Here is a 72,089-nt window from a genome sequence, read left to right on the forward strand (position 1 = left end):
AATAAAGGAAGAAGATGAAGATGAAGACGAAGAAGATGATGATGATGAAGGAGGAGGAGGAGGAGGAGGAGGAGGAGGAGTTAGGAATCAATAAAGAATCGTGACCAGTGAAAACAAGTTGTGATTCTAAAACATGGTTTATGGTGAATGTTGCTAACATATTAGTAAGGAAAGTCAGAAAATGATCATTATCATAAGAAAAGGTAAACACATACTGTAATTTAAAAACGAAGGGAAATTACAAGTCATACACTGCAAAGCATCCAAAAAGGCTATCCTAGACTACCATACCAGAGCAGACCCCCGGGAAAGGAAGATCAGCTTGTTTCTGTGCTGAGTCTCAAAGCTAAGTTCCACCGTGACCTCTTTGCTCCTTGTTGGAGGAGCAGTCAGTTTCCTTCATGTGTCTCAGAACACATGGTATAGTAAGGGGCTCTTAATGCTTCTGGGCCGTCTTGAAGACTAGCCAAAGTCATCAGTGATGGATGGTGAGAGGGAGCGGGATGGAGTTTCACTAGCCTTGTCCTGGACAGGGGCCAGGATAGATTGTCTTGCAGGATGAAGAACCCACACCCCCAAAACAGACTTCCTAGCGTTATAAATACTAACTCGGTAGGTTGATCATTTAAGCCTTACCTACTGATGCAAGGCCCTAGCTATTGGTGAAAGTTCTTTTGGAGAGGTTTAGTTTGGAAAAACAACTGCCTAAAATCTTCCTTCGTGGTGCCTGGCACACCATGAGGAGTGTGTGACCCACAGAGTGATATCAGCTCTCCTGTCTCTCCCACATTGAGCTTCTCAGTGAACAGTAAAATCCAGTTCACTGGTAGAGACTGCTAGTCCTTCACTCAGCAAAGACAGTTTCCTCTGTGTTGCAATTCTGTATTTGGTGAGAAGACAGGAGGGTTGGCACGGACGGTACTGGCTACTAAAAGCAAACACCGTCAACTCCCACAATGATTTGCCTCTTTTTCTGCTTGGTGTGTCGTGTCAGGAGCTGGAATAGAGGCCTGTTTGTAATAAGCTGTGGTTGGGAGGAGGGTCCTGGTGCCTCTGGAGGAACCCTGTGTCCCCCCCCCCCCCCATGCACAGCCATGAGCCTCAATTTTGTTTTTCACACCTCAAACTCCGCCTGCTGTTGAACTCGCCGCAGAAATAGATCTGTACAGACATTTCTACTTGCAAAGCTGCTGGTGCGGCAGCCACCGGTTTGGACATTGTTTGAGCCAACCCAGAAACTAGGAAGCTGAGGTAGAATGAAAGGGGTAGCTGTAATCAACCAACCTACTTCCCGGCTTTGGAAAAGCTGCGTCATTCATTATTCCCATCTCTGACACTGCTATAAATCTTTAACATCGATGCCATGCCTGTCAGCCAGCGTGATTACCTGCATGCATACAGGCTTCCTAAAAACGGAAACTTTTATATGACACAGGCACTTTTCTTTTACTCTTCTTTTCTTTTTCTTTTTTTCTTTTTTTTTCTTTTCTTTTCTTTTTTTCTTTTTTTTCTTTTTTCTTTTTTCTTTTTTTTTTGGTTAAATGAAAGGCTGGGACAGGTCTCCTGTGGATGAGTGAGCTCTGGAAGACAGATTGATGGAATTGGGTCACAGCCAGCCATCGGGGTAGGAGGTCGGCATCAAGGATGCTGAACAGGAAGTAAGAGGCTTTGGCAGGCCAGTAGGGCCAGGGATCGAGGAAGGAAGACTGAAGGAGTGGTCCAAAATGTTAGGGAGACCGGGCAGGGAGGCTTCTCTGTGGGCCTGAAGATCATATTAACCCTTAAGTGAGAGAAGGAAAGTAGGTTGAGACACGGGGGATGTGAGAGTCACTAGGTCTCTGTCCCTGGAGACAATCTCAGTTAAAACTTGTGAGCAGTTGTCAGGAGCGAAGCGCGTGGCTAGGTGTTCTCCGCACCGGTCCCAGGCTTGTCACTCTGGACCTCTCTTTGCTTCTGACTCTTGTATTCCTCGTCTCACCTGAGTTCCTTGACGGACAGGCCTGTGTTGAGCACCATGAGGCAGGAATTTGATGGGGAAACAAGCAGACAGGAAGTGTTTGATGCCTACATACGGTTGAGGAGTTGATCTTTTGACTCTTGTGGGCACAACCAAGACTCCAAGGAACACACTATCTACAGGCAGCAAGAGGCTTTTTGTTAATGATGACCAATTAGAATTAAGGAATGGTGGGCCAAGAGCTGTCCTGATTTCAGAAACAGAGGTCAACCTGGGGAAGTAATCAAGGGGAGAGGCTTTTGTGATATGCTGCGGTTGTTGAAAATGGAGTTAGCATCCGGTCTGACTTGCATGGAATCTCTTAGCCATTTGTATTGCTGTTACCATATTCCTACTGACACACCCTGCCTATCTCTGTGTACTGGCTAGTTTTACATCAACTCAACACAAGATAGGGTTATCGGGGAGGAGGGAACTGAGAGAACACCTCCACGAGAGCAGGATTTAGGCAAGCCTGTAGTGCAATTTCCTAATTGATTGATGTGGGAGGACCCAGCTCATTGTGGGTGGTGCCATCCCTGGGCTGGTGGTCCTAGGTTCTATCAGAAAGCTTGCTGAGCAAGCCAGTGAGTAGCACTTTTTCATGGCTTCTGCCTCAGCTCTTACCTGCAGTTTCCTGTGCTGTTTGAGTTCCTGTCCTTACTTTCTTCAGTGGTGAACTGTAGCATGGGAGCATAAACCAGGTAAACCCCTTCCTTCCCACCTGGCTTTGGTTGTGGTGTTTTATCATAGCGATCGTGTCTAACTATGACACTTGCATCCGCCTGTGGCCTGTCCTGATAATAAAATCCAGAACACCAAGTGAAACCTGAAGTTCAGTTAAACGACGAATAATTTTTAGTGTAAGCTTGTCGCGTGTAACACGGGAAACGTGCGAAACTAACCACACTTTACCTGGCATCCAAATGAATTAGCATCCTGTATTTTTGACTTGCTAATTCGGATGATGGTTGGCTTTACGGATGCTGTAGGGAACAGGAGGTAGGTTAAGCCATTGCAGCTGCCACAAGATAGGCTACCTTACCTCCTCCCAGCATTCAGTGGTAGTGAGAAATGGGGCTAATACAGCAGCCCAGTGGCCTCTCATCACCTCAGAAGTGTTACTCTTTTCATGAGTGCATCTCATTGTCAGGTTTTTAAGCAGAGCTTGCGGGTGGCTGGTCCTTCACTGTTCAGCATGGAGGACCTGGCCCAGAACAGTTGTGTGGTAACCATTTCTTAAACAAATGGACAAGTTTTAAAGCGCACCACCCCAGAAGTGGCTGACGGTCCTTGGTGGCCGTATTACGTCAGTGTTTGTCAGCTGCCAACACACACTCAAGACAAGTTATAGAGAGAAGAGGTTTTCAGGCTCTAGGTCAGGAGGTTCCATATGAGGCAGGCATTGATTTTGGGCCTTTTCTAGGGGAGCCTGAAGGTGATGGCAGGTAGTTGTGAGAAGCAACAACGTCCACCTCACGGCTAAGATACAAAACAGAGGAAGAGGAGAGGGCTGGGGTCTTAAATCCCCTTAAAGAACACACCCACTGTGACCTAATATGTCTCACTAAGAGTGACGTCATAAAGCTTCCATTGCTGGACGCCAAGCCTCCGGGGACTTTGGGTCAGACATTTATCCAAACCATATCAATGTCTATGGTCCGGTGTTGTCTATTTCAGGTTGAGTCAGATGTTGACAGAGTATGAAGGCCCATCAGGGCCATAGAGCAGTAGAGTAGCCTTTGAGTCGGCCTCTTAGTGTGATTCAGGTATGGGGTGTAACCAGAACATTTAGTCTGACTGCTGCACACGGCCTGTCTGATAACCCCAGCCTGTCCAGCATGGTGTCTGCACGCTGAACATTCTTAGCAGATGGTGGGCTCTATGCTCATTACTCTTAATACGATTTATTACCACTGAAGGGACTCGAGGATAAAAGGAAAACCTGCCAATAGTGTCACTGGGGCAACAAGCCAGCAGAGCTATTCTTGGAAATGTGGAGCTTCGGGCATGGGACCTTTGAGCATGAAGCAGCGAATGGCAAATACAGTGCAGATTCCCCTAGGCAGCGTGGTGCTCAGGCTCATCCTTTACACACCATGATGATGTAATCCCACCAGCTCCGCTCGGACGCACTTCCTCCTGGAAGAACGTTTACCAGAGTCAGTCTATGCTAAGTCTGTCACGATCTAATTCAGATGATGTTCTGCTGCGTGCGTAACTGGAACATCCCAAGGGAAGGGTCTACGTGATTTAATTTTGTACTATAGCATCCAGCACACTTCCCGGTTTTATGATGTATGTTTGTATCAGATACAGTAGGCTGGGTTTTTGCCGCAGTACAAAGATGTGCTTTCAGATTTTGGCAGCTTATTTTAACCAAGGGTTACTTTCTTGCCCATGTCATTTGTTCTCTGTTGGTCCTGATGTTGTTTGTCCTCTGTTGGTCGGCATAGGGAGGAGTTCACTGACTCCTCCTCTGAGACCTAGGGTGTAGGGCAAGTTTTGAACGGAATGTTGAAATCCTCTTGATAGAGCCACAGTATGGAGCCCCAGGCTGCCTCTCAAAGCTCCTCAGAACAATTACTTCCACTTATACCTCATGACAAACCAAACCACGCAGTCAAGCTGACCTCCTGAGAAGAAGGGAAATACCATTCTCCCTCACGGAAGAAGAGAAAAGGTTTTTGAACAAGAATACAATCTTCTACAGTGCCCAGGTCAAGGTAAATGCAATTACCCTTAGCATTTGGTATTTAGTGCTGTGCCGCGGGCTTCTCTGCTATGACTGTTTGGTGGGGTTAGGTGAGATAGGCAAGGGCTGGGGAAAGAGTATACTCTGTGTACAGTGCTTGAGAGGCCCAGCATCTATGCTTGCCTTCCTTTGGTTTCTTATTAGGTTCATTAAAAACCATGGGAGAGGAGAGAAACCTCAGGGCTAGCCTTTTCCTTCCTTTTTGCTAAGGAATATCCCCGTGTCCCAGGCTATCAGAGTACAGGAACTGACCTATCTTAGCAGGAGCAACAGGGAATAGCACTCTGGTTAGAAACCCTGTATGCACAGCTCAGAACTCTTATGGGAATCAGTTACGCTCAGTGATCCCTGTTGTGCCAAGTTCTGGGTGATGTATGGGGCCATGGACGCTGGAAAGTGTTAAGACTCTTGTCTCCAGCGTTTTTGCTTTAGCCAGAGTCCCCTACCCTAGGCTATCCCAAAGACAACAGCATGCTTTTATAGACTACTTAGATTCTAGTTGAATAATTCCTAATACTCACGTCTTGCTTCATGGTTTTTAGAAGCCTGGAAATCTTCAACACTCTCCAAACACATCTTATAAAATTCCCAAGATTCAACCGCCAAACATGCGGTTTCAGAAGTTTCTAGAGCTTTGGTCCATGTTGACACTTTAGAGCAGTTGGTTCTCAACCTTCCAAATGCTGCCACCCTTTAATATAATTCCTCATGCTGTGCTGACCCCCCAACCACAAAATTAATTTGGCATAGAATTCATAACTGTAATCTTTCTACTCTTATGAGTCTTAATGTAAATATCTGTGTGTTCTGATGGTCTTAGATGATCCCTGTGAAATGGCCATGAGACCCTCCCAAAGCGGTCGAAACCCACACATTGAAAATTATTGGTTTAGACTGGCCTATGAAAAACTGAAGTATGGGGGGGTGGCTTACTAAAATTTTTGTCTAAGGTTATGTTTTAGCTAATTAAAATATCCTGCAACTCAAAGTTGAACCTCTGTGTGAACTGTAATCCTAGATAGGTGAGGATGAGAACACTGATCCCCATTCCCCACCCAGCACTGTGTTTGTGAAGACAACTCTTTAGTTTTTTTTCCAGTTTATAAGCATCCTGCTAAACAAGGCCACTCTGGTGAGCGTGCCATGCCTGTTCCACAATGGTATTCATTCTCTAAAAGTCAGATTTCTGAGTCATGTTGAGTAATTCACACAAACAAATGTTGAACCTGGACCAGCAGTGACATTGCACATTTCCTCCACAAAAGAATTTCACCAGGAGTCATAGCAGCATTGAGTGCTTGGTGTCACCTAGCTATCCCACTAGATTAGAAAGAATCCTATGGGGTGACCTTCACAAAGTCGAGATATACCCTTTATAAGCAATTTAAATAGTTTAATAACTAGTAAAAGATGCTGATGTGAAATTTAACTAATTAATGGTTAGGGCTAAACTGCATGATGACCTTTACAGATTTCAGGAACATTCTGATACTTCTTGGGTCCCTCCTTGGATCCTCTTCCTGTTTCTCTAGGAGGTGTTGTACCACATCTTGTTGACCAGTTCCTCAATCCCCTTGGTACTGAAATGGAATTTAGACTTAGCGTCCCTCTTGTACTTTGTCTTCTGGGCAAGTGTAGGTAATAATTATCTCCAGGTTTCACTCCCTCTGCTGTAGAATAAGTCACTTGAAGACAACTTGCACATTTGTGCTTTTCTGTCCCTGAAGACCCGGTGTTATTCTAAGTCTGTACATACTCCCAGAGGTGGCACAATGAGAGGAAATAGAGTTGTATTTGAGTTAGTAGAGCTGGAGCAGCAACAAAACCAGCAAAATCTTGTCTTTTGTTAGAAAATAGAGTCACGCTGAGGATTTTAAGTACCAGAGTTAAGATGGGGGAGTATGAACTCTTCCAACTTGTATTTTTCATTGGCTCATGTATATTTTGTAGGATATGATTAATAGGTATAATAAGAATGAGTTGACAGCATATTTTGTGTTTACATGAAAGTGTGTTCTCTTAAACAAAAGAATATCGAATGTGACTTTCTTAATCTTGTATGTCCCTTTTATTTTGAGTAATACAGGGGTTACGCTTAAGACTTCTGGTAGAATGTGAGCTCTAAAGAAATTGCCATGCCGTGTTTACATTCAGATCTCATGAGTGGGCTTGGTAATGTATTATTCCGCATACCCTATTTTGCCTCCTTTATCCAGTGGGGTGTAGAGATCCTGACCATGTGGTGACCATGAGTAGACAAAACTTGAGGCCATTCCAGCTTTTGTTGAGAAAGATTAAAGGAACAGAAGTCAGCTAATGACACATAGGGACCAGACACTTGGAAGATTGTTGAGCATTTCTTGAGTGTCACTGTGATTTTTATGCCGTGCAGTATATATTATGCTTGTCTTAAATGGTTTGTATAGAGACGTGCAGTCTCTCGATTTCTGAGGTAGTGTGTCCATGCGGTACCAAGAGCAGATACACAAAAGAGCAGGTAAAGAAATGGATGTGTGTTAGTTACTTGTCATTTGCTAAGTGATACAACTTTAACTAATAATAATGAGAAGGGTAGAAATAATAACTTTTCTTATTGCGTGCTCACCTTGTTCACACAGTAAAACATGCAATCCTTTTAGCAAACTGTACAGCATACCCTGCCCATTTTAGAGAAGAATAAAGATACCTCATGATTCCAAACTGATGTTAGCTCTCAAACCTGAGACAACTGGCCAGCTAAGGTGCTCACCAACATATTAAAGCAGATTCTGGCTGCTAGGTTCTTCCAGCATCCCTTAGTCCTTACCTATTACAGGGTTCTCCTGACCCTAAATTTTCTAGCCCAGGTGTTGGGGTGGGCTTTCCTTCTGTCAGTTCCTCTGGGCCCTACATCACCCAGCCATTTTGGCTACATAGTCATTTTTGCCTTTTTTGGTCTCCTGATGTTCTGGCCTCTTGGCTCCTGTCTTTCCCCTCTTCCCCCTTCTCCTTACATGGTCTGACTCAGTCTGCTGGTCACATCCACTCTGGGAGCCCAGCAGCAGGCAGCCAGATGCTTTTACCTCTGGCTGTCGTCTCCCTTTTATCTACAATAAACCTTCCCCTCCGCCATTCCTCTACGATGACATACCAGTCACATCCTCCTTTTATTTCTGTTTTCCTTTCAACTTACTTGAGGCCAGTCCTACAGCTAGCTAGTGCTGGAGCCAAAACTCTATCTGGCCTACCCATAAACGGTTTGCGCCTTCTCTGTCAGACCTAAGTCCAGTTTGAGGGAAAAAGTCACTTTTGAAAAAAAAAAGTATGGGGTTGGGGATTTAGCTCAGTGGTAGAGCGCTTGCCTAGGAAGCGCAAGGCCCTGCGTTCGGTCCCCAGCTCCGGGGAAAAAAGAAAAAAGAAAAAAAAAGTATGCATTACTTTAGATTTGTAGACAAATTGCGAGGACATACGACCTTCTCTCCCCTCTTATCGCTATTGGTGCAGATTATTTGCTGTGATTGATAGGGCTGTACTGACCAACAGTTAGTGGGGTCTGTAGTTTACGCATGCTTCTGTAGTTGCTGCCTAAATCCTTTCTCTGCTCCAGGATCCTGTGGAGGATTCTGTCAGTCTGTCAGCCTGGTCTCCTTGGTAGTGATGGTTCTTTACACTTTTTGTACTTTTCCATGTTTGTCTTCACTACTTTTCTCTTTCTGTGAAGAGACACCATGATGAAGGAAACTTATAAAAGAAAGGCTTTAATTGAGGATTTACAGTTCCAGAAGATTAGAATTCACTGTTGGGAGAATTTTGGCCACACCACTTTGGCTCCTAGTTGATCGCATGTGTACACTGCCCAGGGTCTATCTATCTTTGCATCCACAATGAAACACACACACACACACACACACACACACACACACACACACACACACACACACACACTAGCTTATTTTTAAATGCCTTGGCTACCTCAAAGGCTGAGCATTCCTAAATCTTCCCCTGCTACCCCAGGCCCAACTAGAGAAGTGGTCAGTGGCCATGTACCTGAAATCTCACACGGTTGGTTGGCTTTATCTCCTGTGCGGTTGCCATCCATTCTTCTTTCCCGAGTCCTGGTGAAGCTCTCATTCCTCTCTGGGTCCTACCTGTGCAACTCTAAGTGTCCTGCCCTATGCACAGCCATTGGCCATTGGCATCTTTATTGACCAATCAAAAACCAATTGGGAAAAAGGACCTTCAGCATATGGACACAGAGATTTCCTGACTGAATCAATGATTAGAATCGTTCTCCAACAACCCATCGCAGTGAGCATAGCAGGAGGCAGGCAGGTGGGCACCGTGCTGTAGCAACAGCTGGGAACTTACATCCAGATCCATGAACAGGAGGGAGGGAGAGAGAGAAGGAGAGAGAGAGGGAGTGAGGGAGGAGGGAGAGAGAAAGAGGAAGTGAGGGAGGGAGAGAGAGAGAAAGGGAGTGAGGGAGGGAAAGAGAAAGAGGGAGGGAAAGAGGGGGAGAAAGAGAGAGCTAGAGAGAGAGAGAGAGAAGAGAGAGAGGGGGGAGGAGAGAGAGAGAGAGAGAGAGAGAGAGAGAGAGAGAGAGAGAGAGAGATCTTGAGGGGGGATGGGTGGGAATGGGGAATGGTGTGGATTTTTGAAATCTCAGAACCCACTTCTTGACATACCTCCTCCAACTAGGCTGTACCTCATAGTCCTTCCCAAATAGTCCACCAACTAGGGGGCAAGTATTTAAATATGTGAGCCCCCGTTTCCTCATTTGCTCAAGAAACTGTGTGCTATATTCTGCCCCTTCTCCTAGTTTGTTTTGTTTTTCATTGCTGTGCCTCTTGCTCTCCCACTCCTAGCCCCCGACCCCACCACCCACAGTCTCGCCTCACTGCCAATCATTACATCACACACCCGTCCTGAGTGGATTTAACCCTCTGTGACGTAGGAAAGATTGTCTTTTGTTTTATTGGTGATGAAGTTCAGGTGAGTGGGTGCAGAGAAATTTCAGTTTTACAAGCAACAGATCTAGGCCTGAAGGTAAATTCCCAGACTCTAAAGTGTGATGGCATCTTAAGTTACAGCACATCGTCCTTTTTGATGATCTATATTGTCGTCCTCAAACTTCTAATAATCTCCAAGGTTAAGAAGCATCCCCCAAAGTCCCTCAACTAGCAAGTGATGGAGCAGGTGCTTAAATCCGACTTTTTGTTTGTTTGTTTCTGTTTTTTTGGTATTTTTTTTTTGTTTTCTGTTTTGTTTTTTTGCTTTTGGCAGCCTGTCTTAGGCTTTTATTGCTGTGATAAAACAAGACGATCAAAGCAACTTGGAGAAGGAAGGGTTTGCTTCAGCTGGTATGTCTTGATTACATCTCATCCTGAAAGGAAGCCAGGGCAGGAACTTGAAGCAAGAACTGAAGCAGAGACTGCAGAAGAAGGATGCTCACCGAACGGCTTGCTCGTGTCTTTCTCAGTCTGTTTTCTTAATAAACCCAGGTCCACCTGCCTGGGGATGACATCACCCTCAATGGGCTGGGCCCTCCCTTATCAATCATTTGTCAAGACAATACCCTGATGGCTTGCTTATGGTTCCTTCTTATGGTGGCATTTTCTCAGTTAAGACTCCTTCTTCCAAGATATGTTTAGGTTTGTGACAAAAGCCAACCAGAACACAGCCCGAAGTCCACCACACCAGCATGCCTTTCTGAAGTACTGTGGCACAAAAATTAACCCCACGGGGGTTCTTGTTTCAGGTTGGTTCTGAGCAGGCGGAGACAGAGAGAGACATGAGCTCTATCACAGCCCGTAGGGAAGTGTGTTCGGGCCCTTGCTGAGCTCCCCCTGCCCCTGGAGCTATGATGAAGTATTTTGATAAAAGTCACTTAAGACGTAAGGGTTTATAAAGTTCAAGCCCAGAATGGGAAAGACGTGAAGGCAGCGGGCAACTGAAGCTGCCCGCCACACTGCATTCACAGTCAAGAAGCAGAAAACAAATAAATGCAAGCTAATGCTTGGCCCCAGCTCCTTTTCCATTTATGTAGTACAAGATCTCAGTCATGGAGTGGTGCTCTCCGCAGTGGGGAGATTCCTCCACTTCAATTAATATGATTAATATTATCCCATACAGATAGGAGGGACATGATGTGATCGTTATGATTTGTCTTAGTTAGGGCTTCCATTGGTGTGAAGAGACACCGTGACCAAGACAACTCTTTTTTTTTTTTTTTTTTTTGGTTCTTTTTTTTGGAGCTGGGGACCGAACCCAGGGCTTTGCGCTTCCTAGGTAAGCGCTCTAACCACTGAGCTAAATCCCCAGCCCCCCAAGACAACTCTTATAAAGGGCGACATTTAATTGGGGCTGGCTTACAGTTACAGAGGTTCAGCCCCTTATCATCGTGGTAGGAAGCATGGGTGTGTCCCTGGCAGTCTCCAGGTGCTGGAGAAGGAACTGAGAGTTCTACATTTTGATCCAAAGGCAGCCAAGAGGAGACTGACTCCCACAGGGGGTAGAGCTTGAGCACTAGGAGACTTCAAAGCCCATTCCCACAATGATGCACTTCCTCCAACAAGGCCACAACTTCTAATAGTAGCACTTTGCATGGGCCAAGCATATTCAAACCACCACATGATTAAACAATTTACCGGGGAGTTTGTAAGTCGAGATGAATGGAAAGGTTAAGGATGATGGCCATGAAATAAATTATCCAGGACCAGAGTGAGACCTGTCTGATGCATAGATCGTGTATGATACTTGTAATGAAAGTCTTAGGTATTGGTATACATTTTTGGGAGCCCTTGACAAGCTGAACGTGTTACTTAATTCCTTGGCTATATAGCCTTGATTGAACTTGAAGGGAACAATTCTACTCTATCCTGGGTTTTCTTAGTGTGGTAGTGGATACAGTAAAGGCAAAGTAACAATGCGAGTGACTGATGATGCTATCTTGGATGAGGTGTAGGAAATAGAGGGGGGAAATGCTCTCAAGATATTGAATGCAAAAGTGAAAATGAAAGCGCGGATCTTGTCAAGAGTTACTTGTGTGTAGCATTGTCATTTGACGAGACAAAAAACATTATAAAAACAAAACCGAACAAAACAAAACAAAACAACAAAAATACCTAAAGCACCTTTGGGTGGGGTATCAGGTGGGAAGAACACAATCACAGATTCTTTAGTTGTCCCAACAGAGATGACATGATAGAACTCGGGGAGACACACACATCATGTGTGTGCAGGCGAGGCACACTGCGATACGGTTCAACCTAGAGAGAGCGGAGAGTGAGAAGACAAGACATCTCGATGGCTGAATAATGAGTGATTTTTGAAGAAGAAAAAGAAGGAATAAGTTCAGACACAGGCATGCCAGTTCATAAAATCTAGGGGACACTTTTCAGAGAAGAGATGAATAGATTATAGAGCAGTCATGAATCAATGAGTTGGGCTACTTTTGTAGCAAATAATACTTTAAGATGGGGATTATGGAGATTGTGACTGTTCCCATAAGCCTTTGAGATGCATCATTCCTGAGCTGGACTGGCCACGGAAGAGCCACACCTCCTGATTCCTTCTACCATTTGTTAGATGTTTCTTAGGGACTCATCACAGGTCGCTGGGCAGAGAGAAGAAAGGATATTCTGTCATAATGGATCTTCTTTCTAGATCAGTCTTTCCTGTGCTCTCTACAGGGGAGGGTTAACCTAGTACAACAGACACCGGTAAAAACAAAACAAAACAAAAACAAAAACAAGAACAGAACCCCAAAAAACAGAAAAGTCTTTTTTACGTTCTATGAGCTTGTCATCAGCTTGCCACAACCAACGGTGCCCCAGCTCGTTGTTGGTCCTACTCCTTAACCCTACACATGTCTTATGCTTCACTGCAAGGCTTCTGCCCCATGCATTCCGTAATGTCACTGCGCATGACTGTGGTTACTGACCAAAAGCTAGACAGCCAACTGTCAGAATATATCAAGAAAGCTTAGGGGGGGGGGAACAAACCAGCTAAAGAGAAATTACTTATGTGGCAGTTAAAAGTCAAATATGTTATGATTTGATTTGGCTAAGATAATTTGGTATTGAATTATCTGGTCATCCATATTTATAGTCCATAAAATCATTTTTGTGGTGGCTAAATCTAAAAGAAATCTGTAATAAATAGACATTTTAAACAAAATCAGCTGCCTTATAATTTTTATTGGCTTCGATGTGAGGATAACATAAGTACTATTTTGTTTCAATAATAACACAGTTATTAAAGCAAAACAGGCAAACATTATTATAGTTTTCCTAATTGTATAATTGGCATTCTGTAAGCCAGTTTCCTCTCTGATGGTTAAAGAGGAACTGTCTTTTTTTTTTTTTTTTTTTTTAGCAGTTCAGGGCTATTGCCTGTATGTTAATAAAGCCATATTTTTACAGTTAAAGTTTCATTATCCTTCAATACTCACACATTTTTATCTGCATTGTCGCTACCTATTTATGGAAGGCATGAATTTGACCCCAGAAGAAAATACACAAAAAATGTCTTATTCTTTTTTTTTTTTTTTTGGTTCTTTTTTTTTTCGGAGCTGGGGACCGAACCCAGGGCCTTGTGCTTCCTAGGTAAGCACTCTAACCACTGAGCTAAATCCCCAGCCCCAAAATGTCTTATTCTTACAGTGAATTTTCAGTAGGCATTTACTTTCATGTACAAAACAGTGGGTAAACATTCCTTGTGGGTCAGAAAGACCCTGGGAAGCACACCATGTTCTTTCTCTCATGATTGGCCACTTCTCCCTGTCTTCCTTGACTTGATTTAAAATCCTCACTTGTAGCCTCTTTCCTTGAGTTTGGAGAAATCTGTGACATTCTCAGGCCATTTGTAATCAAGGAGGTGGGATGAGTCATTTATTTAAAGTAACATTCCTGTGATTTTTTTCCTTTTTGTTAATAGTTAAGAGGGCAGGGGCGAGAGGGGTACACAATTCAACTATTAAGAGTACACATTGTTCTTGTAGTGGACCCAAGTGAGGTTGCCAATAACCATGCTGGATGGTTCAAAACCACCCTCACTCCAGTTCCCAGGGATCTAATGAGCTCTTCTGATCTCTGGAACACCTACACTTATGTGTGCACACCTACACATAGACGCACACAAATGCACATGATTAAAAATAGAAAAAAAAATCTTCAGAAAGAAAAAGGCTGCAGCCTTCTTTCTCTTTGGAACTTGTCACTATGGCATCAGGATCCCTGTCTCTGTGACATGGAGAGATACGTTTTTAAATGTAGTTCTTGCTCTACAAAGTAATGCATCGATGGGGAATTTTCTTCGGGCCATTCTCTCTGTGCTAGCTAGCAATTCTAACGGTCTGATTGAGCTAACTTGGGTGTTATTTATGAGGGTGCTTGGAGCAGATGACAGATGAGTCCGCAGCAAAATAGTGAAGTCAGAGAGAGTGTGTGGGACGACGTGAGGGCGGCTCACCAGGGCCGGCAGCCTGGCTCTTGTCCCTCCCTCTGCCTCTGATAACTTTCTCCATGATACACTCAGGATGATCTCACACTAAGGAAAATCTGAGGGTGGGTTGAGCAGGAAAGGGGTGCATTTGACTGGCCGAGAGTGCCAAGCTGAGTCCAAAACTCATTAGCTACGATAGTTAAAAGGATGGAGGACTGGGTGGGAGGGACAGTGGCTAAGTCAGGCAACCGGTCGCTGATTCAGTCCTCTGCAAGATCATTTAAGGCAAGCAGGAAAGAAAGGACACACTTAGACTTAGTAGTTGTCTCATTTATATGGTCAACATATGTCACGCCCCTAAAACATATGCCTTCCTTTTCAAAGTTGCTCAAAGAATGTTTTTCTCTTCTAAATTTGTATCTTAATTACTCTCTGTCTCTGTCTGTCTCTGTCTCTTCTTCTCTCTCTGAGTGTGTGAGTGTGAGTGTGTGTGTGTTTGCAAAGCTTTTATGAGATCACCCAGGATCATGTGATAGCCTAAAGACCAGCTGATGTCTAAGGCTCATCTCTTGGACCAGCATGGTCTTTGCTGCTTGTATACTGTGGTGTTTGCCTTTATTCTATGATGCTTCAACATGAGAAAGTCCTTTGAGGATATAACTTCTACATATAAGCCATCACATTTTGCAGCAACAGAAACTACTCTTGAAGCAGAGTGGGAAGGGCGGGTGCTGGCAGCAGGAGATGGGAAGATGGGTGCTTAGCCTTTGCTCACAGTTGGATGGGAACTCAGGTGAGAAAACGTATATGGTGTCAAGAGGAAACATCAACAGTGAACAAATACCCTCACCGGTGTGGCCCAGGGGACTGCAAAGAGCCCACAAAGGTTCTCTATGAACACAGAAGAATGAGAAAGAATGGCCAAAAGCAGCTTCCCTTGTACCTACTGACCACAAGACTTCCCCATCCATATCTAAAGCATTTCCAGGATGAGAAGTGTTACATGAGAGGCTCGGTTTCCTTTTCTGCGAGGAAATGACACCTCTTCGGGCTACACAGATGACTTTGCATTTTCAACAAAGCAAGGAGGTAGCTCCAGCCTTCTCCCCTCCCACCTGCAAGCCTCACACTCTAAGCTGGGAGAAAGAAATTCTGAATGCGCCTCCAGGCTCCATCTCCACAGACTGTGCTCCAGCACTGGGTTTTCTACATCTCTGCTGGTGATATCCCCACACATCTGTGAGAGATGAAAGGTGTCTCTGCTTTGCCTCTCATTGAGAGATGGGGTTTACATCCGCAACCTGCTTCCTTTTCGTCAGGCAAGGCCCTGTGACTCGTCAATACACTATGACCAGCTCAAGTCTTAAAGACTTCCACTTCCTGTCTCCGGGAATGCTAGCTCTGGAGGAAACTGGCTGCCATGGAATAGGTCAGGCTATCCCAAGGCTGCCATGACTGGGAGAAAGCCAAGACACCCAGAAAGATCTTGGGAGAGGAGATGATATGTGAGAATGAGACTCAAAGAAAAACAAGGACCCAAAGAGATAAGTGAAGGGTATTGATTACATTAGTTCCTAGTCACTGTGATAGAACACCTGGCAAACACCTAAGTGAGGAAGAATACAGTTTTGTCCACGGTTTTAGAGTTGATCAATCGTCGGGTAAAGGAAGTGATGGAAGAGCCTATTACGTCAGAGGCCAGGGAACAGAGACAGATGAAGATGCCTGCTTCCTGTTGCCCTTCCTTCCTTCCTTCCTTCCTTCCTTCCTTCCTTCCTTCCTTCCTTCCTTCCTTCCTTCCGGTTCACACCTTGTGGGATGGCGTCTCCCACATTCAGTGTGGGTCTCCCCCTTTCAGCTAATCCACTTTCATGACATTTTCACAGAAATACCTTGTAGTGGTTGGAATATGCATGGCCTAGGGAGTGGCACTATTAGGAGCTGTGGTCTTGATGGAGTAAGTGTGTCACTGTGGGGGGTGGGCTTTGAGACCCTCCTCCGAACTGCATGGGAGACAGTCTTCTCCCAGTGGCCTTGAGATGAAGATGTAGAACTGTCAGCTCCTCTTGCACCATGCCTGCCTGGATGTCACAATGCTCCTGTCATGATGATAATAGACTGAAGCTCTGAACCTGTAAGCCAGCCCCAATTAAATGTTGACCTTATAAGAATTGCCTTGGTCATGGTGCCTGCTCAAAGGAGTAAAACCCTAACTAAGACATACCTATTGATACGTTTCACTAAACTCCAGTGAAGCTTAATCCCATAAAGTTGGCAGAGAAGTTTAACTACCATAGAAATGGATCTTTTGGCCTCAGCTGTTTCAACTAACACCGTGTGGACTACCTACTTGACCCTGTCCTGAGCTCAGGATCAACATGGTCAAGAGTAAAATCAAACAATTGTTTTTAGACAATACGAGAATCAGTGCAGCACAGCAGAGAAATGAATAAATGAGATCAGGTCTCTTGAGACCTGGATCACGTAGCTTCCCTTACGGCAGAAGCTGTCCTGTTTGGAGGGGAGGCAGTGTTCATCTTTAATTTTTAAAGCAGCGGTTCTCAACCTATGGGTTGACACTACCTTGGGGGTAGCCTATCAGATATCCTGCCGAGCAAATATTTATATTACACTTCATAACAGTAGTAAAATTACAGTTATGAAGTAGCAATGAAAATAATTTTACGGTCGGGGGTCAACACAACACGAGGTATTGAATATGTCTTAAAGGATTGAAGCATTGGGGAGGCCGAGAACCACTAGTCTAATGCCTCATGTTTAAAGCAACCAAAATAGCTTTAATTGCATGTCTCCTATGGTGGGTGCTTTAAATACGTTTTCTCACTATTTTTTTTTCCAAAATGAATTTATACAGGAGCCATTCTTGTTATTTTGTTAAGAATGATGAGATTTAGAATTGTCTCTGATGAGTAGAAGTGGTGAGCTGGGGACTGGGTAGAACCCAGGCCTGTTGGGCTGTTGGCCCAGCAGTGCCTGGGGAACATTCTAGACTTGGTCTTCCAAGACTGTGACAGACTGCTTATGAGTCTTGCTCCCCGGGCCCACTGCCAAAGCATAGTTTCTGTTCACTGTGGTGTCCTCCACTGTCTGGTAATGTCTGTCCTAGGTAAATCAATTTTTATTGAAATCCCTTATGGGACATTTTCTGAAAAACAAAAACAAAGACAAAAGTCCCGTTCATGGAGAGTTGCTCTCCATTGATGAGCTACTTAGCCTTAGAAACCCTCTGAAATCCAGGTTTTGCAATCCCTACTTCCTCTGTCCTGAGAGTGTTGACCATGGCAACCATTGGATAATTTGGCCAAAGCCTGGCCTGACTGCCCAGGGTCACACACAGGTGATGTATCACCAGGCTAACGGACTACTGCTCTGATCTGCAGTTCCGTGGAGACAGCACCTTCCTAATAAAAGAGCTGTGCGTATGCACAGTAAACTCCTTCACCTCTGCAGAGGGCATCCTTCCTGCTTTTGCTGCTGAAGCCCGAGAATGAAGCATGCAGGGCCAGCCCTGACTTAAAAGCAAGCAGACGATAAGCCCCTTAGATAATGCAGCTGACTAGGTAGAGATAAGATGTGTCAGAGGCAGATTTTCCAATCTCCTGGTGTTTTCAGCCATATTGATTGTGGACAAGAATTTTCTTCAGATTCCCCCCAGTCCTGCTGTTCCTGACATTGTAATGACTCTTTTTGACACTATTAACCAGGCTCCATCACTCCATTAACATTTGCCTACAAGATTCAGTAAAACACAAGAGCATGTATGTGAGCACATGCGCAAACACACACACACACACACACACACACACACACACACACAAAGAAGACAGTGCAGTCTGTCTGACCTCTTACAAAGCAGAGCTCGAAGAAGGATTTCTAAGTTGGACAAAGCAAAGGAAAAAATGCCAGGGTAGATTTCAGGCCTACAGATGGTCTGGGATAATCACCAAGCACACCCTTCTCACCAGAAGGTTTCCATGGAACAACAGCCGAAAAGAGGAGACAATGGAGGTGCAACAGGCTGCTGGGGAGTCAAGGTACGGATGCCATCTCAACATGCAGTTAGAGACACTTGACTCACATGAAGAAGACATAGGATCCCCCTGAACTGGACTTAGAGACTGTTGTGTGTCACCAGATGTGATTGCTGGGAACTGATCTTGAGGGATTCTCCCCAAGAATGGCATAGCTGCCTTAAGCCACTGAGCCATCACTCCAACCCTGACGGATAGATTTTGAATCATCTTTCTCTATTGTTCTCTGAGAGGCCGTGGTTTGACTTTACAAAAAAAATCTGTTTGGGTCAAGTGGGCATAAGGTTGTGGGCTTTTTGATGTGGAGAAAGCCTTTGCTGGCCCTCTGAGGGTCTGCACTCGCCAGAGTGACTTGCTGGCATTGTCCCTGGGCTGAGAAATGTTCTGAAGCCGAAGGGGAAAATGTGGCCCATCCACTGCTCGTGTTACATCTCATTCTGTGCATGTCTGTCCTGTTCCTCGGAACGTTCAGCAGAATTAGGTCAGTTATGGTTTCAGTTAGCGGTGCAGCCTTTATGTTGTACACAAATCATATGATGTTTTTAATTATCCCTGCCTTTTAACATCGATCTGAAACCAAATCCTTAACTATGCATGGCTTAGAGGTGTCTCTCTCCCCCCCTCCTGTTTGTTTTGACTTCTTTCTGGGATAAGAAATGAAACTTAATCCTGCAATGGTGAGACACAATTGTACTTTTCGGCCTTTCATAAGTAGTCTGAAAGTCCCGAGTGAAGAGGGAAGATGTGGATAATTACTAGCTATCCAGTTGTAAATGGAAATTCTCAGGGTAATTAATCTGGGGATCCACTGCTTTTTGGTTGAGAGTTAGAGTGATGCTTATCTTTGAACTTCAGAAATACACAGAGGAGCCCTTAGAAAGCTTGGTGCTCTGCCTTAGGCCAAGAGCTGTAGATTTTAGAAGGGACTTCCTGGGCCCCCTGCATGGCTGGCAGCAGGTCGAGGACCTGGGAACTGTATCTGTTGAAGGATGACCCAGGCAAGCTCTTGCTTCTTTTGCTTCTTTTTGAACGAGGGCTATGGAGAATGGCATCATGGAAGCAGCTTTTAAAAACCCATCTTTGCTGAATTTTAAAGCAGGGACGCTCCTCCTCAGTCTCTGTTTCCACATTCTAGGCCAACCTAACAGTTCAGGAGAAGGCTGTCCAGTGTTCAGCTCAGGGGACAGACAGGAGACTTTCGGCCCCACCCTCTGTGGTCTGTAGATGGGACTTGTCTTTTGTTTTCATTAAGGGTATCGGTATGAAAGGTTCTTGGAAGTCTCAAGGCTGAGAAGAGCCTCATGGAAAGGAAATGGCCAATTTTTCTTGGAACTTACTAATTTTTTCTTTTCTTCACCGACTTGTTTCTTGAACATTTATTAGGTGTTAGGGCTATTGTAAACTGTGGAGCACAGGCAAGAAAAAATTATGGAACTTACTTCTTGTCCTCAAAGAGCCTATAATCTGGTTCAGGAGGTAGGTGCAGGCACAACTTATTACTACATAGACTAGTAGATATTACACATATGTAATAATACATATAATAGTGTATATATGTGTATATATATGCATTGAATTGTCTCCAACAATCTAAGTAAGCCTGTGAACGTAAACATGTTTAGAAATAAGATTTTTACAAAAGTAGTTAAGGTAAATATCTCTTTGATGAACTCACCCTCGATTCTGGGTAGCCCTAAACCACCAGTTGAATCCTTTTAGAAGAGGAAGAAGGGAAATTTGAGACACAGAGGCACAGAGAAAGAAGGCATGTGAGAGTGGGGGGTCAGAGATTGTGGCTATACCCCAAACCAAAGCATATTAACGTGATTAGTATTATTTATCAGTATTCATTGGTTTGGGGAATAGAATAACAATAAAAGCTAGGATTGACCAAGTTCAGTTGCAGGCACACGGAAGCCTAGCACTGAGCAGTCTAAGGCAGGAAGACTTCAAGATAGATGCCAGCTCAGGCTGCACAGTGAGGCTGTTTCAAACTGGGAAGAAGGCAAATCATACAAAGAATCTGGAAACCAGCAAAGAAAAAGCCCAGGGTCTCCAGAAAAATGCCCAGCTTACTGGCCCCTTGATTTTTAACAATTGCCATTTCTGTCTGTGAACACACAAGGTTCTGTTGTTTCAAGCCAACTAGGTTGTTAAGTGTCTGTGCAGAAAGTTCTGCATAGGATAGAGCCAAAAGCAGCTTGTCTGGAGGAGGCTTGGGTGGTATTGGAGAAGGAACTCTTGAAGGAGAATCTTAATGAGCAATGCAGCTGCAGTAGCTTGGAAGGGCATGGCAGGTAAAACAGAAGAGCAAATCTACAGTTGAGAAAACTCCTGCTGAAGCAGGAAACAAGGAGGCAGTCCACTGTCAGCAAGCTCCCCAGAACCTCACTTGTGCGTGGATATGTTCTCTTTTGGGGTAACAGGGGCAAGTCTATAGTGAATTGTGTAGACCTGTGAACTCCGAATCAATCTCTGTTTCACACCAGGGAGCAAAGAGGTTGAGAGCCACTGCTTGGGCAATAGGATTCCAGCAAAAATGTCAACATTGAGGGGCAAAAAGGAGAAGTGTTTGGATTTTCAAGGTAATTTTTGCGAACAAAAAATTGTGGTTGCCTCTGTGAGTGTTACAGCACTGTGGGCAGAATCAGCAGCAGTTGTGAATAGAGATGTTAGTCTCCAGATCTAGGGACCACAGTAAATCCTGTAGCTCTGAGGATGGAAAAATGAGGAGTGTTGAAGAAACATCTTTGAGAGAGACCACGGCACCAAGGATGCAGTCTTTTGGGCTTGGAGTGGTAGACAGATGAGATTGACTTAGATGAGCAGTTCTCAACCTGTGTGGATCTCAACCCCTGTGTGTCAAATGACCTTTTCCCGGGGATCACCTAAGACCATTGGAAAGCACAAACATTTACATTACGATTCATAACTATAGCAAAATTACAGTTAGAAATCTGTGGAGCTGAGTCCTGACTTTGGCTTTCAACATACTCAGTTTGATTGACTGTAGGAGATCCAGGAAGAGGTGCTTGGCTTCTCAGAGAAGACAAGAGTCTTAGGAATTATTGCCCGCTACAGATGTGGTAGTGTTGCAAGACATTGTGTAACTCAGGAGAACTGTCCAGGCTGTGTAAAATTGGCCAAGAACAAAGTTTTGCAGGAACGCTCCATTATGGGATTAAGGAGAGCAGAGTCAGTGAAGCTGGAGAGACTGACTGTGTGGGAGGGGAGTGGAAAATGAGGGCTGTCCCGAAAACTAAGAAAGAGCCTGCTAATTCCTGTGGCTGCTATAATAAATCACCATAAACTTGGAGGCTTAAAATAGCACAAATGTCTTCTCTCAAAGCACTGGATGTACAAATCCTACATTAAGCTTTCAGTAGAACAACATTACCTTCTAGAGCTCAGGGAGAACCCTTCCATGTCTGACCCAGCTTCTGATGGCTCTGTGGTTCCCTGGCTCATGGCAATGCTCTCTCAGCTCTCTTCCCCCTTCTTTGCATGCCCTTCCCTTTGTATCTTGGATGTAAGACCTCTCAGACCCAGGTCAAGAAAGACATATGTTTTCCTTTTTTTTTTTTTTTTTTTGAGCTGAGGACCGAACCCAGGGCCTTGCGCTTGCTAGGCAAGCGCTCTACCACTGAGCTAAATCCCCAACCCCGACATACGTTTTCCTTACAAGGATAGTAGTCACTAGGCCCAGGAACTGCACTAAATCTAAGATGGCTTCACTCTGAACTTAGTAGTTACATCTGCAAAAGTTCTAACATTTCCAAGTGCTGGAGGTGAGGATTTGGACACATCCCTTTGTGGGATACAGTTCCTGTCACTATAGTAGGTCATATACAAGAGAAATGGCTGAATGTTAAACTGGGTTTGTCAATCAAAATAGAAATTATAGATGACTGATCAGGAAATTTTCAGACAGTGGTTGATGGAGACTGAGAAATCAGACAACACCTGGAAAATTATTATTTTTCAATCTATCTATCTATCTATCTATCTATCTATCTATCTATCTATCTATCTATCCAGCTATCTATCTATCTATCCAGCTATCTATCTATCTATCCAGCTATCTATCTATCTATCCAGCTATCTATCTATCTATCCAGCTATCTATCTATCTATCTATCTATCTATCTATCTATCTATCTATCCATCCATCTATCTATCCATCCATCTATCTATCTATCCATCCAGCTATCTATCTATCTATCTATCTATCTATCTATCTATCTATCTATCTATCTATCTATCTATCTATCTATCTATCCAGCTATCTATCTATCTATCTATCTATCTATCTATCTATCTATCCAGCTATCTATCTATCTATCTATCTATCTATCTATCTATCTATCTATCTATCTATCTATCTATCTATGGCTCATAACTTGGGAGGCTTGAAGGAATGAGTGTAGCTTAGAGTTCCAGAGGAGGTGACTCCATAGCACTGGGCTTTAGGTTAACTCTGTCTACAAAGGACCTAGCCAAGATAAGGAAGGTTAATTTGTATTTGTTGATACAGTTGCAGTTTGGCTTGAAAGATTTCCAGTTTTCAGAATTCTGGTCCTGTGGTGTGTGTGTGTGTGTGTGTGTGTGTGTGTGTGTGTGTGTATGCTTAGTTCAAAATATATAAAAAGAACAAAACTCATTCAAGATCCCCTAACTTCTGAATGATGAGGCAGAGGCCTACAGCAGTCACTGGTTACAATGTTGCTCTGAATATAGGGAGTAACCACCTTTGCCTGAGTTTGGGAAGTTTGCTGCCATTGGGATTTTTATGAGGCAACTGAGAATTCACTGGGGAAACCGGTTGCAACAATTAGGAATAGAGTTGTTACTTAAAATGAACAAGATTTGAGGCCTGGAAAAAATTTGTTGCAAGTCATGGACAGCACATGGCCACCTATAAACCAAGGCTTGTAGAGGTACAGAGGACAGAATTGGTGTCTTCGCCACTGTTCTACTGCTGCAGAGAGATGCCCTGACCGTGGCAACTCTTATAAAGGAATAATTGGGGACTTGTTTATAATTTCAGAGGTTCAATCCATTATCATCATGATGGGAAGCATGGTGGCACACAGGCAGAGATGGTGTTAAAGAATTAGCTGAGATCGAAAGCTCACCTCCAGTGACTCCCCTATTATCCTTCTAATCCTTTCAAAGAGTTCGACTTACTGGTGACTAATTATTCAAATATAGGAGCCTACAGTGGTATCCTAATTCAAGCAACCACCAATGGGAATATAGATTTAGGGAGTAAGAACAACCTCTCCTTTCTTCCAAACCTCCAATTTACTGGCTTAGTGAGACGACACTGGATCTTGAGTGTGTCATCCATGGTTGCTATTCTCCAGGACACAGGAAACGGAAGCCACCAGAAGCCTCCAGTATGTGTTTGGTTTTGGATTGAGCGCTTTAAATTTGTCATTTCCTTTAAGCTTTAGAACCATCTCTCTGTTTCTGTCCCTCTGTCCCTCTATCCCTCTGTCCCTCCCTCTCTTTTTTCCCTCCTTTGAGATTGAACCTAGAGTTTTGAATATGGAAGTAAGTATTTGCTACTGAGTTGCACCTCTAGCTCCCTTGTAACTTTTGTTCTGAGACAGTCTTACTAAGTTGCCTACACCATCCTTGAACTCTCTTTGTAGCACAATGCCTTGTCTGTGTAGGAGGAGTTTCAGGCAAGTGTTACCAGGCCCAGTTTTCTGGATCCTCTTCACATAGCATTTAGAAGCAAGGAGCCCTAGGCTGGGAGAAGTCAAATGATTTCATTTGTTTAATCATTTGGAAATCAGACCTGTATTGATTGCTGTCTGAGTCCAGTCTCCTCTGGATCTTGCGAATATAGGATTAGAAACACCAGTTTTGCCTTTCAAGGAGGATATAGTCTAGAGCTCTGGCTCTCAACCTTCCTAATGCTGTGACCCTTTAATACAGTTCGTGTTGTGGTGGCCCCCACCATAAAATAATTTTGTTGCAACTTCATAATTATAATTTTGGTACTGTTATGAATTATAATGTAAATATGTAATGTAAATGTGTAGAATATCTGACATGTGATCCCAAAGGGGTCGTGACCCACATCTCGAGAGCATACCAAGTCTACTGCTGTTAATTTAACATCCTCGGCAGAATTCATTCAAATCTGTTGTGCGCTAGAATATTTCAGGAGCTGGTCATGAATTAATCAATGGAACAGATAGAAAATGGAGCACACATTAAATTTAGGGAGAGTAAGAAATTTAGAACCAAACGTATTTGTGTTCTTCTGGATAAGAGGTGTTTGGGAGGGTTAAAATAGCTGTTGCCTGGGCCTCCAGCACTTCCTGTAACTTATCACCAGGGCTAGAATCGTTGACCTATAATTCAGACAGTGCTCTGAGTTCCATTTCCATATTGCCCCACTTAATTCCTGATGTAGACTATTTACAGTTTTCTTACAAACAGGAAGATGGCTTAGAAGCCCCATAACCTCCTCTGATCCGTGCATCTGGCCTGTGGGGAGTCACAGAGCCTCGGTTTCCGGAAGCTACTGCATCTCTCTCATTTCCTTTTCTTTTCACTTCCACAGTTGCTATTTCTGAGCCTGCTAATTCTCCTATCTTCCTACCACTCTCCCTCTCCCTACCCTCTTCTTTATATAGGAACCTACTATTTATACCACAGATGATACGCCCAAGGCAACCATCAGATACGTCAGCAAATAATTCCACTTGCCGTTATTCCAACATGGTAACAGTTGTGATACACCTTGTCACATGCTCCCCGGACTCCATCCCTTTCCACCTGGGGAGGAGTCTCCTCCTCTCTGCTCCCCCTTCATGGGCAGCTTCTCAGAAGAGGGGAATCAGCCTGCGAACGGCCTTGCACCTGATGACACTCTCAAACAGTATACTTGTGAGCTGTGGTGGCTTTCTGGGGATCCCGTTGTGCTGGAATTTCCTATGCTTGCTGCCCACGGGCTACACCCGTGAAGTAATCCCCCGTTGAAGCCCTACTGACGGCCCACTGTCAAAACCCAAACTAAAGAACAACAAAATCTAACCTGACTCAAGTCGCCTTTATTTATTTTCTCCAAATGTCTGTAGCTGCCTTCTTCAAATTGTCTTGATTGGTGTTTGTGGACTGGACATACACCAGAGTTACCTTGAAAAACGGAACATTGATTCTCTCATATTAGCTTATGGGTATGTCTGTGGGGTAGTTTCCTGATGTAGGGTGTCTGGGAGAGTCCACAGTACAGGGACCGTGCCCCTCCTAGGCCAGTGGGCTTAGGCTGTAGAAGGTAGTATGCTGAATACGAGCAATTCACATGGTCTTGAGCTATAAACATTGCGCCACAAATGGGCCCATGGAAATGTACCAACCAAATTTGAACCACTCAGACCGAGTCCTAGAATAACAGCTGCTGATTTACTGGCTAGGAAGCAGGTGTGGACCACCTGGGGTACCCGTTCCCAGAGCTGCCTGCCAGCACTGGCGACAGCTCTTTCCCGAGGAGTCCAAGAATGCCACAGAGAAGTTACAAGCTCAAGGTAGAGTTGTTGGGTCCCTTAACTATTCACAGACAGTTGGTACCAGAGAGGGAAGATAAACAATCGTCTAACCAAAGCATTTGGTTTGTACCTCACACCCTGGACCTTCAGAACACTGCCATTATACTTTTGTGCTTCCTGGCTATGAAAATCTCTGATGGTAGAGGAAAAAAAAAAATCGCCTACGTGACCGCGCATGCGTGGTAGGAGAGCATTTGCATTGTGCGCATAAGAAGGAACCCATAACAGTAACTGTGTGTTTGTGCTCTCGGGAGGGCTGCTGCACAGTGAGAAACATGGAGGGAGCGCCTCGATCAGGGAGGTCCGAGTTTTATTACCTGAGAAGGGCAGAAGGCCTGCCAGAGGGGAAATGGGCTCCACCCTACCTGCTCCAATGAAAGCTACAAAATCAGAGGACACGTGGGGAAATAATTAGGAAATCTTTGCCCATGTAAAACAGCTTGAGTGTTCTGCTGTCTTTCATGAGGGGGCCTCCACTCTCTCAGTTCTGAGAGACCAGCAACATCAAGTTTGCACTGCTGGGAAAGGCATTAGATGCAACCTTGTAAAACTCTTAAGGAATTGGCTCAAATTTGCTTATACTCAGATCTCTTAGGGGAAAAAAAATACTTTTTTTTTTTTTTGAAACCGCTGCATGCAGTTCCGATGCATCTAAGAGTTTCGGTTAATTTTATGGTTTACTAAAATAAGGTTTTATTCTGTAGCTGAATACAAGCCAGGAGAAGTGTGGGAGAAAGCAGCGAGCTGGCTCACTGTGCTGCAGTGAGCCCGAGGTGGAGGGTGGAAGAAAGCCCGCCCGCCTTTGAGGGTTTCATCTTGATTTAAAGTGCATCTGGCTCTACGATGGGCGCATAGACTCTGAGAAACGGTGTGTGCAGCCCTGATAACATTTGTGGCACGCTGGGAAAATCTGTATTATTTGGTTTAAGAGTTGTTTTTTTTTTCCCTCTGCAGCAAAATTCTATGAATTTTGTATTTGTGAATGCAATGTTTGGTACCACTGCAGCAACAATTATATGGATTCAAATGGAATCCCATTACAACTGCTCTTTGGAGACGCACCGCTCTCTGAAAAGGGAGTGAACCAAGCAAGCCTGAGCTATTCTTACTCTAGCCCTGGCTCTTATACTCGGACTGTGTGGGACCAGGTATGAGAAACATTATTGCAATTAAGGGTAGAAATCTGGGGAGATATTCTAAGACTCTTCTCTACATAAAAGGCTGTGGAATGATCTAGAAAAAGAGGGAACAGATTCCCCCTGCACAACCAGCTGCAGAGGACTAGGACCTAACATTTTAAATTAACCGACTCTATTTTTTTTTCCAACAATTCGGGGTTCACAAAAAAATAAACCAAATCACAATAGAGATTCCTCCATCTCCCATCCTGCCCTCCACATACTCCGTCACCACTATTATCACACCCATCGCCAGTTGTGTGTAGCAGTGCACAGGTAAGGGAAAAGCAGTATCCTAGTGGTGAAACCTATATGATCTTGAGTTCAAGGTCAACTTGGGCTACCTTGTGTCCCTAAGGGAGCAAATGTGTGGATTCACATGGCTAGAATGGAGTTCAATGGTGGGCTGCCTCTCCAACGTAGAGGGGGTGCCGAGGTTTGTCAGAGCAACGCAGACAAAGGCGCACCCCGACGCTATCAATGTCAAGGGCTTCAAGTCACATAAATCTAGGTTCTTTGGTTTTAGGTGGGAAAAAAATTTCCGGGTAAGTCAGTCTGGAGCAGAGTTAGAGATCTTTGCTATTGTTTTTGGTTTTTTTTTTTTTGTTTTGTTTTGTTTTAAATAGAAAGACGAGCCCTTAGAGAAAGAGGAAACTACATCCGAGAACATGGGATGGGCTTCTCAAAGCAATCGAGGCCTATTAAAACACCTTTTAAACCTAGACTTTAAACACAGGAATTGTTGAGGGACACGTGCAGAAGAGCTGGGACCTACCCAAGCACACATGTGTGTTTCTCAGGAAGAGTCACAAGTAAGTGCCTTAGCAGTAGAGATAGATCCTATCTTGGTGGCTCTGACGTTACAACCCAGAGATTGCTAAGAAGCTTTTTCCTTTATTTTTGATAAAGGAGATTATGGGATGGCTCTGGAGATGCCTCAGAAGGGATAACAACCTGATAAGGTAAAACCAGGAGCCTCTGGGATTGCCCAAGGGGCTTAAGACATGCCCTTTACTGGAAATGGGGCTGCTGTTGTTGAGATGCTTTGAAAATTTCAGGCTCTCAGCTGGGAAAGGAGAAAGGTCTTAAACAGCCATTGCCTGACTTGCTTCAACTATACTGATAGGATTTGAGTTTTCCACTCCTCTTACGCCCTCTCATTTTCAAGGTGCTTCTGTCCTGCCTCCGTCTTGATCTCTAGGAAAATGTTAAAGAAAGGGGAGAGGAGACCAACCTGCCATAGAGTTCTAAATTAAGATATTGAACATCTTGTGTGTTGGGAGAAATGCATACATATGTAATGAATGACCTTGCATTTGTGGTGCTTGTCCCTCCAGGAGTGTCTGTGCTTTGTATAGCTCAACTCCATTTCCTCCTGGCCACTGAGCTCTCTTGCCTTCTTCTCGAATGTCTTCCAGGTGGAACTGCATAGGATGCATCCTTCTGATGGCTTCTTTCGCTTGGCAACGTGTTCAGTTTCCCCTGTGTCTTCTCCTAGATCGAACATTCATTTTGCTTGCTGAGTAACACCTGGGTGCAGGTACTGAATTCCAGGTCAAGGGTTCTGCTGAAGTGGAATTAAAATAAAATGTGGCTTGCACAGTGTGCTGCAGGAGATGGACTAAATACACCACGGTCCTCACGAGTGAAAGTTTAGTGAATGACGTGCCACACGGTCTCTTATGAAGTATCTGGGTAGAGTTTTCTCTTATAGGGTACCTTTTTTTTCCATTTTGGGGAGTTTCCCCATTGTCACAGAAAATCCCATTCGAGGGGTTTCGCTAAATGTTGGACTCTATTAGTGAAGAGAGATCTTCCTGTTGAAACACAGGACTGGATTTTTGAGTGGAGCAAGAGTGTCCCCTTCACAGAACATGTTCACGAATCAAAGCCCTGTAGGAGGAACTGGCATTTCTTGCTATCGCATCGACTCCAGTGGCTGAGTCTTTGGCCTGAAAGGATCCCTCCATGCTAGTAAGTTTTAACTTGTTTTGTCTTGGTGAACTTACATAAAAACTCCCATGTCTCCCTCAGCCTTAAGACTGAGAGAGGAAAGACGTTTCAGAAAGTCAAAGCAGGAAAGAAGCCATCCTTAAAGCCGGTGAAGGAAATGCTGGGAGCATTTAAAGAATTTATTACACAGTCACGGCCTGTAATAAAGGAGATCAGGAGCTGACTGATGCCATGCCTATCCTGTTTGGTTTAGGAACAGCACCTTTAAATGTTCCCAGAGCAATGCTGACTGCCACAGGGAGTCAGGTGAGCTGGGCTGTTCCTTAGTGATGTGTTGTTAGCATTCAGTAGTGGAGTTAGAGCTGTTGATTCAGTGCAGTAAACATTGGACTCATCTCAACAGAGCCTTTAGAGATGAGCCATAGAGAGCCACGGACTGATCGATAATATCTCGACACCAGTGAATTCCAAATTTCTCAAATTACCTGCCGTCTTTATAATGTTAGAGTGGGCACAATCTTGTCCTGCAGCAGGAACTCTAGTAGGGACATCGTTTTGGGCTGTGTACCTAGATGCTATCTTTCGCAGTGTCATCCATCCATGGGTTAAAGAGTTGAAGAGGGTTGTTGGCATATGTGTGGTATTTGTGCATATTTGTGTGTGCGCTTGTGCGTGTGAAGCTAACTGTGGGAATTACAGTTGGTCACCATGTCTCCCTGCTTTGACATTGGTTCTGGGGCTCTAACGTCGGTCAGGTCCTCATGCTTGTGTGGCAAGCACTTTATCAGTTGAACCACCATCTCCTCAGATCCTGAATGTTTTGTTTTAAAGTGATTTCTATTAGGCACCGTAGCCAAGGCATGTGGACATTCCTAGAATAGATCCTCCAAAAATATTATCTTTATTCACATGTTTGGATCCAGGGGTGATTGGTCAGTCATATTAAATTAAGTTCGTATGTTAGGCGCTCAGTTAGGCAATGAGGCTATGTCAATAAAAAGACTCAGTCTCCACACTTGAGGTATAGATAGTTGAGTATTATAGACAGTCACATAAATATGTCCTGATAGGATTGCCCAAGACAGTCAACATAAATGAATACTTCAATTTCTCCGTAGTAGACTCTGTGAGGACATTTACACTGCAGGCACTGGGACAGGGTTAAGTGACTGAACCAGTACAGTGCCTTGGTTGTCCTTATAATTTGCAGAGATTTTTAAGCATCAAAGAAGCTGATTCGGTGAAGAGCAAGACGGGGTTAATCTGCTCTAATAATATTTAAGAAATCTAATAATATTTAATAATGTTCTGGTCACTTCCAGAATGAAGAAGACCTGATAGAGGAGAGCAAAGAAGAGAAGTGGGAAATGGAGAGAATTCAAAGAGCCAGTTCAGAGACTGCCGAGAGGAGAGATCCAGCTGACTCTGGTTTTCTGTTGTTGAGAAATAGTCACTGTCCCACAGAAGCTGCCACAGGTGTAACAATGTGGAGAGAACTCTGTGTGTGTGTTAATGTATGTATTTATGTGCATGGGTGTGATGTGTGTTTGTGTTGTGTGTATATGTGTGTGATGTATGTGTTTGTGATATGTGTGTGTGATGTGTGTGTTTGTGTGATGTGTGTGTTAATGTGTGTTTATGTGTATGTGTGTGATGTGTGTGTGATGTGTGTGGTGTGTGTAGGTGTGTGTGATCTGTGTGTTTGTGTGATGTGTGTGTTAATGTGTGTTTATGTGTATGTGTGTGATGTGTGTGGTGTGTGTAGGTGTGTGTGATGTGTGTGTGTGTGTGTGTGTGTGCATGTGTGAATGTTGTGGAGGTAGTTTTGACTGTCTAAGGACAAAGGATTCAAGGTTGGGCATCCTCATATGGACTGGTCAGCATGGAGAGGTCTCACAGATAACTGGCTGAATATCTAGACCCGAAGGTCAGGCTCTTGTACTCCATAGGGGCTCCACGATCTAGGTATTTTGTTCTTTAAAAACAGTGCAAGTTCTCAGAAGTTCAGTACAACGGGGTTTTACTTTCTGAGAAATCTGTTCTCCTAGATACTTTTAAGTTTTCATTTTACTTTTTAAGTTTTAGGGATGAAATAAAAGTCTGTTTCCAGTTTCGTTATTCACTTTTCGTTCTCCTTGAAACAAAGAGAATTCTAAGTCAAGAAGAAATACATTTCCTCGTACTCCAGGTCCAGTTTGATCTGTGCCTTCTCTCCGCTCCACTCTTGGGAACATAACGTCTGTCTTCTGTTTTCTAACCCCCACGGCCACTTTGCACAGGGCTACCCTCTGAGCTGCACTGCCACCACCTTTAGGAGTTGGGCTTGACCTGCTCACCAAGATCACCATAGCTGAGCCTGCTGACTGTTACGTCCCTTCTTAGAAAGAAAGGACATGGAGTGGCATGGACACTCTTCCTCAGCCATCCCTCCCAACAAGTTGCGTGCAGTGTTGCCCTAATTGCAGATGGCCTTGGAGTCTTGTGACAGCTCTAGAGTATCTAGGTGGAGAATGCACTTGGGTACGTGACTCTCCCTACAACACCATGGGGGAGTCACTGTCCACGGTGGATAAAGACCTTCCTTCCCATATCTATGGCAGCCTTAACATTACCTACACCCCTGCTCATAACCCGTCCCCCATTGCTCTGTAAGTAAACGACAAGTTAATTTGTTTCCCAATATCAACTTTTGTGGAATTTTGCCTCTGTTTGTCACTGGGACCATAGGAGGAGGAATTTGAAACTGTCTGACTTCAATGCCTCTGATCATCACCACAGCTAGTTTTCATTGTTTTGGTTTTTGGTTTTTCTACACAGCCCTGGCTGTCCTATGTAGACCAGGCTGTCCTGGAACTCAGAAGATCTACCTGCCTTAAGCTCTCGAGTACTGGGGTTAAAAGTTGTGCCACCATACCTAGCTACCACTAGCCTATATTATCATATTTTTTCACGATTTATTTTTAAAGCATTTTTGTTTTAGCTAAATTTAACTTCCCACAGTTGGAGAAATGAATCCCCAAATATAGTCTACACCCTGCTAACCTCTTATGATTTGCACAACAAGGTTCCATGGATGGGAAATGTTCATCAACTAGATTCGTCTAGGATAGTCTACCTACCTATATGGAGATTTGGACATTGGGAAACATCTGCACTTGGCAACGTTAGTGTGAGGAATCCAAGAAAAGTACATGGATATTTGAGATAGTAGAGGATAGGTGATCCAGATGTCTATTAGCTTCTAGCTGTGTGCCCTTATTAACCCCGCATTTCTGGATCAGTAACAGTGCAGATAAGGAGATAATGTCTGTCTCAGTTCCTCAAAACACAACTATTTGCTGTGATATCTTTGATAAATAGGATTGTAGTATTTCCATATAGCAAACAATGGTATATCAGTATTTTGTTTCCAAATAGCTTTGTGTGTTTTTGACAGACATTAGAAACACACTCTTATCCATTTGACACATGCACACCATGAAAACACCATTACAATCAAGATAATGTGTCTATCACCCCCGGAGCTTCTCTCGCTCCACCTTCTATGGCATTGGCAGGCCAAAGACTTGTTTTTGCCAAGAGACTCTAGTTTGAATTTTCCACCGTTTTATGTAAATGAAAGAAGAATGTATGGATTCTTCCTTGTACCTGGTTTCTTTTATTCAGAATAATTACTTTGCGATTTATCCATGCTGTACTACCGTTTAACCACTGAGTCATACAATGGTTTATGGATGAAGCATTGATCCATGCATCTTCTGGTGAGTACTTAGCAGGTTTCCAGCTTTTTTGTGTCTAGAATAGAGCTGTAGTAAGCGTCAGTACTCAAGTCTTTATAGGAAGGAGCGTGTGCTTTCTTCCCTCGCGGGTAAAGGCCTAGGAGGAGAATGAATAGGTGTGTCTAACTTTCTGTGAAACTGCCAACTTCTTTTCCAAAGCGATTATATAGTTTTACACTTCTGTTGGCAACTGGTGAGCACTGTAGTTTCTATATCCTTTCCAGAACTTTCTTTTGCTAAGTCTCCCTAACTAGAGTCACTCTGCTAGATGTACAGTAAGTAGTGTGCTATTATGGGTTTATGTTTCCCTAGTGACCAGTGATAGAGAATGTTTTTCATGGGTTTATTCATCAAGACTAGAAGCTTTTAATTTTCAGTGAAATTGAACTGGTGTCAGTATTTTCTTTGAGAAAACGCTTTGAATATATATATATATATGTGTGTGTGTGTGTATATATATATATATATATATATATATATATATATATATATATGCACACACATGGAAGGCTGCTGAGAAAAGACAATATTTTCAAAGGGAAAGTGATTAGCATAGTGGGGTGGGGTCAATTCAAACCTGAAAGGTGGCAGACATCTTTGTAGAAGCACTTTCCACGTAAGGCTGCAATGGCTGCTTTCACTGTTGTTACTGAAAGATATTTTCACAGAATTCTAATTCTTATTTATATTCCTTCTGTAAGAAATAGAATATTCTCAGTATAACCCAAAGGGACAAAATGGAAGGAATGCCACAAGGCAGTTATTTTTGTGAAAAGGTCATCAGAACCCAAACTGGTCACAGAGGCACAGAGGTTTACTCACGTGGGTGGTCACTGTGGGTTTCTCTGCATTGGCTGTAGTCTGACCTCATAGTCTTTCGAGAGTGGCTAATATGAAAAGGATCAGAGCAAAGGAAATGAAGGCAGGGGGGACGTCTAGCCACCAAGTTCTGGGAATGCACTGAGGCCTTCTGCAACCCAAAGGTTTATAGGATGGGGAGATTGCTCCCAACCAAACCCTTCACATTTCTCTAACAGAAAATCTGTTGTTCCCAATTTTCTTCTTTTTTAACTTCTCTCCTCCCCCTGCTCTGTGTGTGTGTGTGTGTGTGTGAATGTGTGTATGTGTGTGTACATGTGTGTATATGTGTGTGTGAATGTGTGTATGTGTGTGTGAGTGTGTATATGTATGTGAATGTGTGTATGTGTGTGTGAATGTGGGTATGTGTGTGTGTGTATATGTGTGTATGTGCATGTGGATGTGTGTATTGTGTGTGTGCATGTGTGTATATGTGTGTATGTGTATGTGTGTGTGAATGTGTGTGTGAATGTGTGTATATGTGTATGTGTGTGTGTGTTTGTGAGTGTGTATATATGTGTGAATGTGTGTATGTGTGTGTGTGAATGTATGTGTGTGTGCACATATGTGTGCTCACATGTTTCTATATGTAATGTTATAGCTGCTTTGAAGATTTTCTCTCTATTACTGATAGTCTGGTGGTAATCATGTGGGACCCTGAGCACTTTGGACAACTTGTAATGGGCTTATCTATTGCTGTACAGATTCTAAAATCCAGAGTGCCTGGAAATGGTTTACTGTTGGGAGGATTTAAGGCAATATCCAAGTCAATGGTAGAAGTAAGCACTAAGTCAATGTAGAGGTAAGCACTAAGTCAATGTAGAAGTAAGCACTAAGTCAATGTAAAGGTAAGCACTAAGTCAATGGAGAGGTAAGCACTAAGTCAATGGAGAGGTAAGCACTAAGTCAATGGAGAGGTAAGCACTAAGTCAATGGAGAGGTAAGCACTAAGTCAATGGAGAGGTAAGCACTAAGTCAATGGAGAGGTAAGCACTAAGTCAATGGAGAGGTAAGCACTAAGTCAATGGAGAGGTAAGCACTAAGTCAGCACATCCTTAATTTGCTGCCATTGTGGCTCAGCCTAGCCTCTGTGCTACAGGAGGGGAAGTGAGTGTAGAGGAAGCTGCTTAGAAAGATCCAAGAGAGCTTTCAGCTCTCAAAGTGATTCAAAGCAAGAGTAGCACACATAATGGGCGTGGTCTGAAACTGAGTATCTAACTGGAAGGCTCTGTTAATACAACACCCACTTCTCTGCCCAGCAGAATTCTATCATCTTTTCAAATAGCCTTTCCCAAAGAGCCAAAAATGAAGCCCTTCCCACAAAATAATGAACTTGCAAATGTCTTTGGGAAATATTCTCTAGTTCCAGAGACTATTGGCAATACTAAGGTTCCATTTGGTTTTAGAGATCTGGAACTCGTATCAGAAAAAAAAATATAAGCATGTTTACTAACCCACGTGTTAATTTAAATTTTAAAAATCAATTTGCGTTCAATGTTATTTTGTTCGAGCATTCCGTTGTTTGTTTTTCGCTCCATGCTGACACATTCCTGCCACGAGTGGAAGGCCTTGCGAACAGCGCAGGCCTCTGAAAGCCTTTTCGTGATCTGCCTAAATAAATTACTAATCATCTTTAAGCAGGGACAAATGCAAAGTCACCATGTGACAGATAATTCATAATTTTTTTTAAAGCAGCCACTTGCTTTTTTTTCTTCCTTGCTTATCAGCCGTCTGGCAGTTTGCTTTCCTGCCATGAATTAGAATCCACGTGCTGGACCATTTGCACCATCTGTTACAGGAGTGTCATGGGGGAGGCGACTCTAGACACCTGGTGGGATGACGTGGAAATGTCAGCTTCAGGGTAAACACCAGCTCCAGTGATGCAAGAGCACAAGCGAAAGTGGGGGAGAAGCAGCCACGAGCCCCAAGGGCGAGACACCTGATTCCAAACGTGCAGAAATATATGCGTGCCTGTATGTATATGAAAGTGTGTTTACAGGCTTGCCTGTAAGTATGTTTGTAGATATGTTTGGAAGCATGCATCATGTACATATGGGAGCATGTCTGCAGGCATGTTTGTAAATATGCCTGCATGGAAGGATGCATATATACACATATATGTATATATATTTATGTATATGTGTATGTAGGTGCATGTACATATGTATGTACACATACCACATCATGTGAACATATATGTATATACACATGTGTACATGTATGTAAATGTGTGTGTACATACACCACATGTATATATACACGTGTGTGTATCTGTGTGTGTGTGTGTGTGTGTGTGTGTGTGTGTGTGCATGTCTAGATTGATGTTTGGAAGTTTGCCTGAACATACATTTGCTGGTACTCTTGCACATATGTACATAAGTATGCCTGCACATATGTATGGAATTATGCTTGTATGTATGTAAACATGTATTCTTGTATGTGTGGAAATATGCCTTCATATATGTACATAGATCTGCATTCATACATACATCTGTTTGGAAGTATGCCTGTATGACAGTTGCCTGCATGCATACATGGACGTATGGAAGTATTCCCACATGTTATTTCTGGACGTATGCTCTCAAGTGTGTATGTTTAGCATCAGTAAGTTTTCAGACTCTGAATGATAGATGTCATTAAGTTCTTGGGAAATGTAAAGGACTTAGAGGCAGTAGGTTCTGCTGAGAGCAGAATCTGGTGAAGGCAATATGAACAATTTGGAAAATGTGTGTCTATGTTTTCTATGGGTGACCTGGGAGTTTTCCAAGGGCCTCCTGCAGGAATGAACGCAGGTTTAAGTGTGGGCTGGGAAAACTCTCAGTTCCCTTCTGTTACTCAATCATTTAGGATTCTTTTCTGTTACAGAACCTTCAGTGAACGAACTGCTTGGTATCCACCCTCCAACCTCAGTTTTTAAAGTAACCAAAACAGCTGACTAGTTGAAGCCAGCCTGGCAATGTTTATAGGCATTTGACTAAGGTGGAATGCTTGCCAAGTGATGGACAAGGACGTGTGAGCCTTTCCCTGTTACGGACTTGGGAGCTGGTTTCGTGTCACAGCAACTCCCTGGAAAAATAAGAAAAGCTTTCTATTCACTGTTGTCTTATCCAGCTTAAAAGTACACCCACGTACCACGTACCCACGCATGCACGCACTCACGCAAGCGCATGCGCACATACCCTTCCCTGTCCCTGAAGGTCCGGAGAATGTTACAATCCTCACCCATATGACGTTAACTCTGTGTTTGAGATCAAAATTGTACAGTCATCAAGTGAAGCCAGTTTTCAAGCGCACATCCTCCATGCCCCAAGGATCAGGCATATTACTCTAGTACACTACAAGATAATCTCTTTGTTCGTTAGTTCCAACCCGCCCCACCACTGACAGCAGGGTTCCCAGAACTCCTGTAGAAGGACGTAGTTAGATGACCTCACCATCATTTCAAAGGCTCAGATGCCATTTCTGGCATTTCTAACTTCATGTGCAAGTTTGTAAGGAGCGTAAATGTAGATCATTTTCTTCTTGCTGCTCTGCAGTGTTAATTTCGGCTCACATCTAAAATTGTCATCTCCGCTTTCCTCGTCTTGGCGGGCGTCTCTCTAGAAGGAGCACCTGTTTTCCTGCCTCGGTCTGCAACCTCCCAACAGGCTTTGCCGCTGTTCTCTGCTGTGGTCAAGCAGGGCAGTTAAGACGGAGCCGTTCAGCTCTGCTTTCTCCCAGGCATCCTCAACTCCCTGCTGCTTTCTGAATGGAAAATAGGTGAGACCATTTTGTGCCCTTGGGTATGTTTCTCTTCTCATCTCCAGGTCTCTAAATGCCTGATGAATCTCTCCTAAGACTCGAAGGTGGCCAGTTCCATGAAGCTTCCCCTAATCGCCTGAAGCCTTTCTCTTTCAGTTCTACTCCCATCGCGCTAAGCATCTGTTAATTTTCGTCGTACTGTGGGTAGGTCCTGCGGAGGCAGGCCTCACGTACCTTTCATCTCTGCACCCAGAACCATACGGGCTGCCTGCAGTTAGGAGGGGCCTAATGAGAGTAGTTTGAGTTTATTGCTCCCAAATGCTTTCTGAAACTTCCAGGAAGCAGTGTGCTTTGGAGATGTATCTTATGATCCGTGCCATGCCTTTGGGGTAGGGTGGGGAGGTACTAAAAGGAATTCGACAAATAGTCTACTTTGTCAGCGTAATGAATGCCTTGGAAATGATATAGTCTCTTATCCTCGATCCTCGCCGGAGCTAGGGTTAAATTGCCATATACCCGTGTGTGGTTCTACTCTCTAATCGTTGCTCAGAAACCTCTCGGAAGGAATCACAGACCGGACTCTGATATCAGACATGCCTATTTTAGCGAACCCAACAGACTCTCAAAGCCGTCCCTTCATTCCCACCATCAGAGATGGGTACAACCTGCATGCCCAAACAAGCACCCCGCCCAAGGCCACCTTCAGCCATGTCACAGCCACCCGCCAGGTCCCCCTCTTTAGCAACAGTGTGCCTGGATTCTCCCTCCAAATTTACGGCTCCCTTCTCTCCAGGGGGCTCCGTCTCTCTGCCTGGAAAGCTGAGGCTCACTCCGGCTCATTTGATCTCATCCTTCCGTCTGTTCTTGTGACGCGGACTCATGAGCCTCCCAAAAGGCGAATCTCATGGTGAAAGATGAGATGATACATACAGATGTCTTCAGAGCAAGGTCGGGTTCCCAGACCTTCCATGGGTGGCTCCCTCCACTGCGAGAGCATGGGCTGCTCTGGCTTCCTTGTCTGTGGGCTAGCCTCAGTGAATGACCTGCACTGTCCTTAAAGCGACTTTTCCTCCTCTGCCTTAAGGGTTTTGGAGATCATGTTCCTTTTCCTGGAACTTCCTTCGTACTTCCCTAGTTCCACTGTCATTTCCCACTCCTCTTACATAAACATTCTCTCTCCTACAGGATGTCTTTATTCTCCAAACCAGGTTGACATCCTCCCAAGTCATGACTACATAGGACGAGCCAGACTAGATCTTAAGAATTACTCTACTCCCCCGCCTTCTAACGCTGTCTGGACATAGAAGGTGCTGCAGAAGGAATTGTTCACCTGTTGCCTACACAGGACTTGTCAGTGCCTAGCCGCACACATGCGTGAGGCAATGTATGAGTACGTCGGAGATCTGCTCAGACGAAACTCCCCACCGCCAGCACAATCTTCACATTTGTTTCCACCCGGTGACTTAGAGTGTTTGAGAACACCCGGCTAGGTCCACTCAGATCTTTATCATGATTTATGAAGGGGAGAGAGCCAGGGCTAATTAAGAGTGGAAAGGTCTAAAGGTGTCTAGCTCTGCCCTGTAACACAGATGAAGGGCACATTGTCCTGGGCTCTGCCAATTAGAATGCTGGTAAAGGAGATGTGGAACCCGGAGCGAATCCGTTCACCATCTCTATCCAGACACGAACCGAAAACAAAAGACATCATTTTGGCAGAAAGTATCTTCACCTTGAATAGAAGAAAGTCATGAAGAAAGAGAAATTATGTTCACCGCTTGCCCTTTGGTGGTTGGTTGTTGAGGGCAAAACTTCAACATATGATTCCAATCCATATACAGATGAGCTTATTCAAAGGTACTGAAGATCAGCTGTCGTCATGGGCAAGTGGTCTCTCACTCTTAGGTGTAAGTGCTAGCATTTAGAAAAGGAACATACACACACACACACAGAGAGAGAGAGAGAGAGAGAGAGAGAGAGAGAGAGAGAGAGAGAGAGAGAGAAGGAGAGAGAGAAGGAGAGAGAGAGGGAGAGAGAAGGAGAGGGAGGGAGAGAGGGGCAAGAGAGAGAAGGAGAGAGAGAGGGAGAGAGAGGGGAGAGAGAGGGGGGAGAGGAGAGGGAGGGAGGGGAGACAGAGATGGAGAGAAAGAGAGAAGGAGAGAGGGAGAGAGAGAGAAGGAGAGGGAGGGAGAGAGGGGCGAGAGAGAGAGAGAGAGAGAGAGAGAGAGAGAGAGAGAGAGAGAGAGAATTATTCTGTTGCGCAGTTTACACTCTAAAACTTACTAGCTTGGGCCATCCATAGGTAAAACAGTTGCTACAGAAGCCTGATATCTATAACCTGTATAGTTTTGGAGCCCTGATCAACACCTCAGAGAAGGTAGCCTACGATTTACATTGGGATTTTTATTTGGCAACACAAGGCTTCTGGGATGAGTTTAATCTCCTGTTTAGGGTAACTCCAATTAAACTCATATTTATCTATACATTATTAGAAAGCTTATAAAATACTAGGTTTCACATGGCCTTTTCAAGCACCCTTAGATTTTACCCTGCCATTACCCTCTCTTTCTGCCCTCCCTTCCCATCCTTGTCTCTACTTAAACCCACTTCCCAACATTCCCCACTTTCTTTACAAGCTGCGGGTCTATTCAGTCCTGTTTGAAATCTAAGTTCCGTGGTAGCCGGGGCATTGTTTCGTCCACCAGGACAGCATAAAGCACATGGTGAAGATGTCATTCTAGCTCTCCATGAATACATGAATAAAATATCTAAGCTCTAGGGGTTCTGGGGGCAAGCCTGCTGAAAAATACCTTGTTCTAGGGACAGCATGCCTAAGCAGTCTGGGTGACAGTTGGCTGTTTGTTACGTCTTCATTTTTTAAAAACCAGATCGCTGCAGTCAGTTGGGAGTTGTTGGGCAGCCCTGTAAGGGTAATGAGAGATAAGGCATCTGATGTGTTCTCTAAGAGGACAGTTGGAAGCTGTGGTCGATTCCTGAGCCACGGCAGAAATTACAGGTGAACCAGTCATAAGATATTGAATAGGGTTGGTTCTCCTCTCGGGAGTGAGCCTCTCAGCCCTGGGGTTGGCAGGAATGAGCAGTGTAAGTGTTGTGTTTTATAAAAAACTAAAAGGATTATGAAAAGGATTATGTTTGGTGGATGTTCAGTCAGGTGTGGGGAAGGGAGTTGAAGCCTACACAGGCCCATGCTGACGCATTTCCTTCCCTCTGAGGGACCAAATAGACATCGGTGATGGTATAGTATAGAATAGGGTTTATTCAGAGCATGGAAAGGGGAATTGAGAGGGTAGTAGACACAGAGAAAGGCAGAGGAAGAGAAAGAAAGAGTAGAGGAGTAGAGGCCGGCCATGAGCACATGGCGGGGGAGGGGGAGGGGGAGAAAGGTGAAGGGACAAGAGGACAGAGGGAAAGCAAGAAGGCAAGAGAGCAAAAGGGCAAGCAACCCCTTTTATAGTGAGTCAGGCGCATCTGGCTGTTGCCAGGTAACTGTGGGGCGGAGCTTAGACAGAATGCTAACACTGAGGACAGTGCTGTCCAGTTCAGTGACTAAACAGGCCTTCTTTATGACTTAAGAAAGCAGGAAACAATTGACATATAAAACCCCAAGAGAATCCACTCAATGGTATCCCTAAAGTTTTCTGAGAGAAGCTTACTCCCATTCCGTGAATATAAAATGCCGGTCTGCTTTTTCTTAGGTTTTCTTACGTGGACCATGGCAGCCTCCAGCAGTCTTTCCTGTGACCCTGATATTTAGAGTCCTTTGTGCAGTAAACTCCCCCTTTGGGCAGACTTTCGCCTTATATTAATACAAGGAGAAGAGACCATACAGAAACCTTCCTTGTTGGAGGACACACCCGGAAATACCTTGTCAGCAGGCGCTGCCTGCAGCCAGAGCAGGGCCACCTACAAGTTATCTTGACCCAGGATGCCTGCAACCCCTTCCCCTCACCTAGGCAGGTCTCAGGAGTGCTACTGCACAGGGCTGAGGTCTGCCAGAGGTCAGTCAGCAAGCAAACTTTCTCTTTCCACTAACGATGCTGTTTATTCCTTTTTAAAATTCAGTCTTATTAGGCAACGGTTCTAAGGCCTCTTGGGGACAGCTTCAGGACACTGAAGGCACCAGAATTTAGATGGTGGAACTGAGGGGGAGAGAGGAGCTCGCACTGCATTCACTAGGGTGGTTCGGCATCTCCTGTGGCCCTTCGGGTCTGTTCTGAAAACAGGCATAAAATGAGAAGAAAAAGAAAAGAGTGAAAAACTAAAAATTAAAAGGGACAGTGAGGCTTAAACTTTCAAAAAGAGAGCATAGCTAAAAATAGAGGTTAAGAGCAGAGACGAGATTTAAAAACAAAAACAAAAACAAAAACGGAAGGCAGCATAGCGTAAGCCAATGAAATACAAGGCTAAAACCCAAGTGAACCTATGGTGGTATATGGTGAAAGGGCTAAAGGCTACCTCCCATGGGATGAAAATCCCCAAACTAAACCATCCTTTAGGATTAAGGGAATAGATGAGAGTCTGACCTGAGAAGACAGGTGAAGGGCGACAGAAGTTAGTTTAGAGCTGTAGGACTAAAGTGGATTAAGGGAACTTTCATTTAAAAGGAATTATGTAAGAGAGAAACAAAGGAGACCCATTTAGAAGCGAGTGAGTGTGGTGGGGATGTTGGGCTGCAGTGGGAGAGGCGAGGTGGGGACACAGTTGTCTAGAGCCTTCAGCGCGCAGAACTGAGGGCGTAGGACTGTCACCCCAAACCCCTGCAGGAGTGCTCTGGCCCTGGAGTACAAAGGGATTTAACAGAGATCTGTATTACAAACAGTTCCTCTTGGCTACTCTGTTGTCCCAGCCGGGCAAGCCCTCAGGATCTGCCACCATCTTTGCCTTGACTCTCTCTCCACATCGTTTTGATTAAACGCTCCACTTCCTACTGAGCCGATGAACATTCAGAGCTGGATAGTCTGAGAGTGCAGGTTTTGATCGTGTGATTCTCTGGTATAAAATCTGTGCTTAACATTACAAAGACCAAACTCCTAAGGGGACTTAACAAAGTCTCACTTCAAATGTGCTTTTTCAGACAAGCTGATGATCTACTGTTTGCATCTCGATTGAGAATGGTCTGTGGGGTTAACATTCTGTTGACCTCCCCCCCCCCCCATTCACTTGCCAGGTATCAGGGATTAACCCGAAGCAGAGAATTTGATCGTGAGATTCAGGCATTTCAGGAGAAAAATATGGGAAATTTGTAATTCCATTCAGGAAAACTCAAAGTAAGTGAATGTTGGTTTTTGTTTCAGTTTTTCACTCTCAGGGACAATGAGAAAGCAAGAGAGGGGAAAGAACCCATTGTGTGTGTGTGTGTGTGTGTGTGTGTGTGTGTGTGTGTGTGTGTGTGTGTGTGAGAGAGAGAGAGAGAGAGAGAGAGAGAGAGAGAGAGAGAGAGAGAGAGAGAGAGAGATAGAGAGAAACTCAAATTGGGCCCCTGGAAGAAGTAGGGTTTTAAGGGGTGAATTCTAGCTCTCCTTTGAGCTGGTCCCTAGAATGACATTCATTCTTGAGTCTTTCAAAATGTCTCAAGCATTTCTTAGCTACAAAAAGAAAGAAAATTGAGACTAAGTGTTGGAGGCAAGAGGAAGATTTGGGGGAGAAAACTGGCCATTTTAAAGATGATCCCAGTGAGCTTTCTGCCAAAAGACCAGATGCTACTGTGGGGGAAAAAAGTATCTTCTACAGTTTGCTGTCTGGGAACTGTGCCTGCCTCTTTAACAGTGCTAAGGAGACCTCTGTAGAATAAGGCAAATGGCGGCCCTACTCTAAACAGTGTTCCCACAGAGGAAGCCATTCTAGTTAAGGCCATGGTGAGGACTGTTTGGTTTCAGGCCCTGGGACAAGGGGCTGAGGTGCATATTTTATCTATCAAAGCAGGCCTGGCCTCCAAATTCTCACACCTTCCCTCAGCCCCTACCTGGTATACCCTGCCCCCAACCCTGAATTTCCAGCCCAGAGGCTATGCTGCCCTTCCCATAGAGACTTCTTTTCATATAATCCAGATATTATTTGCTGTCTCCATCTGTCTGTCTGTCTGTCTGTCTCTGTCTGTCTGTCTCTCCCTCTTCATCCTCTTCCTCCTCCTCTTCCTCCTCCTCTTCCTCCTCCTCCTCTTCCTCCCCTTCTCCTCCTCTTCTTCCTCCTCCTCTTCCTCCTCCTCTTCCTCCCCTTCTCCTCCCCTTCTCCTCCTCTTCTTCCTCCCCTTCTCCTCCTCCTCTTCTTTCTCTTCCTCCCCTTCTCCTCCTCCTCTTCCTCCCCTTCCTCCCCTTCTCTTCCTCTTCCTCCCCTTCTCTTCCTCCTCCTTTTCTTCTCTCTGTCCTTTCTCTCTTTCTCTCCCCGTCCCTCCCATGGCAACTCCCCTGGCCTCTATCCTTGGGGCCACCGAACTTGGTGGAGAGAAGCTTCCTAATGAACCTGCCTTTAATGCATTCGAGTCTGGCTTGAATTGGCTCATTTCACCAGAGGAGGAGAAGTAACCTGTCAACTACAGCATCCATCCTCTCCAACACTCTATTCATTGTTAGAAAATGGCAGGTTGCTTACAAGCAACTACACCATTAATGATGATGACTGTCCTACTGTGTTAATGATGGGGACTGTCCCACTGTGCTACTGCAGACACTGCTTCCTGTGTTCACAGCAAAACTCATTTTCATCCCAGAAGTCTTCTAGAACTACACCAAGGCAAGCTTTATGCTTCTGTCTTTGTAGACTGCCATTTGCTTGCTTGCCTTTAAATTTTTTTAAATGTGAATTTGGCTATCGAATGCTGTTTACCAGCCAAATCCACATTGCATGGCCGTACCCTGATTTACACCTTTCTCTTCCTCTTGGGGAATAAAGAACAGGGTCAAAAATAGACTCGAGGTGAACCAAACGGATTTCATATCCAGGTGGAGGTAACTGGAGCAAACCTGCTTCAGTTAGAAGATAACCCCAGTGTTTTACCAGGACAAAATAGCACATTTTCTTGGGTACATAAGAAACCCAAGATTCCCCCAAAGAGGGGGATTTGAAATAACCCATCTTCATTTATTTTTCAAGGTACCCACGTCTTAGACTGAGATCTGGATTATTCACCAGCTCTCCTTTTTTTATTTTTAGTTTTTGGTGCTTTATTTTTTTAATGGGCTGAATATACGCACTCCATCCAAATTGATTTGTTGAAGCTCCATCTTCCTACTATGGCTGCATTTGGACTAAGGAAGCATTTAAGAGAGGCCATAGGGTGGGGCCGTGAGCTGGGCTTGGTGTCTTTGTAAGAGCTATGCATGCTCTGTGGAAAAGCCCTGTGATGACAGGGTAGGAAGGCAGCTACCTGCCTGTCAAGAAGAGATCTGGCGTCAGAAAAGGAATTAGCTGCAACGCTGAGTTCCAATCCCACAGTCCCCAGAACTGTTATCAAATCCATTGCCGTTGTTTGACACGCCCGTTCTGCCGCATTTTGTATTACAGCCCAAGTACAGCAAAGAACAATACAGTGAAGTCGAGAAATTGATTCCAGAAAGGGTAGAGATGTAGGTGGTGATCCGATTTGTTTGTTTCTGAGACAGGATCTTTCAACCCAGGAAGAGGGCCCGGCTCATCACAGCTCATCCCCAGCTTTTATTTTGCTGAGCGAATAAATAGGGAGTGAGTGGGTCACACGTCTGTCTCTCTGCTTCTCCTCCTAAGAATTGACACTGACTGCTAAGGTGGGTTGTGGACATGCACACTGTCCACGCCCACTTCTCACTGTCCACGCCCACCTTTCACTGTCCACGCCCACTTTTCACTGTCCACGCCCACTTCTCACTGTCCACTCCCACTTCTCACTGTCCACTCCCACTTTTCACTGTCCACTCCCACTTCTCACTGTCCACACCCACTTCTCACTGTCCACACCCACTTCACACTGTCCACACCCACTTCTCACTGTCCACTCCCACTTCTCATTATCCACACCTGATTCTCAGTGTCGTTCCATGGGTACTTTGGGTTCTCCTTTCTGAGTGTTCTGGGAAGACCCAACCTAAAGGCCATCTTGAATGTTTTATTTTCTCCTTTTTTCTTTTTCCTTTTTTTTCTTTGACTGAACTCAAGATTTTATTTAGGTTTCACAGTGTTCCCATTAATTCTCTCTGTTCTTTTCCACGGTTCAGCTTAGGATACTATGTGGCATTTAGTTGTCACGTTCTTCTAGGCTCCTTTGGTCTGTGACTGTTTTTCTGTCTTTTCTTGATTTTATGACTGGCCAACTGTCCTGTGTTAGGTCCCCCAGTCTAAGTTCGCCTGGTTTTATTCTCACAATTGGATGGGAACTGTGTCTGTAAGGTAGGCGTTCTTCTGAGTTAAAAGCCTAACTTTATTACATGATTCTAAAAGAGATAGAATATGGATTCGCAGGAAGTCATCAGTGATGCGAAAGTAAAGTTATTTAGGGCAAATTACTATGTTTACTTAACGCTGCTACAGTGTGCATGATGCTCTGGTCTGAACGTATCCGTCCTTCCAAAATTCTTAGTTTAAACCCAGCTATCGACGTGGAGACATTAATGAGGGAGTGTTCTGAGAGGTAATTGGATCTTGAGGACAAAATCCTAATTAATGAAATTAATTTGGCCCCGGCACAAATCCAGAGCAAAATTCTGCCATTGAGCCATACCTCCATCCCTCAATTAAAACAAAGAAGTCCCAGGGAGTTATGCTGTGCTTTCCTGACCACATGTGAAGAGTAAATTCCAGAATGTTCCATCTGCGAACCAGATGGGAGCCTTCTGAAGTCACGTTATTTGCTGATGCCTCCATCCTAGATCTCCTTAGCATCAAGAACCACGAGAAATAAATTTCTGGTTTGTAGTTAACCTAAAGTAATTTGAGTGCAAAACTCCAGATGCTCTAAGACATTCCGATTGGACTTGAGCAACTTCAAATTTAATCTTCTTAAATTCGTTAACAAGAAGCAATCCTTTCCTGCTGGGTTACAGGAAGTGAGGTCATGCATTTGTGCCTATGCTGGCTGACCTGCAGTGAAGGCTACCTCTGTGCCATAATCATTGTCTTTTGATCCAAAGAGCCACAGGAAGCATGTAGAAGTTAGGGTGGAGATCAGCCAGGAGGATGGAGGATTTTGAGCCACGAGGAAGGGGTCTGGAGGAAGAGCATGGAAACACACCTGAAGTTTGAAGAGCAAGATCAATAATAATATGCAAGCATCATGGGGCGGGGCAAGGAGGTAGTCAGATAACCATAGAAGGCTAAGGTAGATCATTTTAAATACTCAGCTGTTGTGGTGCAGTTTTAAATAAATATTGTTTCCCTGTATGATTATTGAGGACTGGTATAAGGTAAAGAAATACAGCTGCCAGATTAATTTGTTTACATTTATGTTAAAGATAATTCATTGGGTTGGGGATTTAGCTCAGTGGTAGAGCGCTTGCCTAGCAAGCGCAAGGCCCTGGGTTCAGTCCCCAGCTCCGAAGGGAAAAAAAAAGATAATTCATTTACAGAAGCATGCTGGGTAAATTAGAAGCGTTTTTCCCCCTCTACTCTTGGTTCCTTCGAGACCCAAATAGATACTCTGGTAGAAGAGAGCTCATCTCAGCAGCTGCCCCCAAGGATGAACACATTAGCCACCTTATAAAATGTCATTTATTTAATGCTCCATCAGCCATACCATCCTCAAGTATGATGTCATTGACACATTCACTTGAGGACATTCAAGGCCTCCAAGCAAACAAGAACTGGGTTTTGGCAAGTAACTCAGAGAAGGCGGTGAGAGTGTGACAGTAGGCTGTTCTCTCCTGTGGTCTCAATGATGGACACCGAAGTGGTGGGACGTGTGAGTGAGCCCCATGTGCGGGTGAGCAAAGAGAAAGATACACAGACTGAGTCAGACCTCACCAGTGTGAGGAGATGGGACTTCCTTCTCTCTACCTGTCTCCGTGGGAATGTTTATATGGGAATTTATCCAGAGTTCAGTCAGGCCAGGCCGGGGAAGTAGCCTGTATGGAGTAGACTGCTGTCCAGAAGACGTAATCGCTTTGACCAGAGCGTGGTGCGAGAACGGACACATCACTTAACAAGGTCTTTAAGGGCTTGGCTTCACTCGTGAATCAGGCCATTGTCTTACTTGGACTCTTGAAAATTTATGGGTTGATCATATTTGCTTTCTGCCTTGGCATATAATTTCACCATCCACTCACTACCACGTCGCAACCAAGAAACACTCGTGACTCAGAAAGGGATGAGTAAATGTGAATAGCTAGCAATGACAATTTCTGGATTAGACTTGATTGCTGACTCAAAGATATTTTTAATGTTTTCTTTCTTCAGTCCTAGAGCTAGCAGCCTCAAACAAAGTATGATTTTATACAGAGAAGTGATAATGTCTTTCCCCCCCAATTCTGTAGCTCTTTTTGAATGCCTATGATGTGAAAGTCAAGCTGCCAAGACGCAAAAGTTCCAAAGGAAAATAAGAAGTGGTCTCGCCACTTCCTGTCACATATTAACAGTCAAATGCGGACTATTAAGTAGATCGAAACATAAATGTTGGGGGTTGGGTTGGTCTGGTGCTGTTATGGATTCAAATGCTAAATAATGTTCCCCCTGCGCCCCCCAAGATCTGGTTGTCCCTGAAGAGCAGCTCTTCATGATTATCAATCAGGTGATGCTATGGAAACCTTGCTCCCCAATTTAAAGCTACTGGTTAAAATAAAGTGGCTACAGCCAGTTACTGGGGGAAACAGCAGTAGGTGGAGTTTCTGTTACTGGGTTGGAGATGACAGGTAAAGACCGAGAAGAGAAGAAAGAAGGAGGGTGAAGGGAGAAGACAGAGGATAGAAGATCTCCATTAGATGAAACAGATGAGGAGCGTGTGGCTGAAGTGAAATGGCCCCTGAGGACCTGCTGATGGAACAGAAATAACCTGGGAAGACTCAAACTACCAGAACTTGGGGAGCACAACTGAGGAATGAAGAGTCAGGCGATGGGAAAAACAGATTCGGGGAAATTCCTTCAGCAGCATCCCGAAGCTAAACAAATTAATCTCCTCTGAGTCTCATTCATTTGGAAGCTAATGGGGATAGTAATAATTATTTTACACCCAGCAGTGTATTTCTCTGAAGCCACTTAGAGATAAGTAGGTGAGCGCCAAAGATGGTCCAGCTGGAATGGCTTCCATTGGTTCACCCTGAAGTGTTTACAAGCCAAGCAGATAAAACTACCCAACACTTGCTCTTGGGATTTTTGTTTTGGGATAGGATCAGAGGTTAACCTTAGACGTCTGACTTGGCAGTTCCAAAGACTGCACCCACATCCTTTGGCAGAAGGAGCCACACAGGAATTCTGAGCTTTAGCCTCTGAATGTTGGTGTGTCATCAGGCACGCCCACCCATAGTGCCCTCTCTGTTCCTTTAGCTTTCTACCAACAGTTAATCTTCCCAGCACACACCTTCACTCTCAGAGCATTCAATGATGTAATTAACATTGGGCAGCTTGCAGAGAGAAGCACGTGAGAGCATTCTAGTGACTCTTAGCATCATTGACCCAAACTTATCTTTTTAATCTACACATGTTCTGAAAAGCTTTGTTTTGGAAATCTTTGCCCTGCAATAAACTCTCACTTCTGTTTCCAGGGATGGCACCTCGTCCCGGGCTGGTCACACAACTTCCCTTACTTTGTTTTGAATTAAAGATGTTTGGGATTTTGACTATTTTTTTTCTCATTTCGATATATTCTCAGCAACACGTTTAAAACAACTCTCTCTCTCTCTCTCTCTCTCTCTCTCTCTCTCTGTCTGTGTGTGTGTGTGTGTGTGTGTGCGTTTGTCATGTTGGAAGGCCTTTCAAGAAATGTAGTTTACTGTATTCCTCAAGCTAGAAAATGTCTCTAGAAATTCAGTGGAGGTAGAGTAAATAAACATGGTTTTATCTCGTTCTTCCCAGCTCTGTCTCACGCTCCAACTATGAAACACCTTAGCATTCAGTGCATGACTCATTGGCATGGTGTGAAGACACGCAGTGGTTCTCTCCCATCCTTTCCTGTGCCAGCCCTTCTCTGCTGTCCTCTGTTCTGCTTCTCCCTACGAGACTCCTGTGGAAGCAGCAGGTGCGCTCCAGCCCTCCTCTCCTTATGAGTCAGGGCTCTTCTGTTAAGCGGAAGGAGTGAACAGCAAGAAGGCACAGCCGAGATAGAGAGGTACAGAGGTCCTCCGCATCTGTGGCTTTCCCGTCTACAGTTTCAGCTATTACTTGTCAACTGTACTCCAGGAGTCTTAGCAAACGGAAAATTCCACAATGACTCCTGCTTTAAATAGCATTTATCCCAACAACATTGTTATATTTATTAGGAGTTGTTAATTTCTTACTGGGCCTGATGATGATGATGATGATGATGATGATGATGATGATGATGATGATGATAAAAGTGCCAGTGCTTGCTACCATGTAGATGGCATTGTAAGTGGTTTATATATTTAAATCATTCAGTGCTCCCTCTGAGGGAGAAACTTTGGAAAGTACCACTGTACTCTCTGTGCTGTAAGTTATTCAGGGTTATTCAGATAGCACCTGGACCCAGGTCTCAAATACATCCTGTAAACGTCCTTGCTACATCCCACTGAACAGAAAACTATTCCACAAAATTGAAACAGATGGATCACTACCGAATTCCTTCTATGAAGCCACAATTACTCTTATACCTAAACCACACAAAGACCCAACAAAGAAAGAGAACTTCAGACCAATTTCCCTTATGAATATTGACGCAAAAATACTCAATAAAATTCTGGCAAACCGAATCCAAGAGCACATCAAAACAATCATCCACCATGATCAAGTAGGCTTCATCCCAGGCATGCAGGGATGGTTTAACATACGGAAAACCATTAACGTGATCCATTATATAAACAAACTGAAAGAACAAAACCACATGATCATTTCATTAGATGCTGAGAAAGCATTTGACAAAATTCAACACCCCTTCATGATAAAAGTTCTGGAAAGAATAGGAATTCAAGGCCCATACCTAAACATAGTAAAAGCCATATACAGCAAACCAGTTGCTAACATTAAACTAAATGGAGAGAAACTTGAAGCAATCCCACTAAAATCAGGGACTAGACAAGGCTGCCCACTCTCTCCCTACTTATTCAATATAGTTCTTGAAGTTCTAGCCAGAGCAATCAGACAACAAAAGGAGGTCAAGGGGATACAGATCGGAAAAGAAGAAGTCAAAATATCACTATTTGCAGATGATATGATAGTATATTTAAGTGATCCCAAAAGTTCCACCAGAGAACTACTAAAGCTGATAAACAACTTCAGCAAAGTGGCTGGGTATAAAATTAACTCAAATAAATCAGTAGCCTTCCTCTACACAAAAGAGAAATAAGCCGAGAAAGAAATTAGGGAAACGACACCCTTCATAATAGACCCAAATAATATAAAGTACCTCGGGGTGACTTTAACAAAGCAAGTAAAAGATCTGTACAATAAGAACTTCAAGACACTGAAGAAAGAAATTGAAGAAGACCTTAGAAGATGGAAAGATCTCCCATGCTCATGGATTGGCAGGATCAATATAGTAAAAATGGCCATTTTACCAAAAGCGATCTACAGATTCAATGCAATCCCCATCAAAATACCAATCCAATTCTTCAAAGAGTTAGACAGAACAATTTCCAAATTCATCTGGAATAACAAAAAACCCAGGATAGCTAAAACTATCCTCAACAATAAAAGGACTTCAGGGGGAATCACTATCCCTGAACTCAAGCAGTATTACAGAGCAATAGTGATAAAAACTGCATGGTATTGGTACAGAGACAGACAGATAGACCAATGGAATAGAATTGAAGACCCAGAAATGAACCCACACACCTATGGTCACTTGATTTTTGACAAAGGAGCCAAAACCATCAAATGGAAAAAAGATAGCATTTTCAGCAAATGGTGCTGGTTCAACTGGAGGTCAATATGTAGAAGAATGCAGATCGATCCATGCTTATCACCCTGTACAAAGCTTAAGTCCAAGTGGATCAAGGATCTCCACATCAAACCAGACACACTCAAACTAATAGAAGAAAAACTAGGGAAGCATCTGGAACACATGGGCACTGGAAAAAATTTCCTGAACAAAACACCAATGGCTTATGCTCTAAGATCAAGAATCAACAAATGGGATCTCATAAAACTGCAAAGCTTCTGTAAGGCAAAGGACACTGTGGTTAGGACAAAACGGCACCCAACAGATTGGGAAAAGATCTTTACCAATCCTACAACATATAGAGGCCTTATATCCAAAATATACAAAGAACTCAAGAAGTTAGACCGCAGGGAGACAAATAACCCTATTAAAAATGGGGTTCAGAGCTAAACAAAGAATTCACAGCTGAGGAATGCCGAATGGCTGAGGAACACCTAAAGAAATGTTCAACATCTTCAGTCATAAGGGAAATGCAAATCAAAACAACCCTGAGATTTCACCTCACACCAGTGAGAATGGCTAAGATCAAAAACTCAGGTGACAGCAGATGCTGGCGAGGATGCGGAGAAAGAGGAACACTCCTCCATTGTTGGTGGGATTGCAGACTGGTACAACCATTCTGGAAATCAGTCTGGAGGTTCCTCAGAAAATTGGACATTGAACTGCCTGAGGATCCAGCTATACCTCTCTTGGGCATATACCCAAAAGATGCCCCAACATATAAAAAAGACACGTGCTCCACTATGTTCATCGCAGCCTTATTTATAATAGCCAGAAGCTGGAAAGAACCCAGATGCTCTTCAACAGAGGAATGGATACAGAAAATGTGGTACATCTACACAATGGAATATTACTCAGCTATCAAAAACAACGACTTTATGAAATTCGTAGGCAAATGGTTGGAACTGGAAAATATCATCCTGAGTGAGGTAACCCAATCACAGAAAAACACACATGGTATGCACTCATTGATAAGTGGCTATTAGCCCAAATTCTTGAATTACCCTAGATGCCTAGAACAAATGAAACTCAAGACGGATGATCAAAATGTGAATGTTTCACGCCTTCTTTAAAAGGGGAACAAGAATACCCTTGGCAGGGAAGAGAGAGGCAGAGATTAAAACAGAGACTGAAGTAACACCCATTCAGAGCCTGCCCCACATGTGACCCATACATATACAGCCACCCAATTAGACAAGATGGATGAAGCAAAGAAGTGCAGAGCGACAGGAGCCGGATGTAGATCGCTCCTGAGAGACACAGCCAGAATACAGCAAATACAGAGGCGAATGCCAGCAGCAAACCACTGAACTGAGAATAGAACCCCCGTTGAAGGAATCAGAGAAAGAACTGGAAGAGCTTGAAGGGGCTCGAGACCCCATATGTACAACAAGCCAAGCAACCAGAGCTTCCAGGGACTAAGCCACTACCTAAAGACTATACATGGACTGACCCTGGACTCTGACCTCATAGGTAGCAATGAATATCCTAGTAAGAGCACCAGTGGAAGGGGAAGCCCTGGGTCCTGCTAAGACTGAACCCCCAGTGAACTAGACTGTTGGGGGGAGGGCGGCAATGGGGGGAGGGTTGGGAGGGGAATACCCATAAGGAAGGGGAGGGGGCAGGGGGGAGGGGGGAGGGGGGAGGGGGGTTTTTGCCCGGAAACCGAGAAAGGGTATAACACTCGAAATGTATATAAGAAATACTCAAGTTAATAAAAAAAATACCAGAGGATAAATTTAACTTGAAACATAGTTTTTTTTAATTTTTTGGGATTTATTTACCTATTATATATAAGTACACTATAGCTGTCTTCAGACACACCAGAAGAGGGCATCAGATCTCATTAAAGATGGTTGTGAGCCACCATGTGGTTGCTGGGATTTGAACTCAGGACCTCTGGAAGAGCAGTCAGTGCTCTTAACAAAAAAAAAAAAAAAAAAAAGAAATAGCTAGCTCCCCCTATACCTGCATGGCCATCTGGATACTTGAAAGGGAGACAGACTTCAGTTTTATCTCACATTAGCAATAGATTAATGGCTGCCTCCAACCATGGATGTTATGTTATGTCATGACTTTGTTATAAACTAAGTTCTTGCTCAGAACTGCAAAGCTGAGATCCAAAAGCAAAGCACTCCCCCAAACCCATTTATGAGATCATCTCATAATATTTTAAGTGAGTTAAGATTTCGTTCGTTTGTATTCATAGCTACTTGGGGCCTAGAGGCTATGACTTAAACATAACTTAGTATCTCTCTGAATTTATAGTTTGGGGGTTTTGTTTGTTTGTTTTGGAAGTAGATGGTAAAGTCAGGAGTAACTTGTCATTGTGTGTAGGGCAAAAAAAAAAGGTGTGCATGTGGACATATGCAGTTGTATTTTTACAGATGTGCATTGAACTTAAATAGCACAGTCACTGGGCCCCTTCTATCATTTGTTTCTGACTCAGGTCTGTTGCCTGACAGGTGATCAAAGGAGAGAACGAAGTCCCCTTTCCATCACCACCTCCCTGTGTTTATATCACGGTCAGCAGGTGTTTCTTTTGGCAACAGCAATGATTTTTATTAATTCATTGATAATTTCATACGATGTATTTTGAGCACATTCACTCTCCGATAGTTATGACTTTTCCGTCTTCTCAACTTTGAGGTTCTCTTTCTTTGTTTTGTTCTTTTGTTTCTTTCTTTGATTCTTTTTGGGTCTTGGACTCTTTCTTTGGCTCGCTCTTTCTTTCTTCCTTCCTTCCTTTCTTTCTTTCTTTCTTTCTTTCTTTCTTTCTTTCTTTCTTTCTTTCTTTCTTTCTTCTTCTTTTTTTTTCCGGAGCTGGGGATCGAACCCAGGGCCTTGCGCTTTTCTTTCTTTCCATTTGGAGTCCAGTTTCTGTTGCCTAACTAGTCTTTTGGTTGAGGTCTGCCCTGGTGTGAGGTCAGCCCATCAGGGAGCACATCCTTCAAGAAAACCGACTCTCCTAAAAGTAGCTATCAAATCGCAATAGTTCCTCAGCTCGTGGTCGGAAGACATATCTATTTTCCCTGCCTCTATGCCGATCTCTTCTCTGGCTAGAGCTTGAGAAGTTCATTTGCGTGCTGCCCCAATCCCTGTCTTAACATGGGCATCTTCGCTGTTGTGTTGGAAAACACTGATTTCTTGATGTTAAGAATCTCCTATGGCTCTCACATTTCTACCTCCTCTTGCACAGAGATTCCTTGGGGTCATGAGTGTGATGTGACTGTCTGATTTAGAACACTCCACAGCCTTTGGCTTTCTGTATGTTGACCAGGTGAGGTCTCTGTGTGAATTGGGATCTACCACAAGGAGAAGCTTCTTTTTCTAAGTGTCCCTCTATGCCATTTATTTTGTTAGGTCCTGCAGTAATCATGTTAGCAAGGCAAAGAAAAATCACCAGATAACTGAGGTTTAAGGCATGATGGCTTATATAGACAAGTGGGCAAGAAATTTAAATCCAATCGGACAAAATAAAAGAGATAGTTTAGTTTCTTCTATTCACAGATCCCGAACTATTCAGAGACATTCCTGCAAAAGCCACATCATTAAATTTAAAAAAGTCTACTCTAAAGATAGAAGAAAAACTGTCGATCTACAAAATTCTTTAGTGATTGTTTCTGGCTTAGGAAGTCCTGTATAATAAAGAACATTAATGGGGAAGAGCTGTAGTTATAACATCCTCCAAGTATTTAATTAAAGAAGAGGGCAACACACTGAAATGCAGAGGAGAGGGATGGCTGAATGAAGACCTAGGTGACTGGGTCAGTTTAACAAGTACTTCCTCCTGAACCTCACTGGAAAGATGAGCCCTTCTGTCTGTGGCTTGCCTAAGGTCATTCTCCATGTTAAAGATGGCCTTGCCAGATCCTGGATCTCCACTCCCCGCCCCAGATTCTTCTTTCCTTTGCAAAGAATCCAGCCATCCCCTTCTTTGTTCCACTTTGGGAACATCTGTTGCAAATCCAGTGTTGAGCTTTTTTGAAGCTAACAGCTGCCCAGTAGCAATTCAAAGAGACAACCTGGGTGAAGTTATTCTAAAATTTCTTTCTAAAAGGCCTGGTTTCAAATATTGTACCTTTAATTACATCAAAATTATATGGGACAGGAGCTTGAGGAATAGAAATATGTTCTCTGTGGTTAGCAAGATGGGGTCCAGTGTTTTGTGTTTGCTGATACTTTTGATGTATTTAGTCCAAATATTTAAATATTTTAGTCTTCATAAAAAGGAACAAGAAAGTCACAGCTTGGACACGAGGCCAGCTGGCTCTTGGCTAGCTAGCACATCAGTGTCCAGACACTGCGAGTGTCCTTGACAAATTCTCAATTTATACCGCCCTACAGCTCACACGAAAATAAATCTGAGTACCATAGCAGTCTAAGTATTTCAGTAGAGTTGCTTTTCAGAGTTGAGTGAACAACCAGCTACTACTAAATCAACCATTAAAAGAAAAACTGTTGCCACCAGACAGACCTTGTATAACCTGGAGCTCTCAAGGCCCAGCTCAGAAAAGCGATTCTGTGAAGAACATTTATGAAATTTTAGCAACGACTCCTCTGACTACACAGAAGAGTTTTCTAACCTTGAACTTTCGGAACGTTCAATGCTGAAGCAGGACTTAAGCTTACATAGCTAAGTTTTATATAGAGTGCCGTGTGAGTCTATTATAGTACTAAACATATATATATTCTATATAGTACTAAACATATATATATTCTACTTCTTGGCCTAGACAACAGCCATGAGTGTCATAACTGGCTGCTGACCAGAAGTTGGAGTGGAGGAGTGGAAGAGCTGTAGGTGAACAGATAAAGCCCCACTGCAGAGGAATTTATCTAAAGTCACTGATCTACAAAATATCCTTTAGCAGGCCTTTCTAATTCAAAATCATCCTTGCCCCACCTGGCAGGTATCTCAGCCTTTGATGTCTGAATGGTGTGAAAGCAAGAAGAAGAAGTAAAATAAAGAGGGTCGACCTCAAGGTAGCAGTTGCTGAACAATGTGATGGTCTTGGTCTCCCCTCCCCATTTCCTAAAAGGACTCTCTCCTACTGCCTCCTCTTCTCTTTCTTCCTTTTGCTTCCCTACCTTTGATTTTCTCTGCTCTCCATGTCGATTAGCCCTTGTCTTCATTACTGTTCTAATTCTGTGAAGAGACACCATGACCAAGGCAACTTATAAAAGAGAGCATTTAATTACACGTGTGCTTACAGTTTCAGAGGGTGAGTCTGAGGAGATCATCATGGCATGAAACATAGCAGCAAGCAGACAGGGGAAGTTGCTGAGAGCTTACCTTGAGATAACAACTTCAACACACACACACACAGAGGGGGGGAGGGAGGGAGGGAGGGAGGGAGGGAAGGAGAGAGAGAGAGAGAGAGAGAGAGAGAGAGAGAGAGAGAGAGAGAGAGAGAGAGAGAGAGAGAGAGAGAGATTGACAGCCAGACACAGAGAAACACGCAGGGAGAGAGCTGCAGAGAAAGACACAGAGACATACACAGAGATAGAGACAGACACTCATTGGGAATGGTATGGACTTTTAAAGCCTCAAAACTCACCCCCCAGAAATACACACCTCCAACAAGGCCACAATTTCTAATCCATCCCAAACAGGTTTACCACCTTGGGAACCAGCATTTAAACACATAAGCCTAGAGCAGCCATTCTCATTCCATTCACCATAGTCCTATTGTCTTTGACATAGGCTTTCTACAGCCTCATTGGAACAAGACAAAGGAGGACTCAAAATAAGGTAAAGTGCATAGAAATGAGAACATATCCAACTATCAAAATTGGAGTTTATGTCTGTAAGCAAGCCATAGAGAATCATTAACTAATGAGCTTTCAGAGTTGGAAGGACCCAAAGGTAAAAACGAAGTCAACCCGTTCAACCTGTTCACTGCACAAAACAAAGTGGACCGCCCTTATGAACTGAAATGACTTGTCCCAACAAACAAGGCTGGCCGTGGCAGATCTGGGTGCTGGATCTAGGAACCCACTACTTAGTTCTCTCCCAGGACTCTTGGTGGCAGAAGTCCTTTGCTATCTAAAATGACTTACTGCTGTTTCTTTACCAGGATTCCATCATGCTGGACTGAACAAGGCAGTGTCAGTTCTAGAACCGGGGAGATAGGTTCAATTCTCAGCTCTGCCTCTTCTGTCTGTATGACCTGAACCACATTATTTACCTTCTTAAAGACTTTTAATTAGTAACATGCAAATGGCACCCTTCCCCATCTTCCGTAACTGTTGAGTGGATTCAAGAAAATAGTCAGTGTTTGTAGAGTTCACACCTACCATAGTCTCTGCTAAATCACATAGTGGTTTTCCTTTAGTGATGCATTTAGTGTATATGAAGCTCTAGCAAGTATGAGGTATGTATACACCACACGTATTGATTAACACTATCATCGGTGTATCACCATTTCATTTAAGCCTTTACTACCTCGACTTACATAGCAAGCTCTTGTGCTACAGTAGGTTGTATCATGACGTCATCAAGCTCATTCTCTGAGTCTCTTCCCTTAAGAAACCTTAGTCAAAGATTTGCACTCTCAATGTCGCAGGGTGGTCCCCCCATCATACCATTTATGTTGCAATTGGGTAAAGAGCAGGAGAGAAGACGCTAAAGGACACGTGCTCTGCAGACCCTGAGGCTGGCAGCACAGGGTTCTCCTGCTGCGACATTACTACTGGCCCTGTCTGTAGGAAAGACTATGAGAAATGACTTTTATCTGGGTTGACTTTGTCCACAGGTATATGAAATGGAGAGGTACTTGGCAGTTTAGGATGAACTGGTGAGAAAGTCTGTTCATTTTAGGGGAGTCAGTTGTACCTGTAGTTTTGATGTCAAGAAACAGGACTGTTTGTCAAATGTTAATATGGAGGCCTAGAATTGGCAGAGGTCAAGAACACAAATATATTTTTCATGTCATCCCAGCAAGTGGCTGGCTGAAGTTTAGTGCAGCAATTCAGCCAAACAGTTATTGAATGAATGAAATGGTTGGTTGTGTGTTGAGGTTACTAAAGCAGTTTCTAAAGGAGCACCTTGTCAGCATAGATACAGCAGGGATGGAAAGGCGACCAAAGGAGGAGCATGGAGGGACGTGCCTAGGGAGTGAAAGCAGGTCTAGAAAAGGCAGCCAGATCTACAGGAGGGAGAGCAGAAGGCTCTGGAAGGTTTCGAGCTCGAGCAGCTGGGGACTCTTAGAGGTTAGTTCACCTTGAGCTTAGCACCAGGGGAATGTAGACATTGATAAGAAGGGGCCTTGCCTCCTCTCTGATGGGACACAAAGGGGACAGAGAAGCAGAGAAAAGACAGCTAGAGATAAAAGGACAAAGAGGAGGAGAGGAAAGAGAAGAGAAGTGAGAAGAGTGATTAGGACTATTCCGGGCCCCAGGGAAGGTTGGGAAGAGAAAAGAGTATAATACTGTCCTGAACTGCTGCAAGTGTATTTGGGTATAGCATACTCCTGTGCATGACACTCACACACATGTACACACACTCACACACACATAACACACATACACATACACTCACACACGCACACACACACATGCACACACTCACATACAGACACAACACACACTCACACACACACATATAACACATATACACATACACTCACACACGCACACACACACATGCACACACTCACATACAGACACAACACACACTCACACACACACATATAACACACATACACATACACTCACACACGCACACACACATGCACACACTCACATACAGACACAACACACACTCACACACACACACATGCACACACTCACACACATACAGACACAACACACACACACATATAACACACATACACATACACTCACACACGCACACACACACATGCACACACTCACATACAGACACAACACACACTCACACACACACATATAACACACATACACATACACTCACACACGCACACACACACATGCACACACTCACATACAGCTTATTTCTACCCTCATTGCCTTGGGCTGTTTCTTTTACTTTTCCTATTTACTGATCAAGGCTTCTGGGGAGGGCAAACAAGATGGGGCCAGAGAGCCAAGTTGAAAGTTTTAGAAGAGAATCTGAGATGCTGGCTGAAGACCAGAAGAAGCCATTTGGACAGAATCTTTCTGAGTTTTCCCATTGCTGGACGGACATTTTGAGCCCAGTATGTCGCAGGTCATTATGACTTAACAAACGTCACATTGTCACATTGACTGTGTCTGTAAAGAACTTTTTTTCCCCTCCTTTTTCTTTTTTCTTTTTCTTCCTGGCATCTGGATGAAGGCATTTTAACCTGCACCAGGTTAAAAAAAGAATAGTTTAAAAAAAACACAAGAATGAACAATTACTTAACACATGGCAGTATTCTTTTAAAAACCCCCTTGAAATTGTATTGTTTTACCGAAGCTGCCGCTTAGGAGGAGGATAAAAATCATTCTCTGAGCTACTGCCTCCTAAAAGCAGACTGCAGATGAAATCAGTTCTAATGTATTGGTATTCAAACGGAGTTGGCTGAAAAACCCTCCCCTAACTTTGGCTGAGTTCTTGGTCTGCCAAAATGTTTTTCAAAGAACATATGTGGGCTCCGTCAGCCCCGGGCCTTTTCCCTTTTGCTGCATGAGAATCTGGCTCTTCAACGAGACTGTGGCTGCATTCCTGTTAAGACAGTGTGTAAACTAGAAACTGATTGCTATTCTCGAGCTTTCCGCTAAACACAGCGCTTAGGCACCGTGATCATGGCTCTGAAGCAGATTGGCAGAGGGGGTGGTGGCAACACAGGACTCAGCTTAACACAGGACTCTCTTAAAGAGATCTTAGACGTGGAGGGGGAGCCTGCCTCCTCCTGCTGCCTGTGCGCTTCCTTAGCTGCGTCACGCTGGAGGACATAGTTGGCCGATCTGTACTCACCACAAACGGTGCTTCAAGGACTTCATGAGATACGATTATTAGAAAAGAAGAATCAATTACTCCCTCAGAAGTGTTCCGGGTTCTCCCCTGTCTCAGATCAGTCTCTCTCTTGCTAGTTGTGCTTCAGCCATACTCCTTTAGGTCCCTCAGAGAATCAAACCCTTCACTGACGCCAGCCTCTTGTCTACAGATGATGTGCGCATCTCTGAGTTGCATCCCAGTGCTGGCTTAAATTCACTTTCCCTGATCACAAAGGATCAATGGCTTGCGTTGATTTTGCTGAACCTCGTCCCCACCCATCAATGACTACGGATGGAACTGAGGCCTTACACACACCAGGTAAATACTGGACCACAGAGATAGACCCCTGACCCTACAGTATTATCCTATAGAATGTTTGCCATGATGTATCATTTGATAACCCTGCTATAGTCCTACAATATGGAACTTTCTCCAAAGTATTTCAAGGAGGTAGGGTATTAGGTCATTTTCACTCATCAGCTCAATTAGTCTGAAGTCTGTCAAGTGGGATAAATATTGGATATTTAGTGAGGAAATAAATCAGTGGGACTGTAACTATGTATCTAAGACATGAACACTGTGCCAAGCTTATCATACATGTTCTAAGAATACTGACACACCATTTTAAGGAGCAAGTGCTTAAGGGTATGTTAGAAAGATTAGGATATAAGCATGGATGTTTGAAATTATGTTTTTTCTATAACCCATCTATTCTGGCTTTGTAGAGCAGAGTTTCTATATTTTTGGCAATCTATAAAAATTTTAGAGAAAAAATATTAGTCATTTTACTTTTGTAGTTTTAAAAAGATGCTTTAAGATTCATTGTGTGTGTCTTTCTCCCTCTCCCTTCCTTCCCCACTGTGTGTCTATGTGTGTGTGTATGTGTGTGTGTGTGTGTGTGTGTGTGTGTTTTGGGGGTTTATTTGCAAATAAGTGTAATATCCATGCAGGCACCAGAAGAGGGTGTCAGATCTGTTGAACCTGGAGTACACACACATTAACACAGACACACTCACACACGCTCACGCACACATACACATACATACACATACACTCACACACACATACATACACACACACATACACACACATACGCACACACACCCATCCACACACATACACACACACTCACACACACATACATACATTCACGCACACATACATACACACACACATACACACACACACATACACACACACATACACACACATACGCACACACACCCATCCACACCCATCCACACACACTCACACACACATACATACATTCACGCACACACACATACACACACACATACACACATACGCACACACATACACACACACTCACACACATACATACATTCACGCACACATACATACACACACACATACACACACATACACACACACACACACACATACACACACACATACACATACACGCTGGCAGCACAGTATCACTTTGGCAACGGTGGGAAGAAGGATTATTTTGTTCCTGTGGAGAATCACTGAGTGAAGAGTAAGCGTGAAGTCAGGCTCTGTAATCGAACTTTTGGAAATTGTGGCAGAACAACAAAGCTAAGGGCAGCAAAGCCAACAGGTAAGAAAGTTTCTGAATCCAGTGAGGTACACGTGTGGCATTTGCGGGCTGCATCTGGAACGCTCTGCCCAAGCTGCCATACAGAAAAGGGAGTGGCATGAGTCCTAGCTGCCAGGTTTTCCAAGTGTCACTCACCTGCAGGTCAGCTGACACAGCCGACACAGCCGTGGGAGACTTCTGCCAAGACTGCATAGTTGAAATGACCTCCAGAAGTAGAATATCAAGGAGCCCAAGATCTTAATTTAGGGATGTCTCCCCAAAATATACCAAAGGCCGTATTCAAGTGGTTATTTATGGGATTTTATAGGAAACCATCATTCTACCACATATGCTACTATTTCAAGGCTGCCAATCTCAGCTCATTTACAAAGCTTAGAAAAACCAAAGATTTGAAAGTATTTCACATCTGTTTTCCTTAAAATAAATGGATGACAGAGGGATTAGTTTTTCCTTTTGAGTTATTCATCAGAGTCTACAGCAGGAAGAAATGGTTCTGATTTCTGCCCAGGGAAAGCAAAAAATCCATTCTCTCTCCTTCTCTGGACCTTAAGTTAAAACTCTCAGAAAAGACACCAGGTCCTGTAGGTCCAGCCAGCCAGCTCCTCGGTTCCCACTGCTGCAGCTCAAGCAAATGATTCTGTCTCTTCAGAGCCCTGGGATCCAACGCTGGTCTCGGAACAAGAAAGGCTGATTTTTCCTGAATTGCAGTCCAGTCTCCTGCAGTGAGGGTCTGACTCTTTGGAGTCAATTGCATATTTTTTCGCTTGGTACAAGCCAAGTTGGAGACTAAGTTCTGAGACTACAAGGTCAGCAAAACAAAACCCCCACCTATAAGAGGTCTAAGCCAGTGGGGAGGGAGGAAGACTGGAGACATGTTGCAACACACCAGTCTCACACTGAACAAGCCTTTTGTGGAGGTACAGGTAGAGGCCAGTTCCTAAAGCACGTATTACTGGAGAATCCACTTTAGGAAAAGCCTTGTTCTGTAGCTACAGGAGAGGCACTGAACAAGAGAGCTCCTTCCCTGTAGAAATCCAGTGTCCTCTGTGTGAGGAAAGTGTAATGGTGAATCACTCAAATAGCTTATGACTTCTGCTATAGGCCCTTAAGGGTTTGTCTGCTCACGTGCATATATGTGCTATGCACACATGCATGTATGTGTGTATGTGTACTCTTATGTGTATGAACATGTGTGTGTGTGTGTGTGTGTGTGTGTGTGTGTGTGTGTGTGTGTGTGTAGGCAGGCTCAGGGCTTGCAGAGGACTGAAGTTGATATTGAGTATCTCTGTAGATCACAGTCCAATTTGTTTTCTGAGGCAAGATCTCTCACTGGATCTGGAGCTTGCCAACTCTGGCTACTCTAGATAGCCAGTTTAATGCAGAGATGTCATGTATCTGTCTACCAAATGGTGGTGTTACACATGGCTACCTGTCCTCTTTAGGTGTTTATTGCTGTGATTAAATATCATGACCAAGCACAATGAAGGCTTTGATTCACCTCACAGGTGACAACCCGTTACTAAGGGAAGTCAGGGCAGGAAGTGAGACAGAGACCACGAAGGGGTGTTGCTTACTGATTCACTTCTCATGGCTTGCTCAGTTGTATAAGAAATACAACACAAGACCACCTACCTACAGTAGGTGATCCCTTACCATGAACTGTACACTCCTACTTCAATTGTTGACCAATAAAATGCCCAATAGACTTGACCAAAGGCCAATGTAATTATTCAGTCATTATGTGGAAGCACTTTTGCAACTGAGTTTCCCTTCCAAATTGATCCGAGCCCATGGGAACATGACATAAAATCAAGCCAGCACTCAACCTCATCATCCAGGATTTATTTATAGGTCCTAGGGGTCTTAAGTTTAATCCTCATGCTTAGGAATTTACCTGCTAAGTCGTTTCCTCAGCCCCTGAATATAAATATATAAACCTGTGTGTGTGTGTGTGTGTGTGTGTGTGTGTGTGTGTGTGTGTGTGTGTGTGTGTGTGATGACTCTGGGAGTGTTGGTATTTCAAGAATCACGGCAGACTAAAGATCCTAAGACCACCCCTTATTCTTAAAAATGCTCAGCAAACATCTTCATAACATGTGGTATTGGGGTTGAACCCGGGGCCTCATACGTGTACATGTAGTTCTCTACTACTGAGCTGTACCCACCCCTTCGATGATGAGCTGACAAAATAAAGAAATGATAAAAATCCAAAGTAGTCCTTAAAGGTTCCCACAGATGAATCTTTATTTAATTCATGCTTATGACAGCTAAGTTATAACATTTGAAGAAAGGAGCAACAACAAACAGAAGACCAGAGACGCACAAAATGTCCCAACACATTTAAGAATAAAATCCTTAGCTTTAGAGTCACATACCTATTAGTTGTTTGTTCTAATTTTTTTGTGTTAATATGTGGGTCCATGTTTTGCCCTGATGCTGGGCATGGCTGTTGGGGAGGCGAAATGTGGGGAGTTTGACTGCACTTATCCCATGCCACCGTTGGATGCTGCGCTTTAGGGAAGCACTACACTGGGACACTGCTCTGGCAGGTGGGAAGATTTACTCTGAGATGTGGGAAGCCAAAGCTGGTATTCCCTGACTCCTGGGCATCTGGTTGACACTAGAAAACTACACCAAGATGTCTGCATGAAGTGTCAGGGGTCCACAGGCCTGAGTCTGGGACCGTTGGGGACCTGTGGGCTGAGGATGGTGTGTAGCCTGTGTCTGTGGCTGGGAGCCCTGACTTAGCTCATCAGCTTTAAAGGTAGCTGCAGTTGTCTGGAATCACAGAGAGGCCTTTAGACCTGCTCTACCTTACCAAGTTTCCTGGCATGGTCCACTGTCCCACATTAATATAGGCAACACATCTAAAGAAATATAGAACATTTGATGTGTGAATATAATGTAGGACAAAGGACCTTCAAGAGTGAATGGACTTAAAATACTCATTGAAATTGTAGACATAACCATTATAATGACTACAATGAAAAGGACGATGACTAGTAGTCACTTAGACAAAGCTGAAGAGAGAATTAGTGAATAGGAAGTACTAAGGATTAGGAAAACCTCTGGAGATGTAGAATCCAGCAAGAGAAAGAGATACCGCAGTATAAAGGAGAAATCAAGAACCAGGACAGGTTCAGAGGCAGTGGAGCCCTTGTATGAGTGAACTTCTGGGTGAAGAGCAGAGATAATTCAAAGAGGCAGCATTGGAAGATTAGTTCTGAATGCTTAGAAGCCGGATGCCCAAAACTGTTCCAAGCAAGTTGAAATTGAGATCGATCTAAATCACCATTTTGTATTCTAAATTTTAATGCTAATGTTTCTCCATGCTCGCCCCCTTCCCAGCAGATAGATAGGAAATAGAAGCAGTAGCAGAAAGAGCGTCTATATCTCAGGTTGTCTATTTCATCCTTCTGGGCAAACAATAGTTAGATTGACAACCAACTTCTCTGTAGCAACAGTGTTAAAAACAAAACAAAACAAAAACCAAAAGCCAGCAAGATCACCTACCTATCTGTTGTTCTGTGCCCGGGAAAAATGTCTTTAAAGTTTGAACATAATATACATATTTTTCGGGCAAATGACACTGGTGCGTTTTTATCAATAGCACTCCAAATATGTAAGAACAGATAAACGAGAACCATTTGTATAAACAGTAACAACAATGTCTAATTTCATGGGTGTAATAATGATATAACCAAAATATTCTGGTAAACGTCTTTTATTAGTTTTATTTAGCATTTATTAAATTGAATGCACATGTTAACATTTCTAGGTTAATGATTAAAATAATAAGGGGAGAATTTATATTTCTACAGTAGACATGTGACCGGCTTTAGAATTTTTGATTAAACACACATGTTTGTTAGATAAAATACATATGTTAAAAGAAACATGGAAAAATGCAGAAAATTTAGAAAGCACAATATTAAGAAAGTGGAAACGAACCGAAGTACAGTGGTTGTGGTATCCGATAAGCATGGGCTAATATTTTTAGTTAATGGACAAAGTTGTCAAACTAGTTAAGAGAGAACGTTTAGCTGTGTGTTGAAGTCTTGAAAACAGAACAAAATAAGGGCCACATACTAATGTATTCCAGTTGTAACTCCCAGGGAAATGCAAATAATGACACCACACAGTAGACACAGAACCAAGAGAGCTGATGCTCGTCAGGATGCTAAGCTGTAGAAAACTTTAGTCTTCCTGAATGCCTTATCCTTTGGATCCATCATTTGGGAAGAGGCTTTGGCACTCTGGAGTAGAGAAACTGTTATGTACCTGGATGTGTGCATTAGAATACTCAGAACACAGCTCTCTGTCACAGCTGAGACTAGAGACCGCTCAAACGTTCCGCAATGAGGCAGTGGTGAACCGTGGTGCGTTCACAGGACAGAGCGTTAGGGCACAACAGTCCAGAAAAGGAATGAAAGTGAGCGAGATCGGGAAAGAGGTTTTCTCCAATATACCCATGTTAGGTTCAGAGTATTTGTGGGGGAGACACCCTGAGAAGTATGCCGGAGCTGCTGCAAGTGTGGGCTGGTCTCAGAAGCAAATCTGAGAGTGGTGATAGCAGATTATCAGCAGCTTCTGAAGACTCCCAAAGAGACACTGGATCATGCTGCATGGCGAATGTCAGGGAGCAGGTGAAAAACGCAGGGAGCTGGTGTTTCTGATATTTTCAGACTCTTGGTATTGAAGAGAGAGAAGAGGAGGAACATGGCTCCCTTTGCCCTTGACTACTGACTAGTGTTTGCAGAGAGCTTCCTGCAGATTACCTAAATCACTCCACACAGCTCTCTCCAATGGGTACCTTCTGCAGTTCTGTTTTGTCCAAGGGGCAGCGAGGCTCAAAGAGTTAAGGTGCATAGATAAGTGCGCATAAGACTCCGTCCTAGGCTCATTGACTAGAAGTTAATTGATCTGTCAGAGCCAGTCTTTCCTCTTGGCATGGATTGATCTGTCACCTTCATTGAGCATCTGCTGAAAAGAAGTGAAGTGTGTTGGCCCCCCTAAGGAGGGAGGAGTCATGAACAGTGGAACTGTACTGGGCAGGGTTGTCCTGTCCCTGTGGTCTTTGCAAGTGGATTGAAGTTTGAATCCTAGTACAACTCCATTAGCTGTATGACAGGCATCATTAGCAAATCATGCATTCTGTAAATTCTCAACTCTCCAGTCTGTAAAAGAAGAGGGCATGGTGGGATTTAGAAGGCCAACTGACAGGTGGAGATGTGACTATGCAAAACTAGACAACACAGAAAGCCAGCACGGGTAAAACAAAGAACCGTGGACCTAGACCTGAGGAATGGGACCTAAAGGAAGAGAGGTAAAGGGAGTTTGGCCCAAGAAGAGCAAATTGTGGGAACGTGAATAGTAAACACGTGGAGTGGAGAGAAAGTAAGGACTGTTTTACTAACATTGGTTTGTACAGCATCATCTTGGCAGACACTCTTCCCCTTTAGGCAGAAGAATCCTGTCCTCTTCCTGGTTCAAGGCAGCCATCTTTGTCATAAGACGTTAATACCTGAATTTAGGTAGAAATTAGTTAGAGAACCCATTCTGCATGTGGCTACTCTTAGCTGATTTCTGCTCAAAATTACAAACAAGCCCAAATGCCATGTTTCGGATCACACATTCTGAGCTATTCAATGGAGTGTCGAGATGGTTTGTGACCATCCCACATTTGGGGCCCTTTCTCACACAGTGATGCCTCCGTGGCCTCAGGGGTGGACTGAGACAAAGCCTAAACTCATTGGAGCGTCCTTACAGTTAAAGACGACGCCACTTAAGCTCATGGAGTCCGGAACCATGCCATTTGAATCGTGATCCCCAAATTCCCACTGACTAACATTGTCACAGGAAACTGGCCTTTCTGCTTCTCAGTTTTTCCTACACATAAAAAGTGAGGAAAGTGGTTGTGGAGAGTTTAAATGAGTAATAACTATTAAAACTGTGATGAACCCTTAGGAAAGTCAAGATACGAGCTGCTCTTGATAGGAAAAATGGAAAAAAATAACTTCATTTACCGATGCATAATTGTTTTTTCCTGCCCCGTTTCTAATAGCATTGCCTAGGTTTTCTTTTAATTTATGATGTGTAGTTTTGAGTTTTGGCTAGGACCAAAAGGTTGGAGTATACTGTGTTCAAGGAAGGGTAAGTGTAGCTGTTCAGAGTAACTAAGAAATGAGAAGCTAGGGCAGCACGAAGGCCCAACCTGCCCCCACCACACACATCTTTCTTCCTTCTCTCCTCTCTCCGGTTGAGATATTTTCTTCATTAGCCGAAAATTCACATCTTCCCAGATCCTAGGATACCCTTACAGAGAAACTTGTACAATTACATTTATTGTTTGGTTTTCGTTTTGTTTTGGTGAGAGTTTCAACATATTTTTTTTTAAAAGAATCTGTGTAGTTTTTATCCTAACGACTGTTTCTGTAACATCCATCACTCCCCACAAGAGATAATAACACTGGAGTAGAACAAAGAATGAATAATTTAACAGGAAAAATTAGATTCTCAGAGAAGTCTTCAAAGAGATTTTCTGAATTAAAGGTGAGGCAATCCATTTACTATAAATGAAATTAACTCTTTCTTGCATGGCCAGAGCCCCCTTGTAAGGGAGTGTGTATGGAATGAGACTGATTTCATAGGCTCTGGAACTACTAAGGCATCTGCCTAAGATAATTCGCTCTTATTGATACAGTTCTTTCACTGGTTATCACAACAGCTCTATCTGGATGTCCAGGGTAGCCTCCTTGTAGCCTTTAGAAATAGCCCTTCACAGTGCAGGACCTGGAGTCACAGGGCCCTCAGAAGCCCTGTGGGGCTAATCCTTTGGGAAACTAAGCTATTTTGGGTCCTCCCACTGGTTGTAGAAGCTGCTTCGTGCTCCAGTGCTAGGATGGCACAGAGGCTGGTTTCGGGCACATTTTTAAAACACTGAGAGTTTTTGAAATGCTTGCTAAAGGGAAGTTGGGCAGAAAAACCCATTAAAGGATATTGAGATGGTCAGACTCCATGGGGGACCAGGGAAGACAAAGCCTGTGGCGAGATGCAATTAAACAAGGGGGGGGAGGGTGATTTACAATTTCGTTTTATTTCCTATTATCGTTTTTTTTTTTTTTTAACTTTGGATTTTTCCCCCTGAACTAGAAATCAGGAGAGTGGAGGCCAGGTAGTGGTAATAAATGGTTTGAATAAGAAAATACCTTCTGGAAGGTCAGAAGAGCACAGGGGGAAGAGATCCATCTTTATAACAAAACATGAGTTACTTTTGGCTCAGAAATGGAGACTACCTTCCACCAGGAAGGGGTGGAAAGAGGCAAAATTCTCTAAAATGTATTTATACAGGTATGGACATGGCTATCCACCCATGTGTACCCCTTTGCAGTTACATGTTATACATACACACACACACACACACACACACACACACACACACACCTGCACACACAACACACACATACATGCACACAGAGAAACACAGATACACAGACACACATGTGCATATACACCCCCCACATGTGCACACATGCAAGAAGGCACACACACATAAACACAAATGGAGAGAGAGGGGGAAAGAGAGAGAGGAGAGGGAGGAAGGGAGGGAGGGAAGAAGGGAGGGAGGGAGGGACGGAGGGACGGAGGGACGGAGGGACGGAGGGACGGAGGGACGGAGGGAGAGGTAGAGTAGCCACACACTCATAACCACCCCTTACCAGAGCTCAGCAAAGGTGGAGTAATGTGGTGCCGATTAGACCTTGAGGAGAAACAGGTGTCGTTTCACCTTGGGCTCCAACCACGTAGACTTTTGTACACAAACAGCACCCTTCTTACCGGATTTTAGCTGTTTGCACCCCCAAATCTGATACGTTTTAGAAGTCAACATTCAATGGACGCCCCTCCCAGCTCTTGAAGCACACAGCAGACACCCAGCTGTAGAAGGCCAGCAGGCCCCATGGGAGGGAGAGCCTGATGCTGCCCTTCAAAGCTGTAAACCAGATGCTGCCTCCGAAGCTAGCGTTTTTCAATGTTATCCAGTTATCGTCTGCCCATCTATTAGCCCACGTAGCAACTTATCTTTGCCACGGTGAAATATACAAAGGCCTGGGATGTTTATTTCAATGTACTTGGGTCCTTTTCTCATTTCTCTCCAATTCGACTTTTTAGAATTTACAACCCAGAATACTGGCCCAACTCAATGTGGCCATGCCTTAGTTCCTCCTCACAATTACCAGCTACTCCAGAGGGCTGGGGTCAGAGGTTTGATTAAATAAATTACAGGTTCGGGTCCCCTCCAATAAACCATGTCAGGCTTTAGGCAACCTTGAACAATGCTCCCTGTTTTAACCCATAATGGGCAGTTGAGTTCAGTAAACGGCCTAATCAGGGCAGCATAAATATTTATGGGAGACTTTTTCCAATTAAGGTAGAGGCTTGTTTAGATGCTATCAAGTTAGAGAGGGCTTTTCCAACAAAAAAATGACTGTTAAAAGACATCAGGAAATGGTTAAACTCCAGAAGGCTAAAAGGTCAGGGAGGCCTCTGTGTGCAAAGCTTGCATTCATAGCCACACTGTCTCTGCACGTTAACTTCCACCCCTGCCCTTTAAAACAGGATTAAAATGACCCTTTGTACCTATGAAAAACATGTTGGTTCATTCATATGAAATATTTATGTTGAGAAATAAATATGTTTGGCAGTGGCTTAACCAGGATTGGTGTTATTCCAGTGTTTGTAACAAGCTCTCAGTAGGTTTTGCTTATCTGCTGGGTCTTGCTAGGAATGGTGGCACCACTAACAGGATCCAGTGATTTCCATTGTAGGTATTGTCAGCATAGACTCTAAGGATTCCTGTTGCCTGTACATCCAGAAAGAGATGGTACTATGGAATGTGTCAATCCTGACAGCAAGGAGGAGCTGCACAAACTCCAAGATGTTACACACAGCAAAAAATAAAACACACAAAAACAACAACAACAACAAAACCAACCAACCAAACAAACAAAAAACAAAAACTCTCAGAGGAGTGTTCTCAGTAGGGATTTATGAATCTACAAAATTGTACACATATGAGTTTGTATCACTAAAATCGAACATCAGAAAAGGAAAAAAGAGAAAGTGGGGAAAAAACCCCACTCCCTGTGGAATGTGGAGATGAAGTCTTTTTGCAGGAAAAGATTACTAAGTCCACAGCAGAAGAAACACAGCAGCTTCTCCTAGATCACACCACTGCGTCCCGAGACGTTTTGCCATGTGAATGTGATTGCCCTAGAGAAAATAGGAAAAGTATTAAAGACAGAAGAGAGTTAGCAACGATCTTAGCAGTCAGACACGATGTAGCGTAGAGAACACCAGACGTGGAGGGGAAGGCCGGTCTTCCGGGTTAGGACAGTAGGTTTAAGCCAAAATGAAGGGTCTTCTTTTCCAGGACACAGATTCATCAAACACAGGACACTTGAAGAGAGAGGAGACTATAAAACGGTACCCTGGCCGCCTCACACAATTATACGGAAAGACAGCCGACTCTGAGCCGCTACCCACCTCCTACCTCAATTGCACCCTCAGCACTAACTGTTAAGCTAACGCAACAGTCCCAAGGGGTGGGATATGTCTCAGAGCTCAAAGCCAAGCAGTGAGGTTTAACCTGTTGCCTTCTCCTCTGCCCATCCCCTGTGGTGGATTATGTTAACTAGTTCCTCAGAGGAATGGGGGGATAGCGCAGGAGGGTTCTCAGAAGCGTTGCCTAGACCAAGAAGAATTTATACTCAGTGACTTTGAGAGGGAGCTTTGAAAGGACTGGCATAGGCTCTGCATAGAAGTCTGTGGGGGCCAGGATGGATGGAGGGTGGATTATCTATCTTCTCAATATTGGGCCCACTGCAGTTGGTTGGGGCAAGGAAAATAAACTTATAAGATTCCTAATGCCTACCGTTCCTGCCCTTCTCGTGCCTGCTTTTAAACTACCATGTGTGCTTAGATTTCAGCTCCTATTGTGCGCTTCAGCTGCACGATGGTAGTTGCTACATTAGTAACTAGTGGAACCCCTACTCCTTTGAACCTGACCCCTTCAGGCCTCATGAATGGGAGAGAAGCCGGTTAGGCAAACCTGAGCAGGCCCTGACTCTGCTTGAACCCTTCTGTTCCTAAAAGTGTGTTTGTAGTCAGCTCGAGCTTCCGCTTAACTGATCTGTTGCTGTACAGTGTGGCGCTCAGGAGTCAGATCCCTGTCACC

The 72,089-nt window shown here is 43.8% G+C and overlaps 2 long non-coding RNA genes across 4 annotated transcripts in view; one reads left to right on the forward strand and one right to left on the reverse strand.

The window, feature by feature from the left end:
• The first annotated feature begins 4,398 nt into the window (after positions 1-4,398).
• LOC102553542 (uncharacterized) lies at positions 4,399-31,039 on the forward strand. Of its 3 annotated transcripts, none has more exons than XR_015624966.1 (4): positions 4,399-4,722; positions 26,746-26,939; positions 28,388-28,509; positions 30,245-31,039. It is a non-coding gene; the product is annotated as an uncharacterized LOC102553542 (long non-coding RNA). The 3 variants fall into 3 exon arrangements; XR_015624965.1 differs by lacking the exon at positions 26,746-26,939 and adding an exon at positions 10,489-10,624 and having other exon boundaries at positions 4,531-4,722; positions 30,245-30,403; XR_015624964.1 differs by lacking the exon at positions 26,746-26,939 and having other exon boundaries at positions 30,245-31,038.
• Positions 31,040-70,881: 39,842 nt separating this feature from the next.
• The window catches only part of LOC120093714 (uncharacterized), a 112,885-nt gene continuing 111,677 nt past the window's right edge, over positions 70,882-72,089 (reverse strand). Inside the window, exon 7 of the long non-coding RNA XR_015624960.1 lies at positions 70,882-71,125. This is a non-coding gene — a long non-coding RNA (uncharacterized LOC120093714). The remainder of the gene's footprint in view (positions 71,126-72,089) is intronic.

The sequence above is a fragment of the Rattus norvegicus genome, chromosome 7 (assembly GCF_021556685.1).
Source record: "Rattus norvegicus strain SHRSP/BbbUtx chromosome 7, alternate assembly SHRSP_T2T, whole genome shotgun sequence".
Lineage (NCBI taxonomy): Eukaryota > Metazoa > Chordata > Mammalia > Rodentia > Muridae > Rattus > Rattus norvegicus.